Genomic DNA, 70,911 nt, shown 5'->3' with positions numbered 1-70,911 from the left:
AAAATGCGAGATGTTAATCTGTTTTGCATTATTATTAGTAATTATTGCACAATTACACCTGCAGCCAGAGATCTCTTACCACCATGACTCAATGCTTAAAGCTCTGGGTCCGAAGCCCCAGCTGTGTTGGGCCCTTGAGCAAGGCCCTTAACCCTCTCTGCTCCAGGAGCTCATGATCACAGCTGACCCTGCACTCTGACATGTGATATTTCACTGTGCTGTCATGTGTAATCCATGTGACACCTTCATCTTCTTCACTTTGAATTCTCACTGCATGTGCTGTTTTTTATTTATAATCATTAAAAAAAAATGTAGCGAACAGCGAAGGTGCACTGCACTGTATCTGTACGTCTTTTGCATTTAATCTGACTAGACATACGGATTTATAGCCAGTCAACATTTCATATACAGGCAGAACGCTTTGAAGGAAAATTCCCTCGATAACTCTATATGTAGAGATATTTGGCGGACGCCCTTATGCAGAGCGGCTTACGTTTATCTCATTCATACCACCGAGCGGTTGAGGGTTAAGGGCCTTGCTCAAGGGCCCAACAGTAGCAGCTCGGCGGTGCTGGGATTTAAAATCATGACCTTCCAGTCAGAAGTCTTAAACAATGTCTTAAACACTGAGCTACCACCACCGTGCTTCGCTCTGTATCGAGGTATCGAGGTTTCTGCTTACAAGTTTGCATTTGTATAGCTGGTGACATTAAAAGGCACAGCAAGAGAAATGCTAGTCCGTTTGGATCGTCCTCTTGGAAGATTTATCGTAAACAATATACAGACATGTATATGTTTTTCCATTCTCCATGTTTTTTTGTTATTTTTTAAAAAACTTGATATGTATCCCAAGAACATTATATATATATATCACATTTAGGAATCATGTTTTTATGCGGCATCATTATTACTGCATCACGTAATGATAACTATATGGAAATATTTCAGTTTTTCGTATCGCATCACTTCATCACGTCACCTCTCGTAAGCGCACGGTCGTCTCCTGTCACTGACCTCAGACCTTCACACCAGGGTTTATAATCCAGTCGGTACGTACAGAAGTACAAACCCAACAAAATGAAGTCATTCACTTCCTAGAATTTATCGTATCGCACGTCGTCGCAGTCTGGGGAAAGGCAGCTCGTGTGTCCAGGCAACAAAAGAATGTGACAATCTGTGCCTTTGAGTCCTGCTCTAAAAATAAGAGACGTGGAAAAGTCCTGAAGGTCATTTTGCTGCTGTGTGTGTGTGTGTGTGTGTGTGTGTGTGTGTGGCACAGCATAGCATGAAGACTGTATCCACACCGATTGTCTGGAGGGTTTAAATATACCCGAACCCACACCTCTGATCTAACCACGCCGACCGATCTCATTACGCATGTCTCATTTTCCAGCCTTGCAATCTCAGCATGTCTGAGATTCAACCAAATAGGCAGTGCACGGCTCAGGACGTAATCAGCATTAGCAATTTTCATTCGCTTTCAAGCTTAGTGCGTACCGGTCCATGAGATTCAATCCACATCTTGCTAGTCGCTCCAGTCTGCGGCTTGCCTTGTCGTCTAATATCCTGTATCCTGTATAATGTCATTAACATCACATTTGCAGTTCATTTTATTTTAACCTTGCCTGTCATTACTTAATGCTTAGTTAACTAACCCTAACCCTAACCCTTACAAGCTCTCAGGAAAGATGCTCGTGGTGAGACGGCCACTTAAAAACATTAGACAGTTATCTAAGCCAAGGCCTGTTTCCAAGCTATGATTTCCTTATGATCAGAATACGGGTGAGGAGACATGCGTGCGTTTTTTAAAATCGGTACGTATTTTCCTTTCCCTTGCTCATTTATGTCATTTAGTGTAATGTTGCCTGTGGTATTTAGAAAGATTAAGAGATGCACTTAAGAGATGCAAGCAGCTGTGTGCCCGACGGTGACCACCATGCAAGAGACAGCTTAATGTCACCGGCAGCTAGTTGAAGGACCTGTCAGAGAAACACTGGACTGCGCACGCCATCAGATAAACAGTGAACCCTAGAGGAAGAAAAAATCTGATAGATTTTGCATTTTGCTGTAGACTTTTTAAAAAATTTTTTTTTTTAGAATTGTTGTGTTTTACACTCGGGTAATACTGACAGTATGTGAAATTTTTGAAGCGGAATGGGTGTGCGTGTATGGAGTGGAGGGGGGTGATGTTTCTCGCAAAGCTTTAATGATGCGTGACTGTGTCAAAACAATCAAGAGCGGTTATCAGATTCCTGACGACACCAATGACATCCATGGCCGGGAGTCTGCGAGCACATAATAAGCACTGCTCTCTGGGTAAATAGGATGGTACGGGTGTGGTCCCTTGTGGATTAGAGAGAGAGAGAGAGAGAGAGAGAGAGAGAGAGAGACTAGACATCATGACCAGCTGTGAGATTGTGTATGCAGACGCCGGCAGTTAATACTCTCCTCTAAGCGAGTTCAGCTGTCCTCTGATGTATGTTGGCTGACAGGGGAGACTCAGCTACATGGGAATTGGCTAGACATAATGTACGATTTGTGACGAACTATTCTGAGCAAAGGTCGCTGCTGTGGGTTCTGGCACACTGTAAGTAGAGATCAAAAGTGACCTAGACTGCCTCTGATATGTTTTACAAAAGGATTTATTTGAGTAGCTCATAGTGCAGGCTGTCAGGATGACAATTGCTTATATGTTGTTAAGCTTGAAGGACCCCTATGATGAGATGTTTGGTGGATTGGGTGTGGTGATGGAATTTATTGTTTTGTATTGAACCGTCCCGGTGTTCTGAGTGCACGATGCAGCCCTCGTGGTTCATCAGGGATTGCTAATGTATCAACATTTTGCGGTTGGCCACAAACTCGCTAAAAATGGCATAATGAGAAGGCAGCTGTAATTTGACTAGTAAGAATGATTAGCATGAGGTCGTCGATATCACAAGCGGTTTTTGTCGGTGAGATCCTTAGGAACTCTGCTGCGTTGGTGGTCTGTTTGTTTTGGGTTCAGTATCAGACCCGTTGTAGCAGTCGACTGTTAAGGGCCATGCTCAAGGACAGTTTCTGATCCCCTGGGAACAATAAATGGCTGAAGGCTGAGTATACGGAGGAAAAAGTGTCAGTCCACGGCAGTGGATGAACAGCGGAGGGCATTTTGTGCATGCTTATTCCCTGATCGGTACAGAGATCATTTACTTTGTCTGCAACTGCTGTCACTAAGAAACCCTGGTTAATTCTTTCCACTTCACCTTAAGTTCATTGATGATAACTGGAGGTTAGACTCTGATCCCAGGCTTTAAAAAAATGGGCTGGTTCTATCTAATCCCATTTCATTATATGACAAAATGCGTTGTATGAGCGAATGATAAGGTGCAACGGTAGCAAGGGAAAGCTCTCTTAAATGACACGAGGAAGAATCCAAGATCCAAGACTCCCTCCCCTCTGGTTTCAACCTCATGGCCTCCAGGATTCTCTCTTGGGTGGCGAAAAAACCTGCTGCATCCATTTTACGGTCTTGCGTTCTGTCAGGGTTCGGAGGCGGACACGGATGCAAATGCAGATTGGATTAAATGAAACAAACAAAACACCAAACAGTAACTATGGACCTGGTGGCAAAACTCTAAGGCAAAGAATAACCATAAAACAAAGACCATAATCACAAATGTACTCTTCGGAGAAGCTTGGTCAACGTATCTACTCTCTGGAAAGTTCATACGGAAGGCAGTTTTAGAAAATCGTGTTTGTTCAGCTGCATTAAACACATCCTACTGAAAAACTGTCCTCAGGGGCCGACGGTGACGTGTGTAGCATTTATTAACAGCTATTTGCTTCCAATAACTTAATAACAAAACTGGGCTAACAGAGGACAAAAAGAGGAAAGACACCGTACAAGGCTACCCTACCCTACCCATAATGCAGTTTCAACAAATCTTAACCCTTTCCCCTCTAACATCCGCTACATGTTACACTCGTACCTCTGCTGCCACTCCTAACATGTTCGTAACTATATTATACACGATGGCTATCAAATGCTAGAAGAACTCGACTTTGTTTGGCCATAACTAAATAAAAATAACATCTCCGATATCTCTGTTTCAGCTCAGAACAACAACATGATAAATACTGACATCATTTCTCAAGCTGTATACGAACAGATTTATTCTTAAATAGCTCGCACGAGCCTTTACGCAAGAAATTTGGTAGGCTTGAAAATCCACGTCAGAAGACTAACTAATGTAAACCTCGACTCGATCGACTTCTGATCACATCATCTGTACGGTTTACTGCACTTATATGGAAAACACTGTCGAGTTGAAATGACTCATTTTTTTTTTACGCTTACCTTATCCAGAGTCTCTACCAAAAACACATCCTATGAAAATGCTAGTTCACCAGGTCAGGGATTAAGAGAACATTTTATAAAAACCAGCGGCTTTCTATTATTCTCTTTAATTAAAGAATATAAATAAACCCAAACAAAGTAAGCCAACACAAACCCATAACTAACATAACAAATAAAAGCTCAATTATAACAAAAGAAATGGCACTGTATATTTAGCGCTCTCTTATTATTATTATTATTATTATTATTATTATTATAATTAATACTATATTAATATATTATTCAATATAGTTTTTTTATTGGCATGGAAGTGAGTCAAAATAACTCCCACTTTTGTCCTGCAGCCTTTACCCTGATGGTTCATTTCGTGCTCACAGCTGTCTGTGCACTTATGGAGTTTTGTAGGCGTCACTAAATGCAAATGAGCTGTTTCAGCTTTGCATTTCATAGATGATCAACATACACATGTGAGTATGAAAAAAAATAAGTAAAAGTTTCCGAAACTTGTCAACCCAGCGGAAAATTTGAGTTCGGTTTGGCTTAGGCAAACATTTGCACACAACTTTACTAAAAACGAAAAGATTGATTGATTTAATGAAAGACTGAGGCCCGACGTTCCAAGAGATTTTATGAAAAAGTCGTTTTGAAAAATATCTTTCTAAGAAAAAGAACAATCGGGGGATTTGAACTTTTTTGTTTCCTTTTGTTTTTGCTATAAATGCACACTAGGATGTCCAAAGAGTCTTTATGCAGGGATTTTGTAAGAAATTTTTAACCACTGGCTCGTGTGTTTTTGAAATCATCGATGAAATACTGTGAAATCAAAGATATTTTTCTATCAGTAGGAAAATTTCAGACTCAGACTTCGGTTTGCTGCTAGGTTGGGGAACGTGATATCGAGCTGAGTAAAGTGACTCTCTGGTGTCTCGGTGTCGGAGGTGTTAGAACTTGTTCCATAGTGGCCACTTCTGTTTAATATGTTCCCTTGAACAGCCAACGCTGACAGATGTGTTACATTAATGGTTGGCTTGCCATCTTCAGTGTGGATTTACAGTGTGAGTGTAAAGGTTACAGAGTATTTATTAGCACAGTCAGGCATAAAGACAAGGTCAGTCGGGCGTTGGCCTAAACGCAGCAAGTAATAGCCCTGGTAAGCAGAATCTAGGTTCAAGCATAGCCTAGTTTACCAACAAACAGTAATCAGAGAAGGCTCAGACTGGTATGGTAAGACTTCGAGTATAAATAAGCCCACATTTGCTGATGTTTGTGTGCTGGTGGTTAGCAGGGAGTCGGCTGAGTGCTGATTGTAAGGTGTGGGTGAAGGAATGGCTGGAGGTATGACATCTTATCTCACTAACTCTGAAGTTACAAACTGTTCAGCAAATGGTTTTCTCAGTGGTGCTTTTGTACTTTGGTGTCTGTTCTGTTTCTGTATGTGGAAGTTGGTGTACTGAATTAGTATTCATCCGCTTCATGGTTGTGTTGTGTCATAAAGCAGCTTTAAGCCATTAGCATCGAGCATGTGTAGCATCCATAAATAACCGCGAGCTTCATTTAGCCCTATGTGGGCTTGATGTGGAGTATTGTTGAGGGTCATTCACTTCCACCATTATCTGTGTGGACAGCAGCTCCTGGCCTGTCAGAATTGCGGCGTAATCGAATGCCACAGAGGAGATGGATGTTTTGGATTAAAAAAAAAAAATTTTTTTCATGGCAATCACTGTTATATGGTAAATGTTAGCTTGGGCTTGAGAGATTGTGAACAGTGGCATTGTATTCTAGCCTTTATTTGTGTTACTGAATGAGGAAAATGGAAATCTCTGTAATATCTCCGTTAGTCATTCGGTTTCCATTATTTTTTCATCTAATGTCCCATTAGATCGCACAGTTCTGAATAGTCCCTTGGTTGAGGTCAGTGAAGAGAAGAGAAATGTCCCAATAGTACTACTTAAGTGTAGAACCTTTTAAACTACATCTTTTAAATCTTTTTTATTAACTTTCCCTACATCCCCTCACACAGGATTAGTGAGATTCATGCTGTTTATGAGAAATTTTCCATTACAAAATTCTGTCTTTAGTCTGGCGTTATCGTAAGCAGTAATACTGATCGAATGCTTCTTCTTTTATGGAACAGAAACATATTGGAACGCATTGGAAAACACTGTGAAATAATATTTCCCTATAAGGGAGTTAACGATACACAAAATTTGAATTCGATATAATGTCATATGGTGGTGTCTCGATACGATCCATTTTCACCTCTATGGAAGTTCAGTGACTGAAACTCGATGAGGATGCTGGGTTCGAGTGATCCGTTCAGATTCATAGCAGTATATAACAAAACAAAAGCTGCACATTAGAATGTAACAAAGCGTCGGTTAAACGGGGCCAGCTTTCACTGGTGTGACTCACAATGGGGGGCGTGTCTGAAGCGCAGACTTGTTTCTTGTTTTTGTTGTTGTTCTTCCCCAATACTTGCATTGGGGAAATAAAAGACTAGACTAATATGCCACTAGCCATATTTAGTGTGTCTCGTAGTGCATGTATCAGTGATCCTTCCCCAAATATTAAACGATTCCCGGGGACGCAAAATGAAAAATGGATGCTTCTTGCATACCTTTTGATTGTTGTTCTATTGTATTTTCAAATTCGTCCGATTAGACGCCATGTTGTGAATGGAGCTTGATCATATTACCAATGTGACGCAAATATCAGAGTTTGTAGGAAACACAACCTGCTAGAAACTTAGTCCTCCTTTGGTCATTTTCTTGCCGTCTGGATGCGAGAGTTTCCTGACTAAAGAGGTGTGTATAAAAATGATTACAGATGTCCCTGTGATGAACTAATCCAATCCAAATACAGCTATAGTCACATAGCTCTCTGCAGCCGTAGAGGTGTTTTTGTGTGCTGTATTAGCTGTATGTTTGTAGTATTAGCACCAGTCTACGTATAGTATATATATATATATATATAAATATTATGTGACGGCCACTAACTGGCTGTCAGTGTTCTAATTTATCAGTAATCTGAAGTGCTCCCAGACAGCAGACCTTAAAGATTTGGCGGGAATCTTCCAGCTCCTGCAGAATGTCGGCCCTAGTACACAAGAAGTGTCTGCTTGCATGTTGCTTGGTGAAAAATTGTGTACTTAGGAGAAGTGTTTTTTTTTTGGTTGTTTTGTTTTTTAACCATCGGAGCCTCTCAAAGAGGAAGATCTCCATGTAGAGATATTCGATATCAAATGTTTGGCTATATGAAATGTGCTCAAAGCGCAGAATTTTATTTTATTAGTCTCAGTTTATTTTCACATGCAAAATGAATGCTAAATGTAATTAGTTCATGCAATTTATGAAGTATATTGTATGTGAAAATGCCCCAATGTTGATCTGTCACTTAATATGAAAAAATGTCACTTAATGTATTGATAAAATAAAAACAGAAACGTTTTTTTTCAAAGCCACACGATCTAATTTCCATGGAAACGTAACGTAATTTAGCAAAAGTTTACTGTTACAAGTGAGAAACCTAATCTAAGAGACTCAACAAAGCAACAAAGTAAACATCATATTTTCATATTTAATATTCTCTGAATGTCCTTACTCTAGAGTTTATGTCTAATGTGTCTTGAAGTAGACCTTTAAAAAATTTAAAATTCATGTTAAATTCAAATATTAGAAGTTCTGTGTTAAGGCTAATGTAGCAGACCAAGCCATTTGTTATTTATATAAAAAAAAAAAAACGGAATATTTTTTTACTGCACAATGTCCTTATTAACCGCTCAGAGTGTAGATTCCTAATGTTTCACTGGCCAATGAAAGACGATATCGAATAGTAAACACAAGCTAAAATCATAGGTCTTGATTTGTCAAGATTTCCTACTACTGATAATGATTATTCATTTTCTTTCCATAACCAGGGTTGAGAAATGTTTGACTTGCAGTACCTGAGACAAAGCAGAGAAATAGTCATTTCTAGACAAATCAGGTATGTTTTCTCGCGCTGCTGCCACATGACTGGATAATTGCACACAACGAAATTAGGCGTTCCTAATAAAGTGGTCAGTGAGTGTATATGCGTGTGTTTTTGCATCCCGTTTTGCCTAGCGCTTCACAACACAGGTGTGCAGCCTACATTTATCGTTAGCAGAGTGTTAAAATGGAGAACTTTGCCAGGTACGTTAAGACAAGATTAAAACAGAGCAGACAGTCAAGAGGCATTAACGGAGCATTCATGGACCCTAATAAACAGCACAGATGAGGCCTGCAGTTGTTCTTTCTCTAAGACTTCTTCAGCCACAGGGGATGTGATTAGATTTATGTAGTCAGTTAGTCTGATCCAGTAATTAGATTGGACAAGAGAGCTGATATTTAGTATAACGGCACTGGTGCATTTCACGTTTGAGTTTGTATCACTCCACCTGGCCGTGTTCACTAGAGTGAATTTCAATTCCAGCAATAGTTTGTTGAAAATGAAAATGTTACTACTCTACTATGGGCTTCAGTCATTCACGCTGTGCGTTGGCATGGCAACACGCTAAGCTCTATCCAGCTGTAGCTTCTTTGGGAACTATTTTTGTTGACGGAGCAAAACTAAACAAAATTTGGCCATATTAGTCATATTGCGTCTGAAATGCCAGTTTTTATTTTTTATTTTTATTACAGCCGTGCTGATGTTCAGTGCGGTACTCTTGCTTGGGCAATATTGCTTAAATAGATATTAGGCAAAAGTAGCTCCTCTGGAGGCACGATTCAGAGGATACAGATAGACCTTGTTGTGATGATCTTCTTCATTCACTCCTAGTCATGTTCAGACTTGTAGGGTTTCCTATCAAGATACTGAGCTAATCCTAAGCAGCGCATCTATGTATTACAGACAGTAATGGAGCAGCACAGCCAGAGGAATCCTGATGTCCAGTCATCTTCAGGAGAACTGAAAGCATCTACAAAGGACTCTACTCTTGTTCCAGTCTCAGAGAGCTGTTCCGCTTCACCAAGCACACCAGCTGTAGCTCTGACTAGGCCAAGGAGGCCCCAGAGAACCCCCCGGATAGAAGGATCCACTGACATATCAAATCCTGAGGTCCCAGACTGTCCTGAATCGAACCAGGACAAAGACGACCCTTCTGCTCCCAACAAGGCCAGCCAACGGTCAGGTCCAGCCCAGCAGCTCCATGATGACAAACCCTGTAGACCATCCACTCTGGCTGGACATACTGCGTCAGCGAGGAGCCACATCTCCATGAGAGCAGCCTCGCTTCCTCAGGCACCATCCTACAACCCGTCACTCACAGATCCCTCCGTTCACCCTCAGAGGGCGCTCTCTGTAGCCGGAACAGCGGATACAAAGCCTCAGTCTGACGAGGATTTCAGGTAAGCCACATTCAGCTGTAATCAACACATTAATGGTATCCCGTTCTCGCCATGTCCACATGGTGTTCCTCTCGCAAACATGCCACGAATGAGGGTGTGAATGTGTGTTAAAATGGTGCCCTGTCATGGACTGGCATCCCAAGCAGCACAGGGGGAATCGACGCACTATTAGGCAGGTGGTTTTAATGTTGTGGCTGATCAGTGCATATTGTCCTAATTAATCTGTATCAGTACCATTAATGACTCATTTTACTTTGATCTCCATTAATAGACTTTATATCAGATACACCGTGCCAACTATGCATTACAACCTGCTTCATTACTATCTTGCAATTTTGCACTATTTCTAGAACACTGTATCTGTTGTAGTTTCATGTTCATGAGCTCACACAGACTGCTCAGAATATAATATCAGTGTTTCTGGTTCGACCTTTATTTTTCAACGTCCATTAATTCACAGCATCCCACTATTAGCTGTAGAGTCAGCCTCCTGCAAACCAGAATGTGTCTCGGAGGAGCCCTGCAGATAATAGGAGATATTTATGGATCCTTCCATTTGTCTGTGCCTCTCCTCCGTCTGCACACGACTCACCTCCTCCCCTCCTTTCTTTCCTGCTCTCCGCTTGAGTGTTTGAGGACGAGAGGACTTCTCTAGCCGCTGATGAATGATTATGGTTAATGGACTGAGAGCATGCAGCGGGAAATAATGGAACAAAATGATAGACTATCAAAAGGGAAACTTGATCACCTCTGGAGCATTAACTGAAGGCAGGGATCTAGTGATGGAATTCGGAAATAGAGGAAACGTATAAAGTTCACACACTCAGACACACACACCTCCAATTATCTATCATGTAGATGCCCTTTATTGTTGAACAGCTTGCTGTGATGTACTCTGATCTCTCACTTTGCCCACAGAGTGCACATAATCACATGGAACGTGGGCTCAGCCATGCCCCCAGATGACATCACTTCCTTGTTGGGGCTGAACGTAGGCGATGGAAATACAGACATGTATATTGTAGGGTAAGAGCTGCTCTGCCGGCTATTTTGAACATGCATTGGCGTTGGCTTGGGCATTGGCGTGGTAAAGGTGAATAAGCAAAAAGCACGAGACACGATGCAAATAAAGAGGATGAACTGTTTTGTTTATGACATGATTCATTGTCTTGTATAAGGTTTCCTGTTGTGTGTCATAACTTGCAGTGTGGTTAATATATTTTATACACTCTTTATGCTTTACTTAACTCTCTCTCATCCCTCCCTCTGTTCCTTATACCAGATTACAGGAAGTGAACTCCATGATCAATAAACGACTGAAGGATGCCCTTTTCACCGACCAGTGGAGCGAAGTCTGCATGGACACACTCAGCCGCTTTGGCTACGTGTTGGTCAGCAACACACACACACACACACACACACGCACGCGCGCAGGCTACACTGTATAGCTATGGCTCTTACTGCTGTTTGCACGTCGATATAATTTGCTAAGTTTATACGTTAATGGACGACTTTTTGACCAAAACATAAAAGCAAAGCAAGGCAAGGGTTCGGGTTAGGGGTCGAGTCATCGCTGGGAAGGAAATTTGAGAGAATACAGTTGATCGGTGTAAATTGTTAGTATTTTGTCTCCTGGGAGACGTGTAACTATCTTATTTAGCGTCTGAAGGGCGGTACTAAATGAAAAAAATCATGTCTTTAAGCAAAATAATAACATTTTACACTGATCATCCTGTTCAAAAGTTTACACCCCCCTGGCTCTTAATGTATCGTGTTGCCTTCTTGAGCATCAGTGAATGTTTACACCTTTTGTAATAGTCGTGTACGAGTCCCTCAGTCGTCCTCAGTGTGAATAGATGGATCTGGACATCGTATAGCCGCTGTTGGAAAGGGGTCAAATATGCAGAAGATGCTGGAAAAGTAAAGAATGTGCAGGACCTGGAGGATTTTTCTGAAGAACAGTGGGCAGTTTAACTGCTCAGGACAAACAAGGGACTCGTGAGCAACTCTCACAAAACATGAGGTAATTACCTCATGTCCTGAATCGAACCAGGAGAAAGACGACCCTTCTGCTCCCAACAAGGCCAGCCAACGGTCAGGTCCAGCCCAGCAGCTCCATGATGACAAACCCTGTAGACCATCCACTCTGGCTGGACATTAGTTCAGTATTAATAATCAAGCGTATGTAAACTTTTGAACGGGGTAATTTTTATAAATTCAGCTATCATCTTGTCTTGTGGACTATATGTAAACATCGGTTATGTGAAATAGCTTATTCAGGGTGGTATTAAATAAACAACAACATGGGATTTTTATGATCCGTTAACAATCTTAAAATTTAGCAGATTCTGCAAGGGGTATGCAAACTTTTGGACACAACTGTATATGTTTCTAACATTAGGTTTTGGATTAATCCTACACTTAAAACAGGGTTCAGTAATGTTTTCTTAATGCTTTTTTTTTGGGACAAATTTCCGTATTAATCCGTCTTTAGTTCAGTGGCTTTGTGTGTGCTCACACATGCGCATATTCTTTGAGGATATGGTAATGTCGGAATGGACTTTGATCTTTGAATGGTCGCGCTTCAAAAGAAATTCAGTTTATTGCGCCACAGAGACGGTTACGCAACCTGATAATGCACAGTTATCGATTCATTTTTCTCTTTCATTTGCCTTCAGCGAAAGCATTTCTTCGTCTCAGTGTATGTGTGTACGTGTGTGCGTGCTTTTATTTCAAACGTTGTAGTTTCACACGCCGTAGTTTTCGTGTACCATCAAGCCTTTAGACAAGATGTCGATTCGAGATGGTTTGATGGGACTCTTATTCTAAAACAGGGTCTGTCTCTGGCATGTTTATGAATAGGCTAGAAATAGGCAACATTTGCATTTACAGGCTTTCGGCTGCATATTTACTTATGGAAATCAGCCTGGAAGGAAAGTAAGTCACGGCTGGGCGATGCGTGGAGCTTTTTAGGTTCTGTACAACAATAGTAGGAGGAAAGGAAAGGAGGAAATCTATTGTATGAGAACTTTATTAGGCACATTTCAAAACCATAATAGGTGCGCTTTAAAGGCAGGTGCGCTTGGAAAGTGAAGCAGTTAATCCTGTAATATATCTAAAAGCTCTTGAGGGAGTGCGAGTATAATTTGTATGAAACATTTGTTGTGTGGTAGAAGTGCCTAATAATTAGAAGTAATTAGTGTGATCGAGTGGCAGGAATCAGAGTGTGAGGATTTCTTTTCTTTCCAAGTGACAGCAAAGAGAGCATGGGAAATGCACCAAGGTGGAAGTAAACAAGGCCGATAGAATTAAAGCGAGGATCTAGTTCACATGAGACGAGGATTACCTGAACCGGATAAAATCTGGAAACAACAAGGCCGAACAGAAACAGAACATTAGCGCTAGATTCATTAGAATCGAGTACTAATGCTATCTGTTACACATTTAGAGCATTTTGGTTCTGATGCAAAACTACTTACAGAGGTGATTTGTAATCTCCATTGAAAAGAATATATAAATATATCTTTTCACACTAGTGCAAATAAGGGCAAGAACCAGGCAAGACTCATATGCTGCGTCCCAATTCGCCTACCATTCGGATGTCCTAAATAGTATCCGAGAAGAGAATTAGTGTGTCTCAAATCGTAGTACCCAGAGGTACCCGTATGATCTCACTATTTCCGGTAGGTTTTTGAAGCGTGGATGCTTTTTCAGCTAAAATTGCCCACAATGAAGGAGGAGGAGTTTTGTGACGGTTTGCTTCACCGAATTCAACCTGCAAACACGGGCTGCGTCCGAAATCGCGCACTACCCTACTACACGGGGTGGTAATATCCGAGTCCCCGGCTGTATACCTATAATTTCCTTCGTAGAATTGACTTCAGTACAACGAATCAGCATGTAAACCAGTGTTCCAGTCAAGCAAGGTGCTCATTTCGAGCAGAGTTATTGCATCTTAAGAGAAATACGGCAGATCTCATGATGCACAGCAAACCTGAATATTTATTCTTTCCGATCAGTGAATGAAAATTGGCTTCCTGTCTAAACACGGTACATTTTCCGTCATTTTCTCTGTTCCCAGGTGACATCACAGAGAATGCAGGGTGTATTGCTGCTGGTGTTTGCGAAGTACTACCACCTGCCTTTTATCAGAGGCATACAGACTGAAAACACACGCACTGGGCTGGGGGGAATCTGGGTAAGTCATGAATAAGTTCTAATATTATTAATAATATTGCCGTGATAAATGGAAATGTTCCTTGCCCTATGGATTGCACTTGGATTGCTCATGATCAGATACAGCACGAGGCATGCCACGTCTGCTGTAGCTAATAACTGTATGCTATTCCTTAATGGCTTAAAACGTTCTGTTCTTATGTAGACTCCATCTATCATGTGATTGGATGTTAGATAGCAGTAATGAATGTCGTTTTAGATTAAGGTCATATGTTTTTTTTTTCCTGTCTTTGCCACAGCTTTTATGTTCTTTACTCTGTCCTGTTCGAAACATTTCATGCTCTCCCTTCCAGGGAAACAAGGGCGGAGTGAGCGCTCGGATGTGTGTGTTCGGCCACGCGATATGCTTCCTGAACTGCCACCTGCCGGCACACATGGAGAACACGGAGAAGCGCATGGAGGATTTTGAGAGCATTCTGCAGCAGCAACAGTTTGAAGGTCAAGCCGCTATGGGAGTCCTGGATCATGAGTGAGACACACACACACACACACACACACACACACACAAACCCACTCACATACACACACACACATAGTCCAAAAGGTTAAACGATTCAATCTTAATTGTGCTCTACATTGTACATTTGAGAAAAGTAAATCCAACAGCGTCAGTATGAACGTGTAAACATTATTTGGATTTATCTTTAAGGTTATTTAAACTTTTTTTAAGGAGTGAATTTTTCTGAGGATGAAAATTTATATAATTAAAAAAAAAAAATTCCCTTATTTTCAGTGTTGTTTTCTGGTTTGGGGATCTGAACTTCCGTATTGAAGACTTGGAGATGCATGCGGTTAAGGCAGCTATTGATAATAACAAACTTTCCATGCTGTGGGAAAAAGACCAGGTAAGAGACATTCAAGTAAAATTGCTTGCTTTTCTCCTTTCTTCATAGTCTTGTGTCCCACAGCATGATGGAGCTGACCCAACTGTTTTAAAGTGAAATTACGGTTGTAACACAATTCGTTCATTCGTTCATCTGCAGTAAGCACTTTATCCCGGTCAAGGTCTTTTTATCCTAGGAGCACCAGGTATGTGAGCACTGTGTATCAGAAAACAGGCCTACAGAAGGCTTCACAACGACCTGAGCTCATGTATTAGTGTAAGAGCTGCCAACATCACCTCGTCACAAGATATAGCCTAAATATGACTCGAGCATTTTTTAAAATTGATATGTACCACTCAACAACTAGTAGCCTAATCCAAGCAAAACTTTCTGCTGGAACACTTTATTTGAAGGGTACTGACATATGAACTTCATAACACATTCATAACCATTACATTAAGCTTTTAGAGGCTTTATGAAAGGCTTATGTCAAAACTCATCAGGTGACATTACAGGTTTTATGCAATATGTCACATAGGAGTGGAGAGAAAAGGGCTCCAGTTCATAAAAACCTTCACAAACATTACACAAATCTATTACTAAGCAGCAGCATTAGACAATTTATTTTTAAAAAAATAATATCTTTGTCAAATCTTGTCAGGTGACATTGAAGTTTTATGCAATATCTCAGACTAGGAGTGGAGACAAAAGGCCGCTCATGACTGGATGTGTTCAAATAAGTATACGTCAGCTGACCTGTTTGGAACGGTTTACTTAATTTCTGTATAATTTTCCGTTATGAACTTAAGAAGCATAAATGCCAGTGTTACGAATGATTTTGATGCCGTTAAACTACAACCTCAATTCCGAAAAAAGTTGGGACAGTATGGGAAATGCTAATAAAAACAAAGAGGAGTGAGTTGTAAATGTGCTTTGACTTGTAATTAAACGTTTAAAGACAAGGTATGTTTTTATCTAATCCACTGCAAAGTTTTTTTTGGGGGTAAATGTTTATTTTGAAATTGATGCACGCAACACGTTCCTAAAAAGTTGGGCAGTTTAGGACTAAGAGCGATGTGACAAGTTGAAATAAGAAGGTGATGTGAAACAAGATTAGAAATTTCTCCCTCTGAAAGTTTGTTAAACACATAGAGCTAGACAGGCTAGTCTGCTTTCCGGAGATCTTCGTCCTTTGTCCTAAAGCCATTGAAGCCACTTTACCAATCAGTCATTTTGTTTATCAAAGCTTCAACATCTGTCCTGGAAAACGTTCACTGCTGATACATACAATTAATACATTTGAAAATTGTTTATGAATGTTTTTTATGGATGTTTTTATGAACTGGGGCCCTTTTCTCTCCACTCCAATGTGACATATTGCATAAAACCTGTAATGTCACCTGACGGGTTTTGACTTAAGCAGTTCATAAAGCATCTGACACTGTTTTAAAATTTTGTATATATATATATATATATATATATATATATATATATATATATATATATATATATATAAAAGCTTAATGTAACGGTTATGAGTGTGTTATGAAGTTCATATGTAAGAGCCCTTCAAATAAAGTGTTATAAAAAAAAACTTCAACACACCATTGCTCACTTTTTTTTTAATGTGGAAAGTTGTTACTATAGAAACTGCTGTGGTATAAAGATGCTTTTGAAATTTGCCTAATAGTATAATCTTTAGCAGCGCACAGCTTGAAAGGCAGTGCATTACTTAATACGAAATAGTCTGTAATGACAGAGAACATAAAAGAAAAGTCACTTCTTGATTTAGGTAAATGTTTTGTGGCAATTTATGCCCATTACTGCTACTATATAATGGATATAAAAAGTCTGCACACCCCTGTAAAATGACAGGTTTATATGATGTAAAAAAAAAAAAGAAGAAGAAGAAAGAAATCAAGATAAATCATGTCAGGTCTTTTTTCCGTCCTCAAAGTGAAATCACATCATAAAAAAATAAAGTGAAAAATAAATCAAACATTTTAGGCAAAAAAGAAAAAATAAAAAAGTTTGAATAACCTAGTTGCGTAAGTGTGCACACCCCTAAACTAATACATTGCTAAAGCACCTTTTGGTTTTATTATACCACTCAGTCTTTCTGGGTAAGAGTGTATCAGCGTGGCACATCTTGACTTGGCAATATTTTTCTTACAAAAACATTCTATACTCATCAGACTGTGAGGGTATGTCCTGTGCACAGCCCACTTCAGGTCACCCCATAGATTTTTAGTTGGATTCAGGTCTGGCCTCTAGCTACGTCATTTAAAAACACCGGTCGTCTTTTGGTTAAGTCATTCCTTTGTTGATTTGGATTTATGCTTTGGGTCATTGTCGTGCTGAAAAGTGAAATTCCTTTTCTTCTTCAGCTTAATAGCAGACAGCTGAAGGTTTTGCACTAAAATCGACTGGTATTTGTAGCTATTCATGATTCCCTCCACCTTCATAAAAGCCCCAGTTCTGACTGAAAAGAAGCAGCCCCTAAAGCACGGTGCTGCCACCACCATGCTTCACCGTGAGTGTGCTGTTCTTTTGTTGATATGCACCCAACATACATTTTGAAATTATGAAATTATAATACCTTTTGGAATTGGTCTTATCAGACCATAACACATGTTGCCACATGGTTTAGGGTGATTTAGTTGGGCTTGGATGTTTTTTGTGAGAAAGGGCTTCAGTCTTGTCACCCTACCCCATAGCCCAGACATGTGAAGAATACGAGAGACTGCAGTCACATGCAGAGAGTAATCAGTACTTGTCAGATATTCCGGCAGCTCCTTTAATGTTGCTGTAGGTCTCCTGGTAATCTCCCTGGTAAGTGTTTGTCTTGTCCTTTTGTAAATTTTGGAGGGACGTCCTGTTCTTGGTGATGTCACTGTGGTGCCAAATTTTCAGCGCTTGTTGATGACCTTCACTGTGTTCCATGGTACATTTAAAGTTTTGGACATTCTTTTCTAACTCTCTCCTGATCAATAAATTTTGACAAGTGAGATACCGTACATGCTTTGTCAGCTTTTTGCAGACCACGGCTTCAGCAGTCAGATGAAACCAAGAAGATGTCGAGATAAGAAAATCCTACAGAAACAGCTGGTCTTTATTTGGAGTTAATCAGAATAATCTAATTGATGACAACTACGATAATTACTTTTGAACTTGAGATGAAATGTGATTGGTTTATTCTGAACACAGCCACATCACCAGTTATAAAAGGGTGTGCTTAAATGATTCTCATTGTTTTTCATACACAGTGTAAATGCTTAATATCACCGTAGCAACATGTGCATATCGATGTTTCCATTTTTATCTTGTTTATCTTGTTTACGTCTTATAGTTGAACATGGCCAAAGACACTGAGACTGTACTGGAAGGCTTCCAGGAAGGACCTCTCAAATTCCCTCCTACATACAAGTTTGATGTGGGAACTAACACCTATGATACCAGGTACAGATGAACAAATCTGAGCAGGTGTAACTCGGTTGTCTAAATTAGGACAAATTATGAGCGAGCTAAACGAATTAAAACCTATACAGCTGAAGCAACACTGAACTTTTCAGGGAATTATGTGTTGAACTGACTAACCTCAGTGTTGTACAGTATTCCCATCTGCACGGAAATGTACCTCAGGCTTAGTTTTTTAAAAGTTAGTTTTACTTTAAAAAAGTACAGCGTCTTTGTACATCTTATGCGTCAGTAGCCCTGGTTAGTTTATCCTGGTTTGGAAATGAAACAATGGAACAATCAGAAAATTTGTCCTTCCCAAAATCAGTTTAAGCCCAGATCGCACCTGCAAGCTCTTGACTCATCCCAGGACTTTTATTTACAATATGTTCATGTTGATAGGCTGAACAGCCTATCAAACCCAATAAATATAGTATAGTATTGAGCTGTAGAAGAGAAATGATTTATCTGGTGTCACCCAGAATAGGATGCCGGCTTTCCTTTTGAATCTGGTCCCCCTCAAGGTTTCTTCCTCACGTGGTCTCGGGGAATTTGTCACTGTCACTTCTGACTTGCTCATAAGAGATCTGAATCCACCTCCAGTCTATTCTTAACCGTCTCATTCACCGTCTATTCTTAAAAGCGCTACACAAACAAAATTGATTTGAACAGAACAGAGATGTGCGCTACTGTTTTAGATTATTTCGTTTTGCAGTTCTACAGTAGGCGTTTTTTTTTGTTTGTTTTTTAATAAGGTACTCTCCTAAACAAACAAAAAAAACCTGTCCAAACCTGCTTGTTATCTACACATCCTTTGTTTGATGGACAGGCTTCAAATATCTGAGAACCTTCCATCTGACTGCCATCACCGCACAGACCAACGGTGACAGACACGTTTGTCGGGTTTCGTCGGATGAGTGCGTTAACCCTGTCGCTGTCTGTTTTCACCGACTGGACATGTTCATTCAGCGTCTGTCAGGTCGTTTAAAGTCTGAACAGTGCGTATGATTTTCCAACAAACTCTGACGTGATCTGACCTGGTCACGAACTGTTGCCATGACGATGAGGCAAGTGTCCCTGCAAACTCCATAGAAACGAAAGCCTGTGCACTAGGTGCTAGGCTCACATACTTCTAAATAGACTGTTTCCATGCATTTTTCTCTTGCGTGTGAGGGATAATTACTTATTAGAGAAAAAAGTTGGATTTATCATAAAACTCGCCTCGGGTGTTATCACTGTGTGCAAGACCAATAAAATATCAAACTTTTTGGCTATCTAACATGAGACTAGGCTAGTTTTTATGTTGCTATCCAAGGGGAGGCACAACTAAGCTATCACTGTATGGGTTTAGCTGCTACAGTGCCATGCAAAGTACATTATCTGTCCTTATGCTCTGCTCCATGTTCACATAAACTGGAACTCATGTAGACATTTACACACCTTGGTTTCCTACGAGAGGATGTTAGTGTTTCGGTTTCAACCCAGTATGTTCATTTTTCTCTCACACCGACAGTGTGAGCTAGTGTTTGACACAATTGAGACCTGTCAGCCAGTAAGACGAGTATTTCCACGTATTTTCTTGTAAACGCTGTCTGATTGGTCGTGCCTCGGGGCTACAGCCCTGAGTGCCCAGGCCAGGTTACGCCCCTGGACAAACCGAGCAAAATTTTGCAAAAGCACATCCTCAGTCTGCAGTTCTGTGTATAAATGTAAGTAAGCACCCTGTCTCTCACGTCACAACAACCAAAGGCTTCACCCACAACCGCTTAGGTGTCACTCTTTGTCACTTACGTGTCACTAGCAATATTAACATTTTGATGTCGGGTAGTGGTTGCTAGATGGTTAAGGCTCCGAGTTACTGATCGGAAGGTCGGGAGTTCAAGCCCCAGAACTGCCAAGCTGCCACTGTTGGGCCCTTGAGCAAGGCCTTTAATGCTCTCTGCTCCAGGAGCGCTCTATCATGGCTGACCCTGCGCTCTCACCCCAACTTCCTGGTATGCTGGGGTATGTGAAGAAAAGAGCTTCACTATGCTGTAATGTATAGACCAATAAAGACTCATCATTATTAAAAGGATCATCCATTTTTAAACCAGCCCGACTGTCCGTAAACGAAGTTTGTTGTTGTGCAGTGTGAACCGGGCTTAAGGAAACGTTTTTAGAAGTTTGCTTTGGGCTTGACTCTGAAGAAGCACATCAGACACATGTGCGGAATATCAAATGAACCATCTTTTTTTTTTTTTTTACGCATTTGCTTACATATCTTAGTCATTTTTCCTGAAATCATCTTCTCATGAGTCCATCGTTCATATTCACTTCCCAGTGGGAAAAAGCGTAAGCCAGCATGGACCGATCGCATTCTGTGGCGGATGAGGCCAATGGCTCTAGCTAGCAATGTGTCCAGGCGTAGCTCGGTGTCAGGCCTCACCACCGGCACTCGAGTTACACAGCACTTCTACCGCAGTCACATGGAGTACACTGTCAGCGACCACAAGCCCGTCTCCTCCATCTTCACCCTGCAGGTAAAGCCATGGCTGAGGTCGATAGGGAAAGCTGGGGTTGTTTCTATCAGAACTGTGTATCACTGTAATATACACTGGTCTCCACAGTTCCCATATAAGGTGGACATCCCTTTGGTAACACTCATTGTAGAGGATGAATGGAGGGACGTGACTGATGCCATGGCCAAATTTAAGGTGGTGCACGGTTACTCCAGAAGTTCCTGGGACTGGATTGGACTTTACAAGGTACTTTGTCTCAGTAGGAAATTATTTCACTATGTTTATATTAGCTTACGAATAAAAATGAGTTTTTCCATGTTTTTACACCTTTTTTGAAGCTGCCTGAAGACAAATGTATCTGGGAAATGTGCTATATAAATTGAGCTGAATTGGAAGGTTGAGTATGTGACTAGGCTGGCACACATGGATCCACTATGTGATACTATTATCTTGAGAATGTTTTCTTAGCTTCAAACAAGATCTTTTCTATTTAGATGTCAGAGACAACACATGGGAAGGCAAAACGAAGAACATGGACAGTTAACATTAACAGTTGAATTATGGTAAACTGGGAATGTGGCAAACTGGCCAAATGCCTTTGTATTGTAATGTGCACTTCTCATACGATGAACAAACAATGAAAAGTGCAATGTAAGCAGAGCAAAATGAATTCATCAGCATTTTATAAATGCGTTGCTTTTCACACAATCCATTTCTTCCAGGTTGGATTTAAACATCATAAAGACTATGTGAGTTACACTTGGGCTAAACAGGAGGAATCAGATTACCTGAGACAGGAGCACCATGTAAGACAAGCAACAATAAACACATACCAGTGTGGAGTAGATCTTCCTTTCAGTGGAAAGATTATTTCGGAATAAAGATGCGGCAATAACCGATCGGGCGTTTTTAAATTCTCGCCTGTGCAGGTCACCTTTGCAGAGGAGGAGTTACCAAAGGAGTCTGGTGACTACATTTTGGGTTACTTTAGCAACAATATGAACTCTATTGTGGGCGTTACTGAGCCATTCCAGGTACGTTATAGCATTTTATAGCATTTTAAATCTGGTTACCCTTAAAAATTAAAAAGGAAAAGAAATTTGCATGTAAAGGTTGTATTCTGACTCCAGTGCAGGAGCATTGTGGGCATTCTGACAGCCAGTACAGGTCGTTGCTGACCTAATTGATTAGGCTTATGTCTGTTGTGCTATGGCATGCAGGCAGCTATCTCAAAAAAACTATTTTAGTCGAAACCAACTTTTTTTTCCTTTTTTGGCTGTTTGCTAGATTGAGGCAGGTTTTTCCAGACTGCTCACACACATAAACAAAAAAATAAACGTTTACGGACACCTGACGATCACACGCACGCGCACACACGTGCTTGTTGAACATGCCATTCCAGTGGCTGTTCTAATAAGCTCCACACTTCTGAGAAGGTTTTCCACTAGATTTTGGAGCGTAGCTGTGGGGATTTGTGATCATTCATGATGTTGGGTGAGGAGTTCTCGGGTGCAGTCGGTGTTCCAGTTCATCCCAAAGGTGTTCAGTGGGATTGAGGTGCAGGACACTCAACCTTGAGGTTCTTCCAGTCCAACCTTGGCACACCATGTCTTCATGGAGCTCACTTTGTCATGCTGGAGAACAGGTCTGGGCTTCTGAGTTCCATTGAAGAGAAATTGTAATGTTACAGCAGACAAAGACGTTCTATACAGTTGTGTGCTTCAGACTTTGTGGGGAAGAACCACATATATGGGTGTGATGATCAGGTGTCTACACACTTTCGGTCAAATTTGATAATTAAATGTCGACTCGTTTAGTTTCTATTCAATTACTGACTTTGTTTCATAATCTCACATGACAATAGTATACATTTAATTTATACTATTCATACCACTATTCATTTAAGTGATGGAGTCATGCTGGTAAATGTAAAATCACCTTGAGTTGTTTGACTAGACATTTAAAGTAACCTGGATGACTGAAAACCCTCACAGACAAACCTTACAGTGGCGTTTATAATTTGCCCTTTTAATGCTTCTGCAGATCCAGTTGCCCTCGTCCAGCGCGGCTGGTCTCAGTCCCTCCGACAGCTCAGATTTTACCTCTGAGGATGAGGTCAAGAAGGGCAGCAGCAGCAGTAGCCGCAGCGCCACGCCCACCGAGCAAGAGGGAACCACCCACAAACCCCTTTCAGGACACGACTCATCCCATTCCACTTCCAGCTCAAAGGCTGGCAGCCCCGTTAAAACGACTGACTCCACAGATGATCGAGACTCAAACTCAGGGAAAAACCGCGGAAAGCCACAGGTGCCCTAAACGAGCACAATGAGACGCTGGAGCGGGCATGAGGATGTAGCGCAGGAGCTTAAGGATTCTCACTTGTGCTTTTGCTGTCTCGTGACGTTGTTTGTTACTTGGAGTCTTACATGTGGAAGGACAGAGTTACAGCGGTGGACTGAATTAAAGTCTTTGTCTTTTTTTCCGCAGTTCATGTCAGACGTCATTCTCCAACTTTCCTTTCCCCCTATTTTAATCAGCTACAAACAGAATGGTTCAATTCTGGGATTTTAAGAAAGAGCAAAGCACAATAGTTCGATTAAAATATTTTTTAAATAATACATAATGAGGATTTAGCCTTTGGTGTTTTCCAATGTATATAATGCCTTTTAAACTCAATCAGGACACTCTGCAGTGGTGTTTGTTGAGGGCATCGCAGGTCTTTCCTAAATCTCTGTGAAACTGCCAGGTTTTCAGGTTTCTTTTGCTGATTAAAATGCCTTTGCTGACCGCCGCACTAACGATAAGAGTGATTTGGTGGTAGCACACGTCAGCCGGTTCTATTTTCTCTCATTAATCTGCCAGGACTCATCCGGGGCATTCGTTTCTTGTATTGACGAGAAGTTAGACGTTTACTATCAGTGTAGGGACCTGCGCTTTCATCCGCTAAGCTCCATACGCTGTATGTCAGGAGAGGCCGATCCATTGTAGCAGCCGTGTATTGCTAGCAGAACATGATTAAATGTTAAGTGTTACACAGGTCCGTCTGCGCACCCGTCGACTCTCCCACGTGAATTTCACATCGCTGGAGTCATATCGTCCGTTCCTTGCTTTGCTGTGGTAGTGTTCTTCTTACAGTTGAGGTCTTGAAAGGCAAACCTTGACAGAAATCTCCGAGGTCATGTTCTTCCACGTCTTTTAAGAATCCAATGCTAAACGAAATGTGCACGCGCTGCGTAAGCCTAGTATAGACTGTGCAAAAGGGAACCATGTTGAGAAAGAAAAGAAAAAACTTTTTTCTTTAACCGTGACCGTGACTGGGGAAAAAAACAAACGCGTTAGCAAGAACTTATTCATACTTTGTGAATAAATCATACAACAATATTCAAGTTAATCTAGTTAGATGTGTGGAAGAACGTCACATAAACGTTTTTGTGCCTGGTTAGATTTGATCTTAAGTGTCACGCAGTACTACATCACTGCTGTAACTGTAACTGTGGAGATTCTGTGATTGTGTCATCTGGTATTTTCTAGGATTTGTCCTGTGTGGTGAAGATCTCTCTCTAAATCTCTCTCAATCTCTCTCTCTCTTTCTCTCTCTCTCTCGCTAGTTCCACTGATTAGCAGTTCCGGTAGCTGTAGTCCAGTATCTGGTGAATCTCAGTGCACCGTTTAGGACCAGGAGTACTATTTTACACAGCGTGCTATGTAAGTGTAAGACCGTGTATATGTACTTACGCGTTTGTATGTGTGTGACTGTACTGTATGTCATGCAAACATATTGTGCTGTGAAAAAGCAGAATTCAAAGCTGCGTGAAATTCTAAACGACCCTTAAACTTTAAGGTTAGATAAAAGGACGAGGTTGGACGTGTTTTATGTAGTTTCGCGCTTTTTATATTTTTCCATGTAGAACTACTATAAAAAAAAAGAATATATTTGAAAAAGCATATTAATCAGAGCCATCCTCACAGAACAGTGACATGTTGTAGTTAGATGTATCAGACCTATTTGAGGTAATGATCCATATTACACCTAAGTGTAATATCACCCAATATCAAGTGGGCTGGACCAACAAAAAACAAAACACTTTAATAGATCAATAACAAACGAGCAGAATGAATTCTTTTGGAAGGAGACATGGTGACGGCGTCAAATTTTTTAGCTTGCTGAGAATTATATCGTTTAGCAAATTTTGCCGGTCGCTGATTTTATGGCCCTGATCTTATTCCTGTGTGGTAACGGTGCTCGTCAGATTTACTCAGATTAACATCATATTTGTAGTTTTATAAAACTCTTACAATCATCCTCCTGGGAGCAGCGAAACATTACGGGCTGGAAATATTTTTTTACTGACGGGCGTAAAAGAAACAGTGCTGTCTCCTAAACAACGCGGGTGTGATGTTTCTGCTATTGAACGCTTGACCACAGCTTATGAAAACAGGATATACTTTTTACAGCCTGTATTTATTGAATTATTACTGAGCTGAGAGTTATTTATATGCACTTATGCTTCTCAGTTCTTTCTTTCATTCATTCTTTCTTTCTTACATGACAGAATCAATCTCTTAGGGTCTATTTCACCTACAGTCCTCAGTATTGTGGTTAGAGAGCTTTGGGTCAGGATTATGAATTAAGGGTCAGGTTTAGATCTTGTTTGTGTCTGTAGAATAGCTGGGACTCATCCCTGAGAGGGAAATTGTTTATGTATATGGGTAGAACTGACAATCATTGCCAAAAAAAAAGAAAAAGAAACTATTGTGTTTATATAACGTGATATTGTATGTATATGTGTATTAATTGATATTTTTACGGCATTATATATACTATATGCAGAATGCCATTCTGCTGGCCAGGGTCTTGAAGGCATTATAAATAGGCAGGTTTTCATTTAAATTACAAAATCACAAATGCTTTATTTGAATGAGGGTGAGTCAAAGGAAAGCGAATGAATAAATAAATTAATATATAAATAAGCAGGTTCAATTCTAATTTCTGTTGTACTTTTAAGAGTTTCATATGACTCACCCTTGCATTTCGTTTTTTTTTTTTGCATATCTAATTGTATATCTGACCTGATGTATTTTGTTAAATCAGATCCGATTTATTCTGTAATGTATTATATAATTGATTATTTTATTTCAGATTTTATTGAAGTGTAGTACTTTATAGATTAGTGTATTTCATTGATGAAGGTTCATCTGTGATGGAAGCCACGTGGCCGATGTTGTCGAACACTAGTGTCCATAAGAAAATAAATCCTTGTCAATGTGAAACCATTGTTGTCCTTGTATTTTCAAATGTTCACAAAATGTAGTGTAATGGAAGCGATAGCTGATCTCCAATGCTTTCATCTTGATACAGAGCAATTTCACATTGCAAACGTGCGCCGGTGAATTTGCTGATGGATGCAGGGGTTGCGTCTTGGGGACAGAAAGTCTCCGAAACTACAATGCGAAGTCACCTATATCACCACAAGTTGTTTGCAAGGGTTTCAAGAAAAAAGCTTCTACTTTCATTCAAAAACAAACTCAAACATCTTCAGTTTGTCAGACACTACTGGAACTTCAAATGGGATCGGGTTCTATGGTCAGATGAAACCAAAATAGAGAAAGCTTAAAATGGGCCGTGGTCGGATCTTCCAGCAGGACAATGATCCAAAACATTCATCAAAATGAACACAGAAATGGTTTACTGACCACAAAATCAAGGTCCTGCCATGGCCATCCCAGTCCCCTGACCTGAACCCCATAGAAAACCTGTGTGGTGAACTGAAGAGGAGAGTCCACCAGCGTGGACCTCGAAATGTGAAGGATCTGGAGAGATTCTGTTTGGAGGAACGCTCTCAGATCCCTCGCCATGTATTCTCCAACCTCATCAGGCGTTATAGGAGAAGACTCAGAGCTGTTATCCTGACAAAGGGAGGTAGCACAAATTATTGACTAAAAGGGTGCCAATAATTGTTGCACACCTATATTTAACAAAGATATTTCTTTTTAGATAATCCTGTGTTGTGTTTGCAATTGTTTGATATCCATGAGCAGAGTATTTTTGTGATTTTTTTCACAAAAGATCAAAAGGTTAAACAATAAAGACACTTGTTCACAACCTTCTTTGCTCATATTTACCAAAGGTGCTGATATTAGTGGAGGGCAGTGTATGTCACTGAGCATTTAACACATTGTAACAAAAACAAACAAAAAAAACAAGTGATCTTGGAAAATATATGTACAATGTAAAGAAGAAGGCTAATCAGCATCAGTACTTTTTGCCAACTTTCTCCAGTTAATTCACTTCAAGTTTGTCTGCATACCTGGAGCCATGTTTATTGTGTGCTGAGTGTATGTGCGAGCTAAACAAACAAATGCAGAGCAACACAGGCATTGATCGAGCTGGAAATTTGTTTTTAATATTTATTGAGAACATACGGTCATAATCCAGTGTATGGTGTTGGGTCTCCTGGCAGCTGTCGGCCCTCTGCAGGTTTATGTCACTTATTAGGTAAAGCCAGCTGTACAATAGGTGGGCATCATCGTGTCACAGCATCACAGCTTTAGAGACCCTGGTTCAATTCTGAGCTGTCTGTGCAGAGTTTCTGTGCATGTTCTGATTGACCCTGGATAAGACACTTGTCCATCATCACCACTAGTGGGACACATCACACCACCACTAGTGGGACAATCACACCACCACTAGAGGGACACATCACCACTAGAGGGACACACCACACCACGCCTAGAGGGACACATCACATCACCACTAGAGAGACACATCACCACTAGAGGGACACACCACACCACGCCTAGAGGGACACATCACATCACCACTAGAGAGACACATCACCACTAGAGGGACACATCACCACTAGAGGGACACATCACACCACCACTAGCGGGACACATCCCCACTAGTGGGAAACATCACACCACCACTAGAGGGACACATCACACCACTACTAGAGAGACACATCACCACTAGAGGGACACATCACACCACAACTAGAGAGACACATCACCACTAGAGGGACACATTACACCACCACTAGTGGGACAATCACACCACCACTAGAGGGACACATCACATCACCACTAGAGGGACAGATCACACCACCACTAGTGGGACACATCACACCACCACTAGAGAGACACATCACCACTAGAGGGACACATCACACCACTACTAGAGAGACACATCACCACTAGAGGGACACATCACACCACTACTAGAGAGACACATCACCAGTAGAGGGACACATCACACCACCACTAGTGGGACACATCACATCACCACTAGAGAGACACATCACCACTAGAGGGACACATCACCACTAGAGGGACACATCACACCACCACTAGAGGGACACACCACCACTAGCGGGACACATCACATCACCACTAGAGAGACACATCACCACTAGAGGGACACATCACCACTAGAGGGACACATCACATCACCACTAGAGAGACACATCACCACTAGAGGGACACATCACACCACCACTAGTGGGACACATCACATCACCACTAGAGAGACACATCACCACTAGAGGGACACATCACACCACCACTAGAGGAACACATCAGACTACAGAAAGCATAAAAAACCTCTGATTGTTCAAATCTTTGGTTCCGCCTGCTCTAAATCAACAGACTTACCATATATGATATCAAGAGTGGTTTGATAGTTATCTACAGAACAGAGTTTGTTAATTTTCTGCAACACCAAAGATCTCAAAGCAGAACTCCCAATAAGAGAAAGATTATGTACTTGAATTGACAAGATGGTGTACTAAAAAACTACATAATGGACATCTCATGTAACCTTTCCTAATCCTGCTTAATTTGTCCCAATCAGACTTGAGTACTAACCACTGCAATAGCAAACTCTCACTAAAGCTTCGAAAGTTCCTTTGTTTTTCTTTTCCTAACATATGAGAAATATTACAGGGTTTTTTTGGGTAAAATTCTACAAATTTTAAAGGACATTTTACACTAATTTACCTACCTGAAAAAAGTCTGCGTTAGTGCAGTGACCCTCAGAGTGGGCTGTGTGAAGCACAGCCAGTGATTGTTCTTATGTTGTTACAACTCACAAAACACTATTATCAAAGATGTATTTAGGTTTGGGCCTGAGTGGCGAACGTAACGTAAACTTGTGGAGCGTAAAAGAAAACTTTGAAAGTGTGAACGAAACTCTGGCAGTGCGTCCATAAACCATGATTAGTGAATTACAAAACTGTTAACAAAGAACGCTGTTTATTTGAAGACCACAGCACATTTTTACCACCGTTAGTTCACTGTTTTTCTTCTTTCTTACTGTATATTTATTGTAAATGGTCTGCATTTATATAGAGCTTTTATCCAAAGTGCTTGACAATGGTTCTCATTCAACCATTCACACACACACACACACACCAACGGTAGCAGAGCTGCCATGCAAGGTGATAGCTTACCATTGGGAGCAACTGGGGGTTCAGTGAATTGCCCAAGGTCACTTCGGCATGTGGAGTCACGTGGGCCAGGAATCGAACCGCCAATCCTACGATTAGTGGACAACCCGCTCTACCACCTGAGCCACAGCCAGCAATACTATTATTATTATTATTATTATTATTATTATTACTACTACTACTACTACTACTACTACTACTACTACTACTACTACTACTACTACTACTACTATATTATTGTAGTTTCTTGAAAATTTTCATTCAGTTAACAGTATGCAGTAAAAACAGTAACAGGACTTTGTTTATTTGATATGTTAGCCATTTAGCACAGTCAATGTTACACAGAGATATACTGTATATATATATATATATATATATATATATATATATATATATATATATATATATATATATATATATATATATATATATATATATATATATAACGCTTTAGCTTGTCTGCTATGCGTTTAGCACGGTAGCATATGATTAATTATTACTAAACTGTGTACACAGTGTAAATTTGCAGTCCTAAATGTGTGTTAAAAGTGTTGTTTTTATAGCGCCACAAGATGGCGGATCTCCCTGAGCCGATGAGGCGTTAAACAGGGAATGGAACGCGGTACAGTATCTGGACGTTACACGCTACACAGGATTATTATTATTATTCTTTTGACCACTAGGGGCCACTAATGAGCAACCTGGAAACACGAAACACGTGGAAGGAATATGGACGGCATGACGTCAGGAGAGAACGGGGCAGAAGCTTTGTGGTGTGAGCACGCGGGGCTGCACGAGGCGGTGATCATCTGAAAGCACGAGCCGTTCGCACAGCAGAAATTCTGAAGCCCAGACATGAACGGAGAAATGAACGGTTTCCACAACGGCTTCATTGATGAAGACTGCTTTTTATTCACCTCCGAGTCGGTGGGAGAGGGACATCCGGGTAATCTCCTGATCACACCACAGAGCTGAGCTGAACCACGCTGCTTCATTGTCCAGCCGGCGCGTGAGAGCTGGAAAGCTAGCATGCAGCTGTGCTGCTCCTTTTCCGGGTTTAGCTTTAATCACAGAGGTCATAAAGGCGATGTGTAGGGGTTTTCACACTTATGCATGTCTTGATACTGTAAGTGCATGTTTATGTGTTGAGGTCAAACTCGAGGAAATCACTATCATCAAGTCGTATTTGCACTCTATCTATCTGTATGTGTGTATAACAGCTGTGTGGACGCTTCAGATGCTCTTAACATTCATTAGTCACTGTTGGGCCCCTGAGCAAGGCCCTTAACCCTCTCTGCTCCAGGGGTTCTGTATCATTGCTGACCCTGCACTCTGACCCCAGATTCTCACATGCTGGGGTATCCACAGAAAAGAATTTCACTGTGTATATGTATATGTGATTAATAAAGACTCCGTTATCATTACTCAACATTGATTTGGAAACAGTCACAGAAAAGTGCCAATGTTAGGACTGATTGAACATATAGTTTCTTTCTATATGGTGTATAATGAGCACTAGGTGTGAAAACACTTCCAACTAGATGATGGCCAGGTTTAAATAACTATTAACTCTTAATAACAACTCATCCTTGGACTTGTTTGCACTATCGTGTTATTTTATGTTTTGTTCAATTGTATGTTTTAACAGACAAGATCTGTGACCAGATTAGTGACGCTGTTCTTGATGCCCATCTTAAGCAAGACCCATGTGCCAAAGTGGCTTGTGGTAAATAAATGATTTGACACTCTTGATACACGTTTCTTAAACGTCTACGTGCACCCTTTTTAATTTATTATATATATATATATATATATATATATATATATATATATATATATATATATATATATATATATAAAATTATAATTTATATATATATAAAATTATAATTTATATATATATAAAATTATAATTTATATATATGTATATATAAAATTATAATTTATATATATGTATATATATATATATATATATATATATATATATATATATATATAATTTTTTTTTTCCTCTTTCAGAAACGGTAGCCAAGACTGGAATGGTCCTGCTGGCTGGAGAGGTGACGTCTCGTGCCACCGTGGACTACCAGAAGATTGTCCGCGACACTATCAAACACATCGGCTATGACGACTCCTCAAAAGGTTCGTGTGTATCAGCACTGGGAATGGACCGGTATGGAAAAAAAAAAATCGGCATGTAGTGCTATTCAGTTAATACCTGTATCCTCTTTACACTTAGGCTTTGATTATAAGACCTGCAACGTGTTAGTGGCTTTGGAGCAGCAGTCTCCGGACATTGCCCAGGGAGTTCACTTGGACCGTAACGAGGAGGACGTTGGCGCAGGGGATCAGGTCAGTTATTGAATATGGGCGGATCCCAAGCACTACATCATTTTCAGAAGACACGTGACGCTCTCTTATATTTTCATGAGTTCAGCATGGTAGAAGATCCTGTAAGTTAAACATTCAAGGGCTTAAATGGTGAGACATGTCTCGCTTTATTATTACAGATTTGCGCGTATTTGTAAGTTTAAAGGTTTCCGTGCTTGTGTGAGAGCTTAAGATAAGTTTTTATATCTTGATGGGGACAAAACGTGCGTTCGTGTGTGTGTGTAGACGTGCATTGTGATCTTTCATGCGCTCGTGTACTGTGCTGTTTTTCAGGGTCTGATGTTTGGCTATGCCACGGATGAAACGGAAGAGTGCATGCCCCTCACCATCATCCTGGCCCATAAGCTCAACGCCAAAATGGCTGAACTGCGTCGCAGCGGAGTCCTGCCCTGGCTTCGACCGGACTCCAAGACCCAGGTGAGCTCAGCTCGAACCTTTGGTGCCACACATCTTATCGTTTATTTGCTGCTGCTGAACTGGCGGCCTTAGTAGCTGTGATTTCTATCATTTAGTAACACTCCTAGCATTTAATTATCATTAATTATTCTTTACAATCTTTACAAAAACTAGAAAGCGTGTTAGTAATGTGTTGGGCCATGATGAGCTGCCAGAACAGCTTCAGTGTAAAACCGGATCAGATCGTAAACGTCACCGGAACCGTACTGGAGCGATGAACACTGTTCTTCCAAAAGATTTCCCCTCAGCTGATGTTTTTATGGTTTCACACGTCACTCCAAAATCTCCCCTTAGGTGTTCAGTTGGAGTTGAGACCTGGTGAGTGTGAAGAACATAGCATAGGATTTACCTCATCATCATAGATGATCCTCGTCAAACTATACAATGAGGCGTCGTGACCTGTGCATGGGGGTGGGGTCATCCTGGAAGAGACCACGCCCATCAGGATATGATAGTGTAAGGGTGATCAATCCGAACTTTATATTGATTTGCGGTGATGCTTCCATCTAATGGGACAAGTGGAGTCGAACCCTGTCAGGTAAATGCCTCAGCATAACGGATCCACCATATTTACTCTTTAATTGGTAAAATTCTTTTTTTTAATTGTTTTTGAGCATCACCGACCGCCATCAGTCAAAAAAAAAAAATGTTCAAGCACTTGCAAAATCAACCACACGGCCACAGCAGCATCCGCAGACACTACGTTTCGCTGAGGATGTTGTGCTAGAGGAAGAAGAGCGTCAAGATCTCAAGCTAGAAGAAAACTGGATGCGACTTAACATCAGAAAGACCAACTATATGAATGTGGACCGCAGGAGGACAGAGCAATCCGAGTTGACCTCTAGGACCAGAACAAGGTCACTCAGTTCATGAATCTGGGCTCGCTCGTCTTCTCCGATGGTGACCTGCTTCCAAACACCCAGGCAGGAGTCACCGGTACGTGGCTAAAATGGCACCAAGTTACGTTAGTGCTTTGTGATCGCACGATGCCCATCTATCTCGAGGCGAACGTGTACAAGACCAGAGCAGAGTGCTGGCCAGCCACCATGAAGCACGAACAAACGCTCCATGCCATGGAAATGCGCCCGGTCTCGAACGCGTCAGCAACGGAGATGTCCGCAGTCAAAGGTCACGCATTATGAACGATGTCTGAAATGGTCACATTGGGTTCTTGTTCTCAGGTGACTGTGCAGTATAGGCAGGACCACGGGGCCATGCTGCCAGTGCGTGTGCACACGATCGTCATCTCTGTGCAGCACGACGATGACATCTGCCTGGACGAAATGCGTGACGCCCTGAAGGAGAAGGTGGTGAAAGCGGTAGTGCCATGCAGTTACCTGGACGACGACACCATTTACCACCTGCAGCCGAGCGGACGCTTCGTCATCGGGGGACCTCAGGTGATGTTTGCGTACCGTTTTTAAGCCTTTACATTTCGGTCAGGACTTTACCGTATCGCGTTCTACTATTACTAGCTTTCTTTATAGCTGGTATACAGTGAGGGGAAAAAAGTATTTGATCCCCTGCTGATTTTGTACGTTTGCCCACTGACAAAGAAATGATCAGTCTATAATTTTAATGGTAGATTTATTTGAACAGTGAGAGACAGAATAACAACAAAAAAATCCAGAAAAACACATGTCAAAAATGTTATAAATTGATTTGCATTTTAATGAGCGAAATAAGTATTTGACCCCTCTGCAAAACATGACTTAGTACTTGGTGGCAAAACCCTTGTTGGCAATCACAGAGGTCAGACGTTTCTTGTAGGCCACCAGGTTTGCACACATCTCAGGAGGGATTTTGTCCCACTCCTCTTTGCAGATCTTCTCCAAGTCATTAAGGTTTCGAGGCTGACGTTTGGCAACTCGAACCTTCAGGTCCCTCCACAGATTTTCTATGGGATTTAGGTCTGGAGACTGGCTAGGCCACTCCAGGACCTTAATGTGCTTCTTCTCGAGCCACTCCTTTGTTGCCTTGGCCGTGTGTTTTGGGTCATTGTCATGCTGGAATACCCATCCACGACCCATTTTCAATGCCCTGTCTGAGGGAAGAAGGTTTTCACCCAAGATTTGACGGTACATGGCCCCGTCCATCGTCCCTTTGATGCGGTGAAGTTGTCCTGTCCCCTTAGCAGAAAAACACCCCCAGAGCATAATGTTTCCACCTCCATGTTTGACGGTGGGGATGGTGTTCTTGGGGTCATAGGCAGCATTCCTCCTCCTCCAAACACGGCGAGTTGAGTTGATGGCAAAGAGCTCCATTTTGGCCTCATCTGACCTCAACACTTTCACCCAGTTGTCCTCTGAATCATTCAGATGTTCATTGGCAAACTTCAGATGGGCATGTATATGTGCTTTCTTGAGCAGGGGGGCCTTGTGCGCGCTGCAGGATTTCAGTCCTTCACGGCGTAGTGTGTTACCAATTGTTTTCTTGGTGACTATGGTCCCAGCTGCCTTGAGATCATTGACAAGATCCTCCCGTGTAGTTCTGGGCTGATTCCTCACTGTTCTCATGATCAATGCAACTCCACGAGGTGAGATCTTGCATGGAGCCCCAGGCCGAGGGAGATTGACAGTTCTTTTGTGTTTCTTCCATTTGCGAATAATCGCACCAACTGTTGTCCCCTTCTCACCAAGCTGCTTGGCAATGGTCTTGTAGCCCATTCCAGACTTGTGTAGGTCTACAGTCTTGTCCCTGACATCCTTGGAGAGCTCTTTGGTCTTGGCCATGGTGGAGAGTTTGGAATCTGATTGATTGATTGCTTCTGTGGACAGGTGTCTTTTATACAGGTAACAAGCTGAGATTAGGAGCACTCCCTTTAAGAGTGTGCTCCTAATCTCAGCTCGTTACCTGTATAAAAGACACCTGGGAGCCAGAAATCTTTCTGATTGAGAGGGGGTCAAATACTTATTTCCCTCATTAAAATGCAAATTAATTTATAACATTTTTGACATGCGTTTTTCTGGATTTTCTTGTTGTTATTCTGTCTCTCACTGTTCAAATACAACTACCATTAAAATTATAGACTGATCATTTCTTTGTCAGTGGGCAAACGTACAAAATCAGCAGGGGATCAAATACTTCTTTCCCTCACTGTATATGCTCACCCTTCATGTCCGGTCTGACTGTGTTGACAGGGCGATGCTGGATTAACCGGTCGTAAGATTATTGTAGACACGTACGGAGGTTGGGGTGCCCACGGTGGCGGTGCTTTCTCTGGGAAAGATTACACTAAAGTCGACCGCTCCGCTGCCTACGCGGCCCGCTGGGTGGCCAAGTCTCTGGTCAAAGCTGAACTCTGCAGACGTGTACTTGTACAGGTGAGGAAAATCATCCGTGCTTACGTAGACAGCGACAAGCAAGAGGATACAGTGTGGGACGTACTCAGAACCCAGTAGTTTCATGTGCAACACATGATGTAAACGCAAGACGAATGCGATAAGCAGGAATGTCAGTCGAATGACTGTTTCAGCACAATGCAAAAATACGTGTGACGATATTCATAATAAATGAGCGCTACGGATTGATTCAGTGTTTTATCATTATTTTATTTGATCGTGATTTTAAAAAGCCTGCACTACATTTCAGTGTTTGTTGTAAACGTTGCTGGCGATGTCTTCCAGGTTTCCTATGCAATCGGAGTGGCTCATCCTCTGTCCATCTCTATTTTCCACTATGGCACGTCGAAGAAGAGCGAGCGGGAACTGCTAGAGATTGTCAAGAAGAACTTTGACCTTCGTCCAGGGGTCATTGTGAGGTAAAAAAAAACAACAAACAAAAACAAAAAAACACCCCACTGTGCATTGCATTGCAGTCCGTTCTCCGCTCACTCGGAAGGTAGAGCAGTGGTTTAATGGCTTTCACTTCCCGTCTACTATATATTTATTTACAAACTATGTTTCCATCCACGTATTTTCATACCATTTTTTGAATGTCGCATGTAAAATAAATAAATAAATAAACCAAAAAGAAATGGGTTTTCCAAAATGCGCATCTAATAAACATGTGCTCTCAATTGAGGCGGATCATTTTTTACATTTGATAACAAGACTCGCGTGTAAAACTTTCCACCATCGTCGTGATTGTTGTCATGAGTGCCATCTAAACGTTGAAAACTCGAACCTTTTATATAAAAAATACATTTAAAAAAACAAACAAGTAATCTAAAAGGCCGGTGTGCACAACAGGCCGTTCGGTAGGTTTAAAGGTGTGTAACAGGTTAGTATTAGTGCCCGAGAATGGTTTAGAACAGCACTCGAGTATGCAATTTGAGACACGGGGTTAGTTTGTATAGAGGACGTAGGTGGACGGGGAAAATTGTCCGTTTTTACTGCTGAGCTACGCCAGTGCTGCGTGTCAGGATCGTGATGAATATTAAATGAACGTGCGCCTTGTTCAGTTCAATTCAGTTTATAATGAACTCCTGATTTTTCACACATCACGCAAAATCCATCTTCGATATTTACTGGGTTCTTCTGCTGTGAGTTCTGCATCACGATTGGTTATGAATGACTGAAGTAACACGAACTAGTGCTAGTTAGTAGTAGTAATATTTCCTCTGCTCTGTAGCTGAAGCGAATGACTTGTGCGGGAAATCTGCTTCTTAGCTGGCCGTGAGCCTGTAATACTTCAGGTTTAGTCTGTCATGCGTGTTGATCTGGTCTCTGACGGCTGCTAAACCCGCAGGTGTCTGTGTTCCAGGGAACTGCAGCTCAAGAGGCCCATTTATCAGAAGACGGCTGCGTACGGCCACTTCGGCCGCGACTCGTTCCCGTGGGAGATTCCTAAAAAGCTGCAGTACTAATCTGCTATCAAACTCGCCTCCCTCCTCAAGGTCTGCTGACGTAAGCTACAGAGAAGTCTGCATGGCCATAAAGGAGGAGGTGGGGAGGGGGGGGGGGCATGCTCCATACTACAGATTTTATTCACACATCCATTTAGATTGTATTTAATAACCAATGAAGAGTTCAACGGTTTCAACTACGTGCAAAGCAACAGAAACGATAAAGAGTTCTCTTTATAAACATAACGTTTGTTTTGAGTCATGAACTATTCAAGATCATATATTTGATCAGATTGTGCTCTGATTTTATGCATTATTTGGTTACTCCTCTCCATTACATGCAAGCTATTTCTGGTTGTTTAAACGTGTACTACACAAAAAACAACACTACAAACCATGGTGCTATAAGATGTAAGATAAAAACTCCAGTACCAGCTTTTTTTTTAAAGGCCTTTTCTCGATCGTGTTTACCGTCACCTTACTTCGCCTGGTTGAGATTAGTGTTTTTAAATGGCGCTAGTGTTTTACAGAGAAACTAGCTTTGCTTACATGCAGTCTCTCTCAATCTCTCCTGTCCCCGAGACTTTTTACTCCATACTGTTATTTTAACATTTCCGTTTATTTATAGCAATTAACAATAAAATATTTTGCATCCTCCCAGGTGTTGTAATATGATTAACAACATCGTTGCTATGGCTGTGTGAATTAGCTGTGGTTTAGTAGTAATAAACCAGGTTCAACTAAAACAGTAAGTTTATCTGGTGTGCAAGTCTAAGAAGAAAAAAAGTGACCTTTTAGAAAAAGTGCAGTTGCTGTGGACGATCTCATTTGGATACCCTACAGGTTTGCACTTTTGATCACAACCGTTTATGCCCAAATCATCCCTTGCTTCAGTGGATGTATATACTTTTAGATTTGTAACCTGTAAGAACCGCTGCTGTGATCATAAAGACGGTAATGTGCTCACGCCAGGACGTGTATGCACAATCTTACTCATCCTGAACATCCTTTCTACTGGGTACTGGGGTTAGTTTACAATATACAGGTGTAGAAGAGTAATGATTTAAATTCCCACGGTCAGGTGTCACCCAGGAGAGGACTGGTCCCAGTTTATGTTTTCTGGAAACCTGAACTGAAGTAACTGATGTATGCAGAGAGCAGAATTGAGACGCAAGGTGAAATCTAAAATAATTTTATACAAGACTATCGGTGTCTTTTACATTCATTCAAATTGGTATAAAAAGGTTAGAATCAGTGGGGTGTGTGTGTGTGTGTGTGTGTGTGTGTGTGTGTACAGTAGGTACCTTTCAAAGAGCCATCAAGAGCTATTTCTGGTTTCTTGTGACTTTTCCTTCAAGCCTTACAGTTCAAATTTCTGGCTTGGACATATAACCACCAGTGTTTCGTACATCCTTTTAAACCAGTCTGTTAATCATGATAATGGTGCTCTGTTCATAATTCTGTACAGTGCTTCTTGGTTAGGATCAGAGTGTGTGCTGTGATTAATTGCAGACCGGATGGTAGGCAACATGCATGAAATAAGAGGGAGTCATACTGAGACGCTGTCCAAACCTGTTGCTGTATATCTTCCGAGGGCTCAAGTAACTCTGAGAATAGCGTCATGGCTATCAGTCTCTGAACTGAAAACTGACCCTCTGCATGGCCATCAGCTGGTTATACAGCGCCCTCCACTAATATCGGCACCCTCGGTAAATATGAGCAAAGAAGGCTGTGAAAAATTGTTTATTGTTTGATCTTTTGTTCAAAAAATTCACAAACATACTCTGCTCTCATGGATATCGAACAATTGCAAACACAACGCAGGCTTATCAAAAAATATCTTTGTTAAAATATAGGTGTGCAACAATTATTTGCACCCCTATGAATTCATATGAGAAAAATATATATGATGTATATTCCCATTAATATTTGGCATTTATTTAGCACACCTGGGTGACTAGGAACACGAAATTGTTCAACCATGACTTCCTGTTTCACAGGGGTATAAATATGAGGTAACACATAGGCCAAACTTGCTTAGTCATTCATAACAATGGGTAAGACCAAGGAATATAGCTGTGATGTGCAGCAAAAGGTTGTTGAGCTTCACAAAATGGGGCGTCTATATGAAAATAGCACAAGCATTGAAAATGCCCATTTCCACCATCAGGGCAATAATTAAGAAGTTCCAGTCAACTGGAAATGTTATGAATCGACCTGGAATTGGACGTGTGTCTATATCGTCTCAACACACTGTGAAGAGGACAGTTCGAGAGGCCGAAAAATCTCCAAGGATCACAGCTGGAGAACTGTAGAAGTTAGTTGTGTCTTGGGGTCAGAAAGTCTCTAAAACTACAATCTGAAGTCACCGACATCACCACAAGCTGTTTGAAAGGGTTTCAAGAAAAAAGCCTCTACTCTCATCCAGAAACAAACTCGAGCGTCTTCAGTGTGCCGACACTACTGGAACTTCAAATGGGATCGGGTTCTATGGTCAGATGAAACCAAAACTTTTTGGTAATAAACACAGAGGTGGTTCTGGAGCACACAGAGAGGTAGCCGTATGGAAAAGTACCTCATGCCCACGGTTAAATATGGAGGAGGCTCTTTAATATTTTGAGGCTGTTTTTCTGCCAGAGGACCTGGACATTGTGTTAAGATACATGGCATCATGGACTCGGATCAAATATCAACAGATATTAAATGAAACCTGACTGCCTCTGCCAGAAAGATTCAAATGGGCCGTGGTTGGATCTTCCAGCAGGACAATGATGCAAAACATCAAAATCAACACAAAAATGGTTTACTGACCACAAAATCAAGGTCCTGCCATGACCATCCCAGTCCCCTGACCTGAACCCCATAGAAAACCTGTGGGGTGAGATCCCTTGCCATGTATTCTCCAACCTCATCAGGCATTCTAGAAGAAGAATCAGAACTGTTATCTTCAAATCAAAGGGAGGTAGTACAAAGTATTGCCTAAAAGGGTGCCAATAATTGTTGCACACCTATATTAAACAAATTGTTTTTATTATAAACCTGTGTTTTGTTTGCAACTGTTTGATATCCACGAGAGCAGGGTATTTTTTGTGAATTTTTTGAAGAAAAGATTAAACAATAAAGACCATTTTTCACAGCCTTCTTTGCTCATCTTTACCAAGGGTGCCAATATTAATGGATAGCAGTGTATTTTAATCTATTTCTTTATTATTAGTTTTAGATTACATGGAGTTAGCACGTTCACCTCACTCCTCCAGGGTCGGGGGTTCGATTCCCACCGTGGCCCTGTGTGTGTGGAGTTTGCATGTTCTCCCCGTGCTGCGGGGGTTTCCTCCGGGTACTCCGGTTTCCTCCCTCAGTCCAAACACATGCATGGTAGGCTGATTGGCATGTCTAAAGTGTCCGCAGTGTATGAATGGGTGTGTGAGTGTGTATGTGATTGTGCCCTGTGATGGACTGGCACCCTGTCCAGGGTGTACCCCGCCCTGTGCCCGATGCTTCCTGGGATAGTCTCCAGGTTCCCCGTGACCCTGAAGGAAGGATAAGCGGTGTAGAAGATGGATGGATAACATGGAGCAACAGCACTATAATTTGATAACACCAAATGCTGTGTGACATCAGATAATGTGATAAGATTAGGGTTTTTTTTTTTATATATATAAAAATGTAATAATTACCCCCAAAACCTAAGGTCATAGCATTTGTTGATTGCAACAGAAGGACAGTGATAATATTTTAAAAGGTCCAGGATATTGCGTGTGATGAATATCCGCACTTGCGTAATACAGAGTGGGAATCTCTCGTCTGGCCCTGACACCACTACCATCATCATCATCACCCTACAACCTGGATTACACAGTATATTTAATAGGTACAGGCCCTTTTTTCCTGTTAATACAGAGTGATTTGCAAATCCAGCTCACTGCATGACGTTGCAGGCTGATTTCATGGCTTCTTACCATACTTTAAACTCAAGTGAGTAGAGGAACCACTGGGAGGGAAAAATCTTCAGCTTCATCCTACACACAGGATCAAAACCACAACTTGATTCTTCAGCATGCTTTAATATATATATATTTTTTTAGCACAGAGAACACAGTTACAAAAATAAAAATCTCTCCCTACAACCAAAAGAAGTCAATGTCATTAAAAAAAAGTCGTACAGTTCATGAATCGCTTCTGGTAAAAAAGAAATCAATAAGAGAGAAGCTCTCCTCGACCCCAACGTGACCATTATAAATAAACATTAATAAGATGTCTATGTGTGAAATGTGCGGGGAACGACCTCGAACGTCTCGCGTTCGGGTGCCGGAACCGTCATGTGATTTCTCTGATGATGTGTGTGGGTTTTTTTTTAAAATGTCAAAAAAAGAGTCAGGGTCACGTGGCTGGTTTGTGTTGTTTTCTCCGCATCACTACGTACAGTTGGAAAAACTATTACCGTTTGGTTTCAGAAATCTTTTGCGTCTGATCCCGAGCTGAACATTACAACACTGCGCACTACTCTATACAATAAATCCTCAAACAGCGCGGAAAGATGCGCGGTTAGCACGCAAATGGAGGAGCGTCAAAGGTGAGCGTTAAAGATGTCCTTCTCGATTTTGAGTTGCGCTTACATCCATCTCCCGCACCGTCCTAACGACAGGATATAAATATCACCACGTGTGACGCGAGATTATTTCCACGTTGTAGAAACGTCCCCGTTTTTCTTCCTGTCTGTGTACAGAGACGAAGAACATCTGCGTGAACATCTGTACTGTTGCGTTCCCGGTGCTCCTGTAAGTTCCTATCAGTTTACGTCAGACTCAGGGGTCGGTGTGTGTGTGTGTGTGTGTGTGTGTGTGTGTGGGTCTCACACATTACAACAGTCTGTATTGTTGTAGAAAGCCATCCATCGTTGCTTTCCTTTCGAACCTCAGCGTTTGTCTCGCCGCTTATCCATTTCTCTGCAGATTCGTCCCAACAGCGCCGCCCTCATCGCCGTGTCCAGAGTGTTCTTCTGCTCCACCCGTTCTACGACACGTTCTGGCTCGTCCTCCTGTAAAAAAAATAAGCAAACAAAACCAAAAACAAACGTGAAATTATTACATGGAAAACGATTTCCCTTCACTGGAACTAAGCGGCCTAAAGCTGCTCCAGCATGACGACGGCCCTGTGCACAAAGCCAGCTCCGTGAAGACACGGTTCGACAAGGTTGGAGTGGAAGAACTAGCGGGTCCTGCACAAAACCGCGACCCCGCTGCACTCCTTTGGGATGAACTGGAACGCCGACCGCACCTCACTAGCGCTCTTGCGCCTGAACGAACGCAAAGTCTTCTCAGAAGCGTGGAGGGTTACACAGGTTAACGCAGCAAATCTCTCATCGTGCACTCTACAGGACTACGAGTACCTGCCTTATAGACGAGGAAGGACGTTACGTGTCCGCTGTCAGCCTGGTAGTCGAGCCAGAAGAGTTCAGTGCCTGTGTTCTCCTGCTCTGTGCTCGAGCCGCCGCTCTCGTTCCACTCCTCCACCTCGCCGCCAGCGCCGGCCTCTGAGCCGCCTGCAGTCCAGGGTTCACACAGACAGCCATGAAAATATAGCAGTGATAAATCTCCCTACAACACCTTTATATTAATAAATGTAAGGTTTATCATACGGTTCTTGTGTTACTGTTGGAGCAGGACGCTGGGGCTGGACGTGAAGCAGTTAATACACAAATCTGCCACAGTAACAGTGTCTTAATGTCATAGATACAGATAACGTGGTACTAAATTACAATTACCCTGGACTTAATACTTGAACACAGTCCAAACCAACCACTAATTATGTATATATACAGTTGTGCCCAAAAGTTTGCATACCCCTTGCAGAATCTGCTAAATCTTAATACTGTTAACAAAATAAGACGGATCATACAAATCCCATGTTGTTGTTGATTTAGTTCTGTCCTGAATAAACTATTTCACATAGCAGATGTTTACATATAGTCCACAAGATAATAACTGAATTTATAAAAATGTCCCCGTTCAAAAAAGTTTACACACGCTTGATTATAAATCCTGCGTGTCGTTAAATGGATGATCCACGTCTGCGTTTATGTTTTGTGAGAGTTGCTCATGAGTCCCTTGTTTGTCCTGAGCATTTAAACTACCCACTGTTCTTCAGAAAAATCCTCCAGGTCCTGCACATTCTTTGCTTTTCCAGCATATTTGACCCCTTTCCAACAATGACTACATGATGTTGAGATCCATCTATTCACACTGAGGACGACCGAGGGACTCGTACACGACTATTACAAAAGGTGTAAACATTCACTGATGCCCAAGAAGGCAACACGATACATTAAGAGCCAGGGGGGTGTAAACTTTTGAACACGATGACCGGGGTAAATTGTTAGTAGTTTGTCTTCTGGGAGACGTAAATATCTTATTTAGCATCTGAAGGGCGGTACTAAATAAAAAAAAAAATCTTTAAACAAAATAACTGTGTATACACACACACACACACACATACATATATATATACATATATATATATATACATATATATATACATATATACATATATATATATATATATATATATATATATATATATATATATATATATATATATATATATATATATATATATATATATACACACACACACATATACATATATACACACACATATACATATATATATATATATATAAAGAGATGAGATTTCTTTTATCCAGTTTGTTTGCACTGGTCAACTGTTCCATCTTGATTGTGTTTAGATGATCTAGATGGACTTTTGTAGGTGGATCATTCTCAGCACAGCAGCGACAGCGAGTCTATTAAGCACCAGCACGACGGGGATTTCTCAAAACTATTCACCGACCCAAAATCTCCAGCCCGTAGCGACGCAGCAGTCAGACACTGACGCCGCTGAAGGTCTACAGCAGGGTCGTGACGGCCAGCTGAGATAAAACGCCTCGCTGAATTCCGCCGGAAAGGTGGCATCGGTTACCTTTCAGTGCTTAACTATAAATTGCGATCAGATGAGAGAAAGGAAAGTGCTTCGGCGGGTGTGGTACGAATAGTAAGTCAAGTGTCTCGCTGCGATAGCTACGCAGATTGAAAGGTAATCACAGGTTGAAAGTGTGCGGGGGAAAAAACAACAACCTACAAGTCGAACAGTGTAATGCAGTGTATTTCATTTCGTCTAGGCTTGTGTTTGTTGGACCGCTTAGTGTCCTTAGAACTGTCCTCACGTCAATCGGACCAGACCGAGTAAACGAAGCCTACGGACGTCCGTAAAAACCCTTTTCGACGAGCCGCCTTCAGCTAAAACTGCTCGCGCTGTGTGTGATCAACAAGAAAGCTGTGAAGGTTAACGTTCGGAAAAACTGAAGTCGCTTAAGTACTCAGTTTTGAACAGTCCGGCCAAAAGTTTGTGGACACCGGACCATCACACCAATAGGTGGCCCTTCTTCAAGCTGTGGCCACAAACAATCGTGTATGCTTTACATTTATTCATTTAATGATAATTAAATTATCCCGTGATATATCACGCAAAGAACAATACAAGTAGTGCTACCATACAAGATCTATTAACTGAGTTCTAGAAGAAGAAAAGTGCGCAGAGTAGAGGTGTAAGAGCCAGAGTAAAGTGTTTTTTTATTATTATTATTTTTTTAGGGGTTAGTTACATGTTCACGGAAGAGGTGGGTCTTTAGCCATTTTTTGAAGATAATGACAGATTCGCGGTCCAGATTGAGGTTGGAAGTTCATTCCACCACTGAGGGACAGATAATGTGAAGGTTTTGGAAAGGGAATGCTTATGCTGTTGCTTTAAGATGTATCCTTAAACCTGTAATAATCGGGTAATAAAGTGACAGCACTGCTGTGCCTGATGGATGTGTACGGGATACACGTACAGATGTCTCTCTCTGTCTCTCTCACTCACTCACTCACTCTCACACACACACACACACGCACACGCGCACACACACACACACAGTATCAGTGCTGAGGCCCACAGATCATCACACATATAAAAGCAGGTCAGTGGTTACACACTGGTCCAGTTCCCCTGATGGATGGGGTAAGGGAGTGCTGCACATACACACTGTAACTGGACATCTACAAAGTGACCAACATTTCAGTGTGGTCTAATAACGTGGCAGCTGAATGTGTGTTTAAAATTATGGACTGGAAGTAAGTGAGGATGTTACTGCGATGGCGGGGATGATAAACCTCCCGGTCTGGTCTGCGGGGTCGCCGCGGGGCCGCCGTGTGTCTGCGCTTCTGCTGCTCTTTGGCCTGTTTAACCTCCCGGTCATAATCATCCCTTCAAAACAACACACTGATTAGAGGCTGGTGAAAAACAACAACCCCAACACTTCTCATTAAAGTCATTAATGATGAATTAGAATGAATGACTTGTGTCCACACTTATTAATAATAATAATAATAATAATAATAATAATAAACCCACACACTGCAGTAAGAAGGTTCTAGATCAGAGAGAAGGACTGATGATGAACGAGGCGATTAAGCAGGCTAATGTAACCCGGCTAGCTAACTAACTACATTTGTTTACGTTACTAGCTCCGAAGTTACCTGGCAATCTGATTTCTTCGAATGTGGTGCAGGAAACCGTGGCTCATATCCAGTCGCCCCCCCGGCTTATATTTATTTGTTTCTCCCTCGGCATTTTGCAAAACTTCCATATCCCAGAGCGTAAAACGAACAGAAACTAACTGGCTTAAACACTCCGGTGCATCTTCAGTGACTGGGGCTAATGTGTTGGCCAGGAAAAACATACTCGGAGTTTTAGAAAGAAATAATAATAACAATTACAATAACAACAACAACAAAGCAAAATAATATATATCCCACTATTTAAAGATGAAATTTCCCCCCTCACTATATCTATCTGAAGTGATTCGGAAGTTTAAGCAAGAATATAGAAGCCTAACCGTCAAATAAACAAAGTCATATATTAGTAAATAGATTAACATCCCGGGTAGGTGAACTATCGTCCATCTTCTTCTTCGTCTAACTGGTGTAGCCGGGAAATCCTAGCGCGTTCGAAATGAACGCAGTACTGACGTCTTATTCCTCACCCGTATTTAAACAAATCCCTCCCCATGCGCTAGGATTGGCCAGACCATCCCGACAGCGAGTGCATCAATTGGACAGTGAACTTGGTATAAATCTCGGAGCCAATCTTAGAAAGGAACATCGGATACTACTAGCCAATGCCAGCGTGGGAGGCAGATTGAGCGGAATATGGGTGGGAAATATCTGGCGGTGCTAATACAGTGCCCGCAGAGTGTGTAGTGTTTATTTGGACGTGAAAAGGGGAAAACAATGGCAAACTTGAAACGGGAAAGGGATATCGATAATGAAGAAGAGGAAGGTAATATTTATATATATATGTATAAATATATATATATGTGTGTGTTTTTATATATAGCCCAATTTCAGGTTTCCAATCAAGTAAATGTAGCTAATATGCTAACAAACAGGCATGCAAGCTGTTTGAGGTTGTAGCAATGGTTAGTTTCAATACAACAGTTTTATAGAATAATTTTATAAAACATAGTGCTGCGTAATATTTATTTATATATATATATATATATATATATATATATATATATATATATATATATATAATATTACGCAGCACTATGTTTTATAAAATTATTCTATAAAACTGTTGTGTGTGTGTGTGTGTGTGTGTGTATGTATGTATGTATGTATGTATGTATGTTTATATATAATACACACACACAGATTTGATCAATTTGAGTATTTACTATATATAAATTATGACAGTGTAATACCAGTCAGATGTGCAGAAACAATAACATATTGAAATTCTGTGACTACACAAATCGTCCATATTATGTACACATTATATTAGCTAGTCATTGCTATTAAATAAATAAATGAAATCAGCTTGCAGATGTATGTACATGAACTCTCGTTAGACCTGTACTCCTGCGTTTCCTGTCAATTCAGAAATTGTTGTCTTTCAGTGGAAGACAAGATCTTCACTTTTACTCATCCTCACTGGAGCCCAACTTTTATTCTCTCTCCCACGACTATGCTGGATTCCTCTATAGTATAACGTGGAATAATATCGTTAGGATCGTTATCCTGTCTATTAAACGTCGTTTATAACTGCATTAGAAGTGAGCTCAGGGCAGCACGCAGTCAGTAACTTCACTCTGAAGGAATGAGAGCACGATCTCAGTGAACGCACTGACACCAGCTTCACTAAGCACATCACAGATATCTATAGTGCGCCGGACTGTGCTTCTCCTTTACACTGTTTGTGTTTGTGTTTGTGTTTGTGATGGTCAGAGGTGCGAGTGAAAGTGTCCCGTTCTCACGACGCTGAAGACAAAAGAAGCCGGCACTGTCCCTACCTCGACACGATCAACAGGTTCGAATGTAAAACCTTCGATCGCTACTTTCCAGTATGAACGTAATAGTCTCAACTGACACACAAAGACTTCTCTCTCTCTCTCTCTCTCTCTCTCTCTGTGTTCATAGGAGTGTTTTGGACTTTGACTTTGAGAAGCTGTGCTCAATCTCTCTCTCGCACATTAACGTCTACGCCTGTCTCATCTGTGGAAAATATTTCCAAGGTAAGGGCTTATGCACAATTAGAGGGGAAAAAACGCAGTGTTAAGGATTATACCATGCAGTCATTCTGTCGTTATGACAATAGATGGCGATGATAAAACTCCAGTCGAGAGTCCAGAAGTCCAAAAGCGTCAAGTGCCCATGCATAAAGTAATCAGCTGTAACGGGTCTGGAGCACACATCCAGAGCGAGAACCCAAGTTGGGGAGCTTGTGAGCTTCAGGAGGGGGAAATGACTAATGTTAATACAAACTCTGCTGCTTTTATAAAAATTTCACTCCATTTTGGTTTTATTTATATAGCTAAATGTTGTCACAAAGCAGCTTTACAGAAATCTGGATGGAGATCCTTTATGAGCAACTCATCGGTAAAGGAAATACTCCTGTGTTTGTTTACATAACAATGGACGTCCCTTCTGCTGCTTCTGTCCTCTCGTCTACTACAGGGCTGTCGAGTTAAAATTCCAACTTCGAATATACGTCGAACTGAAGGTGAAAACGCACAATTGAGTGCAAAACCTGTGCGCGTTCAGAGTTTTAAGATGCATAGTGAGCGCTAGCAGCGTGTTTAATTAAAACATACCGTAGGGGAAAAATGACACGCAAGATACTATCAATGCACTAAGCGTGTTTTTTGAAGAAGGACAAATCTAGAAAGAACCGTTGTAATGTTTTCAAATAATCCCGTCGTAGCCCGTAATGTCGAGGATTGACTTACTGAAGCTAAACAGTGACTGAACATCACAACTGACTACAATGCATAAATATAACGACGAAATTTTGCCTGAAGGATATTTTCATCGGAAGACACCACTTTGAGTAAGATGATCTTAAAATCACAATATTGTTTATCCGGGATAATATATAGCCCAACAAACAAACCATGAAAGGGAACCGGTCCTCTTCTGGGTGACAGCCAGAGTTAATCAATAACAGTGAACAGGTGTAGAAGCGTAAAGACAGACAGGACTGAGTGTGTTTGAAAGGATGTTTAGTGTGAGTATGACAGTTTTTCGAAGTCGGAAGTTTGAAGGTACTACCTTTTAGTGTCCAGCTGAGCATATCTACTGAAGAAAGGATTGTCTGTGCTAATTGTGTTTCAGGGAGAGGTTTGAAGTCCCATGCCTACACCCACAGTGTTCAGTTCACACATCATGTCTTCTTAAATCTTCACACCCTCAAATTCTACTGCCTACCGGATAACTATGAGATCATCGATTCATCTCTTGAGGACATCACCGTGAGTAATAAGCTGCATTAAGCAGCGGTCATGTGAATGTGAATATGAAGACTAAGTTTCAGTGCATATTTGTGTTAAACCCCTTTTCTCATGCCAGTACGTGCTGAAGCCAACGTTCACCAAACAGCACATCGCTAATTTGGATAAGCAGGGGAAGCTGTACAGGGCCTATGATGGAACGACGTACCTGCCTGGTATTGTGGGCCTCAATAACATCAAGGCCAACGACTACGCCAATGTAGTTCTACAGGTATGGATGATCCGTCTTCATCAGCCCTATCTGGAGAGGATTAGTGTTGCTGATGTCATGCAGGGTGGATGGGTTTCTGCAGCCTGTTTGGAGTACAGACTATTTCCAAAAGAACGGGTTGTGTCACACATGGTCCTATGTTTATACAGTGCCCTCCACTAACATTGGCACTTTTGGTAAATAAGAGCAAAGAAGACCGTGAAAAATTATCGTTATTGTTTAACCTTTTGATCTTTAAAAAAAATTTCACAAACATACTCTGCTGCCATGGATATCAAACGATCACAAACACAACACGGGATTCTAAAAAAAAAAAAAGTTTTGTTAAATATAGGTGTGCAACAATTATTGGCACCCCTATGAATTCATATGAGAAAATTATATTTGAAGTATATTCGCACCTGCGTGACTAGGAATAGGAGATTGTTCAACCATGACTTCCTGTTTCACAGGGGTATAAATATGAGGTACACATTTCCATGAGGCCAAATTTTCTTAGTCGTTCGTAACAATGGGTAAGCCCAAGGAATATAGCTGTGATGCGCAGCAAAAGGTTGTTGAGCTTCACAAAATCGGGCGTGTCTATATGAAAATAGCACAAGCATTGAAGATGCCCATTTCCACCATCAGGGCAATAATTAATAAGTTCCAGTCGACTGGAAATGTTATGAATCAACCTGGAATTGGACGTGTGTCTATATCGTCTCAACGCACTGTGAAGAGGACAGTTTGAGAGGCCAAAAATCTCCAAGGATCACAGCTGGAGAATTGCAGAAGTTAGTTGCGTCTTGGGGTCAGAAAGTCTCCAAAACTACAATCCGAATTCACCTACATCACCACAAGTGGTTTGGAAGGGTTTCAAGAAATAAGCCTCAAGCGTCTTCAGTTTGTCAGACACTACTGGAACGTCAAATGGGATCGGGTTCTATGGTCAGATGAAACCAACATAGAGCTTTTTGGTAATAAACACAGAGGTGGATTTGGAGCACACAGAGAGGTAGCCATATGGAAAAGTACCTCATGCCCACGGTTAAATATGGAGGAGGCTCTTTAATATTTTGAGGCTGTTTTTCTGCCAGAGGACCTGGACATTTTGTTAGGATACATGGCATCATGGACTCTATCAGATATCAACAGATATTAAATGAAACCTGACTGCCTCTGCCAGAAAGATTCAAATGGGCCGTGGTTGGATCTTCCAGCAGGACAATGATCCAAAACATACATCAATATCAACACAAAAATGGTTTACTGAACACAAAATCAATTTCCTGCCATGACCATCCCAGTCCCCTGACCTGAACCCCATAGAACACCTGTGGGGTGAACTGAAGAGGAGAGTCCACCAGCCTTTGAAGGATCTGGAGAGATTCTGTATGGAGGAATGATCTCAGATCCCTCACCATGTATTCTCCAACCTCATCAGGCATTATAGGAGAAGACTCAGAGCTGTTACCGTGGCAAAGTATTGACTAAACGGGTGCCAATAATTGGTGCACACCTATATTTAACAAAGTTATTTCTTTTTAGATAAATCTGTGTTGTTTGTTTTGTTTGATATAGATGAGAGCAGAGTATTTTTGTGAATTTTTTTGAACAAAAGATCAAAAGGTTAAACAATAAAGAACATTTTTCACAGACTTCTTTGCTCATCTTTACCAAAATATGCCAATGTTAGTGGAGGGCACTGCATTTTTGGCAGCATCAAAAAATAGATGATTATAGAATTTACAGCTTTAATATATTGACTTTATCTGACTTTACAACAGCCACTTTAATCAGCAAGAGACTTCTCCTCCTAATGGGATCTCAGTGTGGAAACAAAGTTTTTAGACACCTATCTTGTAAGGTTTTGAAAGAGTCCTCCAAAGCCTTCACACACCCCCCGAATTCGGAAGGGGATACACACCTGCTTGCAAAATCACAGACGTGTCTGTCCAGACAAAACATTGGTTAACGTAGGTCATTTGGTCTGTAATTTTCTCACCAACATCCAGACAAAACAAAAATATACACAGGTACCACCTTCAAATAAATGAATTGGAAATATGGAGGTTACCATGTAACTTTAATCCTATTCAGATAGGGCTATAGTTTATGATTTGTTGCTGAAAATGATTCCACTATTTTCTAAACCAAAGAAGCATGAGAACATGGTTCCCAAGGTGAAAATGAAAATCTGGTAGTATTGAATGGACCCAAATGCAGTACCATACATTTACAGGTGATAGTCGATATAGTATGCGAGGTCTTAATTCTCGTACACATAGAGGTTTATTTAACGTACTGGCCTTACCTGGTCATGGCAGGAGTCATGTAGTGTTTGTCTTGTTCATGGAGTGAAAAAATCTTCCTTTGCCTCTTCATTTTAAAGGCTCTGTGCAACGTGCCTCCTCTCCGCAATTACTTCCTAGAGGAGGAGAACTACCGTGGGATCCGGCGGCCTCCCGGCGACATCATGTTCCTGCTGGTGCACCGCTTCGGCGAGCTCATGCGCAAGCTCTGGAACCCGCGCAACTTTAAGGCCCACGTGTCACCACACGAAATGCTGCAGGCTGTGGTGCTTTGCAGTAAGAAGACCTTCCAGATCACCAAGCAAGGTACTACACTGCAGACTGATGTGCCACTCTGGGAGTGTAATACAGCCTTGCACCAGTACTGCCTGTTCACATGGAAATGGAGATTCAGAAGGGAAGATGATAAACTAGCTGTTATGCTCTGTCTGTCCTGTAGGGGATGCTGTGGACTTTCTTTCTTGGTTCCTAAATGCCCTGCATGGAGCTCTGGGTGGAACCAAGAAGAAACCATGTGAGTTTCAGCATGGCTGTTTTATTCAAAGGAATTATTAGTTATATGTTTATTTTAATAATGGGGAAAAATGTGTCTTATTTTTGCTTAATTCTGCTCAATATAACGCATTCCTACTTTTCCATACTTTCCAGCTATTCTCACAAAAGTCTTCCAGGGGTCCATGCGTATCTTCTCGAAGAAACTTCCTCACCCTGATTTGGTGAGTAACCTTGTAAACATAATGATACCAACAACGGTGTTTCATTTAAAAAAAAAACAAACAAAACCCCAGCATGGCAGTTGTAGCGTGTAGAAATCTGGAATCAAGGAAAAGACACAAGTTTTAGGCTGTGAGGTCGGTATATCGAGTGTTTGTGTTCGTCTCGTCCCTCCCTACACTGAGAGTCTGAACGTATACGTGTTCACTACACATACTTGCATACTACAAGATTAGACTCCATTCGAGATCTAATGAAATGCTGAAAAGGTTTTATTCTAAGCCAGGTTGAGTTTGTATTGACACCCTTCCAGATGTTCAGTATCTAAATGGGTGTGTTTCATTTCAAATGTATTTACGGAAATTTGGTGATTCACAATAACACCTGTTTTTATTGTAATGTTCTAAAGAGGAAGCAACACTATAATGAAAACTGTTATTGGCTCTATGCAAAGCCATACAGCAATATATAAATAGCTCAATTTAATCTGAATACTGCCATGTCGAAACACTGCTTGCGCACTATTGAGGGTTGCATTCTTGGCTTTTTTGACAAGAATAAAATGTGTAGTTGTTATTTTGATGTCAGCCAAACACTTTTTCTTTTTTTTTTGGTATTATTCAGGTTTCACTGCTGACTTTACTATAATATTGAAGTTCAGATCTATCCAGGAACCTAGCGTCCTGGCATACAAGGTTAAATTGAGAGTTTTTTAAAAAAAAAATAGAGTTTAATAAAACACTACTGCACACCGTTTGTCTCCACTACAGCCTGCAGAGGAGAAAGAGGCGCTGCTGCAGAAGGACGAGTATCAGGAGGAGATGCTAGAGTCCACGTTTCTGTACCTCACCCTTGACCTACCTACTGCACCGCTCTACAAAGATGAGAAAGAGCAGCTGATCATCCCTCAGGTTCCCCTCTTCAACATTCTGGCAAAATTCAACGGCAACACTGAAAAGGTACCGGCTTTAAGAGCGTAATGAGAGCGTGCTTTCATATAAGTAGTTGTACGTTCCAATTATTGTATATACTATAATACATTAAAAATGAAATGGAAAACCGCTACTGATATTGTAATGTGGTTTTGTTATTAAAAATATGACCATGACGACGATCCTTTTATTATGTGTTAATTTTTAAAAGGAATAATGGAGATTTCGGTGTTTTGGGTCATTGTCTTGCTGCGTGATGAAGTTCCTCCCAATTAGATTGGATGCATTTCCCTGTAAATTAGAAGACACAAACTTCTGAATTCATTCTGCTGCCACTAGTGTTACATCATCAATGTAGATGAATTTATCCTGTTCCAGAAGCAGCCATGCAAGCCCAAGCCATGACACTACCTCCACCATGCTACACTGATGAGCTCGTATGTTTCGGATCATGAGCAGATCCTTCGGTCTTTCCGTCACTTTGGTAGCGGTTCATTTTGGTTCCAGAAGTTTTTGTGGCTCATCTCCTTATTTCTTTGTGAATTCCAGTCTGGCTTTCTGATTCTTACTGCTGATGAGTGGTTTGCATCTTGTTGTATGGCCTCAATATATTTCTGCTCTCGAAGTCTTCTTCGAACGGTGGGTTGTGATACCTTCACTCCTGCCCTGTGGAGGAGGTTGGTGATGTCACTGACTGTTGTTTTTGGGGTTTTCTTCACAGCTCTCAGTGTTTGGCCGACGTGTTCAATGTCTGGTTGTTAATACACCAGTGGTTTTTCTTTTTTCAGGACATTCCAAATTGTTCTGTTGGCTTAACATTTGAACATTTTTATTTTTATTTATTTATTTTTATTATTATTATTTTTTTTTTTTATGAAGACAGTCCGTCCTTGATATTTAACAAAATCGTCTAAATCATTTGGTTGAATTCTCAAATCTGATTGGTCAGAAGGTGTTGATTTAATTGAACTGTAACAGCAGCTCTTCTAGCTGTAAGGCAGATCGAAGATTGTGCGCTTTAATATGAACCTGTGGTGTTATTTCCATATGTATAGTGGTATGGAAGGTGCTCCACAAAAAGGATTAAAATACCATGAGTAATAAGCGGTTACAAGGCTGACAACACACTAACAATACTACTTACTGTTTATTTAATGCACTCCGTCTGCTTGTGTTCTTCCTGTTTATCACAGGAGTACAAAACCTACAAAGAGAACTTCCTCAAAAAGTTCCAGTTAACCCGACTTCCTCCGTACCTTATCTTCTACATCAAGCGATTCACCAAGAATAACTTTTTCATCGAAAAGAATCCCACCATCGTCAATTTCCCCATCACGTAAGTTCTCCCTTTTTGATATTTGTACATACAAACAAAACTTGAACATGACCCCATTTCCTAGGATTAATCCATACGTTTTTAAGTGTTTAAACACTTAATTTGTGAGGTTGGGGTTGGAAATGGTTTTGCCTATTATTTGCTTTCTTACTGTGTTTTCTTGTAAATGTTTGTCAGTAATGTTGACCTGCGTGAGTACCTAACAGAAGAGGCCCAGGTTACTGAGAAGAACACAACCTATGACTTGGTAGCCAATGTAGTGCATGATGGGAAGCCAACAGAGGGATCATACAGAATTCATGTCCTACATCATGTGAGTGCTTTTAAACCATCCGATCAAGTTTGGCTCATGTTGAAGTACTGTATGTCGTTTTTTAAATGTAGAGGTGGGGGTTTGTCTGAAATCTGTACACTGATCACAGGGCACAGGGAAGTGGTACGAGCTCCAAGACCTGCAGGTAACAGATATCCTGCCTCAGATGATCACACTGTCAGAAGCGTACATACAGGTCAGTGTCATCAGAAGTACATTGGAAACATAGCTAGTTCAAGTATTGACAGTGAAACGTAGTTTACCGTAAATGTTGTTGCATTTCAGATCTGGAAGAGGCGTGAAATGGACGATGATGGAAACAGCCACACAGGAGCATGACCCTCAAAGACTTCGCTCTTCAAATAATATAGATATGAATGCTTGTCCCAATTAATTTGTATTTCTGTGTGAGTGCTGCGCAGGTTTGTTACATCTGTTGATTAAACACTTTAATAATACATGTGAAGCGTATCGTGGTGTTTCCATTCCAGTGATGGTTGTAAACACTTTGGAGAAAACACTTTGTGTAGGAGAAAACACTTTGTGTAGGGTGCAGTGTAAATGTGTGCAGGTAATCCCATCCAACAGCACACCAGTATACACACATAAATACCAACACAAATTGTTTCTGTCAAACAAACTGCAGAAAAGGAATTTCACCACCTCCTGCACTCTTGTTAAGTAGTTTAATATTTAATAGGGTTTCAGTTCCTCAAAATAGACTTTATTTAAACATTACACAACTACTGATGGTGATTCACATTCTGAAGGAGAACAAAATGTTCCCACCCTCCCCTACCGCTATTGGAGCGAATCAAAGGTGTGTAAGGTTATGTAAGGTTTATAGTATAGAAGATTTGAGGACATATGGAAATGGAAAAGACTATGTACATTCGATACCTAGCTTAACTAATGTAACAGCATAATTATATAGTTCCAGTCATTGTTTATGCTTTTTGTTCCTTTTTGAAGAAATCCCACATCTTTTGGAGCTTTTATATCTACAATGTTTGCCTTTTCTGATCTGCTGCAGTTTACACTGTTTAAAAACTGCACCCCAATCTAGCAACCCTGAACTCTACATGATTCTGCATCCGTGCTTCCACCTTGCTTTACACACATTGTAAAAACTTTACTTATTTTTTTAAAACACAAAGAAATTTTGATTCCTCAATAGCAGCATGGTGTGCAAGTCCATCCATCCATCCATCCATCCATCCATCTTCTACCGCTTACTCCTTTTCAGGGTCACAGGGAACCTGGAGCCTATCCCAGGGAGCATCGGGCACAAGGCGGGGTACACCCTGGACAGGGTGCCAGTCCATCACAGGGCACAATCACACACACATTCATACACTGCGGACACTTTAGACACGCCAATCAGCCTACCATGCATGTCTTTGGACTGGGGGAGGAAACCGGAGTACCCAGAGGAAACCCCCGCAGCACGGGGAGAACATGCAGACTCCGCACACACAGACCCCCGGGAATCGGACCCTGACCCTGGTGGTGTGAGGCAAACGTGCTAACCACTAACGGTGTGCAAGTCTCAATCTCAAAATCTTGAGTTTGAATATTGCAAATGGCTATATCGCATAATGATGATGATCCACAGGCTAGTGAGTGCTGCTACAAGAAAGGTTAGGCAGTAAGGTAACAACTCTGTACCCGTGCTGTATGTGTAAACACATATATATATATATATATATATATATATATATATATATATATATATATATATATATATATATATATATATATATATATATATTATACATTATACAACACTGCAGGTCTCAAAGCAGTAGTAGTTTTCTGAATAGAGCAAAATATCGCCATGGTGATTGTAAAATCAAGACTTTATTTAAAAAAAAAAAAAAAAAAAATTGGTCTTCTGTATACATTACCATGACAGAAAAAGATCATTTTTTACAATCGGATGTTTTGTTACATGATTGTTCTCATTATTGTATAAGAAAGGGAAGTCTTCTCGATTGACTTGAGCCTAATCGAGTTTAATATTGTAAAACACGAGAGCAAATCGAGGAGCAAATAAAAATTCACTGCTTCCTTGCTTGATGGTCCATCATGTTATTCTTGTCCCACACAGAAGAACGTCTAATAAAGCAGAGAAGAAAATACGATTAAGAATAAATGAAGCCTCAACAAAAACGTTCTCAATTACAACCTGTCTACAGTTCTGGTGTATAGCTGGAGTGTAAAAGCATACAATTTATATTATTAAAAAGTTACTTCTTAGCTACGATCGTGAAAAAAAAAGGTTTATTCAATGGCTCTTCAGCATGTTCCTCTCTGGGAGCCACTAAAAACGTTTCAGTGTTTGTGTATCAGAGAGTTCCCAGTGAACCCCATGAGGAAGCGGAGAACCTTTTGAAGACTAGTGTACAGTTTACGTACATTGCCACTGCTGTGATCAGAGACTAAACTAAAGGAATGTATCTGAGAACAGAGATTAACGGAGTAAATTACCTGGCATGCATTTACAGCTTCTTCCTGTTTGCTCAGGATGTTCACTAGTGCCGTGACATGACTCTGGATGAACACCTCGCACTAAGAGGACACAGAGAGAGAGAGAGAGAACATCAGTCTGAAACAAATCAGCAGCTGCAAAGATCATGTTGCACAGATGAAATGCCGCTATTAGGACCGTTACCCCTGGAAGAGCATTGGGGTGAAGGTGGCATGTCTTCCAGAGCGAAGAGGTCATCTGAGTCTCGCTAGTATTCTGGCCCAGGTGAATCTGAGTCAGGATCATCAGGATTTTACAGGTATAACAGTCTGATGGCAGAGACGGCACTGTGGGGGGAAAAAACTAATGTGAGAGTGTGAGCTTACAAGCGATCAATGAGATTTCACAGTTGTTATTAGTGGGGTAGTACAGTTAAGTGCTCACTCTTACGAGGAACACAAAGATATGTATTTAACTAATAAATAAATCAATTAACAAAATTAACTATTGTATTTTGTTGTATTTCAAATGCAGATTATAAGGAAAAATTATCCAAATTTAGTGCATCCCTTTCTGTGTAAGGAATTGCCTAAGGAGTTGATTATATACTATTAGAGGTCGACCGATTGATCGGTTTCGCCGTTCGGTTATCGGAAAATCCACACCGTTAGTGTTTTGAGAAGGGTCCGCACGAGAGCGACCTCTAGAGGTGAAATAAAAACTATCACTGACAAATTTTGTTGTGTTATTTTAAGTTTTTTTTTTTTTTTTTTTTAAAAACAACAACTTTTTAATCATTTTGGACGTCTCTATTTTTATTTGGAGCGCTACTCTTTGGTTCATTTTGGATGCATATCTTCTATTTACTTTAATATTCATTAATAGTTAATATATATATATTAATATTTAGATATTTATTTCTTTTTTTTAAAGCACAGTACATAATTTAAGGGTACAGTCAGTGGTGTTTATTTTTGTAATCAAGTTCAGGAATGTTTTACTTTGAGTGTTTTCTTTTCATTCAGTATCGATTTTAAGAACTATCGGTTGATTACTCGGTTATCGGCAGGTTCTGCCCAACTTATTTATCGGTAACTGTTGACCCCTATTTTCTAAAGTGTTTTATTCCTTTTCTACCACAGCGATTTGCTAAAGAATATCTTCTTTTTTTTTTTTTATTAAAGAATGCCAAAACATATTTTTATTTATTTATAGTTACATTTAGTGTTGTGGAACGTCTACGAAACAAGTTTCTGTTATCACAGATGTTAAAGTTAATAAGACATGAAGCAAATATGTGAATGTGCCTCGTAGCTGTTGGTGAAAGTATTTGGTTTGTGATGTCCCAAATACTTGGCAATGTTATATCTAGAGTTCTGGCAGGCTGTAAACAAGTCCTGAGGCACCACTGATATATTTTATTCAGGATCTGTACTGGTCTCGAGAACGTAAGGCTACTTCAGTATTTTCGGTGATTACCCAGAGCAGGTGCGTCCTGGACGAGACACAAGTGCAGCAGCATGCATATCGTGTGCGGCGTGGCAGACGTGAGCAGGAAGTCGATGAGCTGCTTGCCGTAGTTGTCCAGGAAATTGTTGCACTCCTCTTTGTAGTGAGCAGGTAAGTGGTCGCAGATTTTCTCCAGTAGCTTCACCACACTCTCCTAAAACAGGCGTTACTATTACTGCATTCTTTCAGCAGCCTACTGTACACGAGTACTAATTGAATTGCTTTTTTCAAAAAGTCTTACTTCGGTTCTCTCTTTTGGAAGCATGTCTTCCAGTTTTTTGATGAGGAAGAGGCAGAAGGTGCACTGCGGGCTGAATTGTAACTGTCGGGGCAGAAAGTTACACGGACAGATGTCAGAACACGACGATCAAAGCACGGGTATAAAATAAAAAAAGATTTTATAAGCGTTCGTGCGTTCAATCATCTACAGTTAGCACTTCATTCTGGATATGGAGCGTATCCCAGGAACGCTGCGTGTGAGGGAATACTCCCTGAATGGGATGCCAGTGTATTGCACAGCACTCCCTCACACTTGGAGGTAATTTAACGTAATCAATCTGCATGCTTTTGGACTGGACTGACCGTTTCACTCTTAAATCCAGCTGCGTACCTCGTGACTGGTTCCTGTCGAAGGCTGTGCTTGGATGATTCCAGCTTCCTGCAAAGCAGCGTTGAGCAACTCTGGAGCTTTGTGTTGAACTGGCTGAACAGCACACAGTCCGAGCACCATGCATATCTCTCCCTCCTTATGTGCCTGCGCAACAAATAATACACGTCTTATCTTCTTGCTTAATATTAACAATGGACGTCTGTTTGGGCCAAATGTTTTGATTTTCTAACAAAACTATTGTAACATTTATTTATTTAAACCCAATATACAGTACGTACTGGCTTGTGGACTTACAGTATATGCGATGAATTGCTGTATGACGATTGGCAGGTACTTTTCCACGAAATCCAGGCAGCTATGAGTAAACTGAGCACCTTGGAAATGACGGCAGATATCATTGAGAGACTCTTCGATCAGGGCCTGTACATGAGGGTGTGAGGCGGGGTTTAATATTATTGCTGTAAGTTACATGGCCTTAAAAAATAGGCACACCACGACTTGCACTTCCTTAAAGCCTAGAAGAAACGGCAATGAGATTTTCACTTCTGCAAAAACACGACACTGGTTGTTCTGAATGGTTAATCATGCACAATTATCATAAACACACACATACACAAACGTACATATGTCCTCACCTGTGTATCTGGATGAGAGATCATATCTGAAAAAAGCTCTATGATCCTGGTACAGTCAGAGCACATGTTTTTGGTCTAGAATGAGACATCAGACATCCACATCAGATTATTTGCTGTTAAGAAATGTCTGGTATGAAGAAGTGAGGCTGATTTCTTTCTAGCCCAGACTTCTAGATTCACGCAGCCTATCAGACGACTACAAGCTTTGAGCTCCATCGAGGCTTTCTGTAACACTTCAGTGGCCTTGGTTTAATACGGTCAAGTGTATAACAAACGTCAGTGATTTATTTGATCATTATCATTGTAATAGACAGCATCTGCAAACTGTATACTATTGTAGTCATCAACACGCACCGTACAGTGATATTTATAATAAGATGGCACAAGTTTCACAACCTTTTTTCAGATCCAGAAATAATGTAGAAGTATCACAGCAGTATCGTGCAAACAAGGTTTCAGGTCTTCATTACACCATTTTATTAATCTGAGAAAATCAACACCAGTGTTTTGTTTTGTTTGGTTTTCTCCCCCCCATTCTTACACACCATTAAAGACGCCATTAAGTGGGTCTACTTATGCAAAAGAAGTGAAACTCTTCATATCTCGCCTTATACCTTACACATATTATATTTATTTGTCTGAAATACCAAATCCTCATTATTTCTGAGATAATGAGCACCACAATGGCGCGTGTAATAAAATATCTTCCCTCCTTGCATACCATATTAAAACATACTCTGCAATAGGCGATTTATTTATTACATATTTAAAGTCATATTCATGTTCCGTCGTCTCGAGAGAGTCGAAACCACAGAGAAAAAAAAAAATCACTTACCACTGAAAGGTTGGAGGTTTTCAGGGGTGGAGAGTAAGGCCCGATGATGCTTGCATGTCCTGTAATGAAGCAAAAGTTCCTCAGTGGTTCGTCAAAGCATTCTTCAATGGATTTTAACACGTTATTCAGTCAGGAAATAACTATACTGCATGATTTAACCAAAAGAAGGATTAATAGGTAGAAAGATGTGGAATGCAAAAAACGCAAGTTCAAATTAGTCTATAAAACATTTATGCATCAACGTATTTAAAGTAAGGCCAGAATTTCTACCAAGTCAAATATTTAAATAGGTAAATAACGACGGGTTTATGTTAAACTCGTGAACTAGATACTTTTACGAACTTAAATTGTTATAGTAACGTGGACATTGGGTATCAATACGTAAACATAAAGCCAGAATCCCTTTAACATGTAGCCACACTGGTCTCGATAGACAGTATTAGTTCACATGGTTTTGCCTTTCATTCCATGCAACTGCTTTATTTTAGCTGATTATTGCTGTTTGTTGTTGTTTACTTTTTATTGTCCCCCTTAGGGGAAACTAGTTTTGCAGCAAAAGGTAACAGACACACAGACAATACATAATACACACACACACACACACACACACACACACACACACACACACACACACACACACAAAATATTATATATATATATATATATATATATATATATATATATATATATATATATATATATATATATATATATATATATACTGTACATCACACAAATCATAGTTCATAGAAATCGACCTATACAAAGTTCATTAAACCAAGAGCCACCGAAGCAAAACAAAACCTTAGATTGTTTTATTCTTCCACCCAGCACTCTAAAACAACGCCCGAAAGGCAACAATTGAAATTCTCATTATACAGGATGACCTAAATTTCTTAAAATCGAGTGTGCCTTATTCCAAACCTCTCTATGATAAACATCAATAGGCTGGTTTTGACATAAAAAAAAACACTGATTATGCATGACTAACGTGAAATGTTTACTCAGATCATATTCAGGAGGAAAACCTGCCTTTAACATTGTAAACCTTTTTAAAGACTGTATATGAGAACAATCATTTTAAATATATATTTAAAATGGCGGAGTCCAGTGAGGAATCAAATAACAAGAGTAAAGAGAAAAGCAAAAACAGAAGGTTATCAGTTTAAGATTTTTCTTTGTGTGTGTGTGTGTGTGTGTGTGTGTGTGTGTGTGTGTGTGTGTGTGTGTGTGTGTAATAATTGCTATGATTTGATTTTAATGAACACTAATAGCTGCCAGTGCGTTTCCTTAACTAGTTGTTTGTGATTATTATTATTATTATTATTATTATTATTATTATTATTATTATTATTATTATTGCCCGTTGTTCTGTTTTCACGCGTTAGTGGTCATCCTATCAATAACAGTCCGTGTAGAAATGCTCTCACCGGTGGTCAGGACGCAGGCGAGGGTGAAGAGGCAGAGCGCAGGTGCCGCAGCCATCATGGAGCTCGCGGCTGTGGGGATGAGGCGTGTCTGAGCGCTGATGTGGAGCACTGCGGGGTTTTAATAAGAGCCGCACCTCATCAGTTGACAGGGAACAGGCCGGAAGAGGAAACAACTGCTCACGTCTCATGGTTTCATTCTAGCCAATCAGATGCAGTCTAGCAAGCCCTCTGGATTAAATAAATATCAATACACGGGAACTGTAGACTATGTAGGAACTGTCCTCAAAAACCCAAGACCAGGATATACATGCAGTGAAATGACTGCAAACGCAGTTTTAACCAATCTATTTTAGTCTGCTATTCTTTACCCTGCTATTATTAACACCCCCCCCCAACCCCCCCCCCCCCCCCCCCCCCCCCAACACGACCACGACCGCCTAAAATCAAACCATTCAATTCTGGTGACAGGGGACTTTTATTTATTTATCTATTTACTTATTTATTTCTTTAATTTTCTTTAATCATATTATGTAACAAACATTAACATTCCATTAGCTCATTTTTAAATTTTAATGTACTGCTAACATTGCCTGCGTAAACTTTTTACAAATTGTATTTATTTTTATTTATTTTGTTTATTTTAGGTAGCCTATCAAATCTGCTCACTGTTTGCGTGTAGACAAACTCCATATTGTTTATACCCTGGAGCTCTGTTTTACCATGGCCATGTTTTAAGCAATTATTGACAACATTAACTTCATCAGTGTAAGTCTATTTGATTTGATTTGATAGTTTATTACTTTATAACATACGTAATTTCTGTTAAAATTCCTGAAATAAATACACACAGGTATACACTCTGTTCAAAAATATGAGAGAATAAATTATTATTATTATTATTATTATTATTATTATTATTATTATTATTATTATTATTATATACAAAGCTGGCAACTGAAATCCCATCACAATAATACAGAAGTAGACCAACATCAATATATTCTATTAAGATAAGTTAATACTTTATTAATCCCCAGATGGAGATATATGGCAAGGATTATTGTCTGAACACAGTAGACTGAGTAAAATCGACTATATTATTAGATTTTTTCACCTAAGGATCATTTCTTTACAGCAGTAATAACAAATACCATCATAACCATCCATCCAAACTCCACACACACAGGGCCACGGCGGGAACCGAACCCCCAAAACCACCTCTAAAAGGTGAGTAACCTTTTCTAATTTGCAGTAGCAGCAAAGCACAAAAAACCACTATACATCAATCTGTACAATTATATGAACACAGTGCACTAACTATAAATCTGTACATGCTAAGGTAGTAGGTCTAAGCAAAGTCCTATTTCAATGCACATAACATCCACCACTTCATCATTTATCCTGTGTGGTGTTTCACGCATCCATTCATGTGTTCATTAGATCTCCACATGCAGTTTTTCATATAAACAGACTTCATATAAAAACCATAATAAACTTTCTTTTACTTTCACACTATCCGGTGTTACCCAGATGAGGACGGGTTCCCTTCTGAGTCTGGTTCCTCTCAAGGTTTCTTCCTCTTAAAACATCTTAGGGAGGTTTTCCTCACCACCATCGCCACCGGTTTGCACGACAGGGATAAATTCACACACTTAAAATCTGTATCCTGTGTTTCTATGTTTCTGTGAAGCTGCTTTGAGACAATGTCCATTGTTAAAAGCGCTATACAAATACAGTTGAATTGAAATGAATCTCTTCTGCCCCAAGTGACCCGAACCACACTGTCCCAAATGACCAAAACATCTATCAGTTGTTAAATTATAAGCATATGTACACGACTGTAGAATATATTCATCATGACAGTTTTATAACCTTATAAAGAAGAAGAAGAAAAACATAACCGAAGCACATGTCATTTTTCGTACCTCAAGAGCTTTGGAGTCAACTTCCTGTTTGATGCTGATCACATCCCTTATAGAAAATATCACATGAATTAATATCACATTGCTTCCATCAGACAGTTTCAAGGGTTTAGGAACAAGTTTTGACTTTCATGCATCAGGTTGTTAAACTGTCCCAGTTGACCTGAATTCACACCTGTTTTCTTTCTTTCATATGTAGATTGTTAGAAATGTATCATGGATGATTTAATAATAATAATAATAATAATAATAATAATAATAATAATAATAATAATAATAATTTAGGGGGGGGGGGTATCTAAATATCTAAATATCTAAACCCTGGCTTTGAACTTTTTTTTTTTTTTTTTTTTTTTTTAGTAATAACACTTGGGGATAATTTGATGCAATATTGCTCTGCTTTGTCTCTGGGTGGCCGCGTATCAAAGGAAGTCCACAGCATATACCCAGCAGCATCCGTGGAGCTTCGCGCCTCGCGCATATTAAAGCCGGCACGGTTTCGAGAGACAGTGAACTTGACAGCTCGTCTCTTGTTCCTCCTCAGATCTGCTTCGAGGATCAGAGGGATTCTTCGGAGGCTGCAGGATGACAGGGGTCATCAAAGGCCACCTGGACCCTTTAAAAGCTCCGCGTAAGGCCTGGACTCCGCACAAACCAGCGCGCGCAGTGCTGGAGACAGAGCTCGTCGCGCGCCTGCTCAGACCACAGCAAAACGATCGCGCTGCAAAAATATCGACCTCTAGAAACGCATTTCAACGATGGGACTTGCACGTGCACTCGCTTTGATGCTTGCTCTAGCGAGCCTGGACTGCCTGGGGATCAAACAGCAAAGCGCGAGGCATCGCGCGGAGCATCCCAGTGCACACGGGTACAGTGCTGGAGAGGACCGTCCTCACAGATACCCAGTGTACATGATGCAGCTGTATCGAGACTACAGGAACACCGCTGCCGGTGTGAGCGGCCATGCCTTGCACCAGACTGACTCCGTACTGAGTTTGGTGGCCAAAGGTAGGAACGTCTTTATTGATTGATTGATTTTCAGTAAGATATTTAATTGCAAATGATGTGACGTCACTCTGGATGCAGAGTCGGAATTCAGTGCTGGATAAACTCTCCCCAAGCTGTATAAACACCTGGAACATCGGTATTTTTTTTTGGTTGTTTTTTTCTTCTTTTCACTGTTTATATTAGCAAGATTTTGCTTGATTAAATGAACAGAACTGAGAGAATGTCACACTGATGTGCACCTTTCAGGCTGTTTTAAACCCGCGGCCTAAAGCCCATAGCAGAAACTTCTGGCTATATCATTAGGCTCCTCACTCACATGTTATCGGCTGCTGTCTGATCCTCCCCTTTTAACGACTCACTAGTGTCAGTGCTTATTCGACTTTAAAGAGTTGCTCCGTTTTATGTGCACGGGGTGTGTGTATTAGCCCATCAGACGTTCAATACACATCCCTCCAGGTCTCGCCCTCCACCTTCCTTTGGTCACATATGGCTGGCTCGCTTTGCTCCTGTTCAAGCTGTAGGCCATCAGCTGCATGCATTTATGTTTATTGCACTTGCATCTTGGTTTCTCTGAGCTAATGGTTTGATTGCTTTTCTGCATGATCCCCCCCCTCCAGATTGTCATCAGGACGGTGAGAGGTGGAAGGTCACTTTCGACATGTCTTCGCTTTCCGGCAGCCAAGAAATCCGGCTTTCTGAGCTCCGCTTCCGCGTGCCTGCCTTTTCCGCGTCCGTGGTGGAGCTCTATCACATGCATAACAGCGCACCGGAAGAGCGCATCTTCCTCGGCAGCATCAAGGTTACTCCTGGACGCACCTCCTCCTCGTCGTCCTCCTCGTCCTGGAAAGCCTTCAACGTAACTGATCTCCTCACATACTGGCTGCGTCAAGAAGGCGAGGGACAGTGGCCTGCAAACCAGTTCGTGCCCGAAAATGACATGCCGAGTGATGTGGAAGAGGGCAGCGGTAAGGATGACACTGAACCATCTTCACGCCGCACAATCCAACACCTCACCACAGACCGAGTGATGATTGTGGTGTTCTTGAAGAGCGCGTTGACGCAGGGTCACCAGAGCAGCCCTACTTTAATGCAGACGGTACAGCACTCCAAATACGTGGCCCTGGACCGTCCTGGTAATGCAAGGCGACACAAGAGGAACCGAATGGAGCCGGGACATGTTCGGGAGGTGGCGAGTGAAAACGTTACAGGGCCAGTCACAGAGTCCAGGCAAAGACCTCTGTGCAGGAGAGTGGACATGTGGGTGGATTTTGACCAGATTGGATGGAATGAGTGGATTGTGCATCCAAAGCGCTATAATGCGTATAGATGTGAAGGAGACTGTCCAGTGCCACTGGACGAATCTTTCAAGTCTACAAATCACGCCTACATGCAGGTAAGACAGAGAGTCAGCATGTGTTAAGTGCACCACAAAGGGAGACATGGCGACTTCATTAGTATAAAATTGTTCTCAGGTTTATACATATTTTTTGGAATGGGTCCCTGAATGTTCAAATGTGACTTTTGTTTTCTTTTTTTGCATAATAGAGTCTGTTGAAGCTTTACCATCCAGAGCGCGTCACCTGTACGTTGTGCGCGCCCACGCGCCTCAGCTCACTCTCCATGCTGTATTACGAGGGCGATGACGTAGTTCTGCGTCACCACGAGGACATGATCGTAGAAGAGTGCGGCTGCCAGTGAAACCTCCTGAGTCTGATGTTCTGAAGACACTTTTTCACTTACTCTTGCACACCTGTGACGAGCAACCCGGTGATTCAGTGGATCCGATGACAAAAGCCACTAGTCTACTGAGAGAATTTAAATATTTAATATTTAAATAGAAGGTTTTTAATATGTTCGTATGTAGTTTAGGAAAAGTGGAATCATTTCTGTGTACAAAATGTATATACGAGTCATTCTTACGCTTAAAAATGTCTATATATATTTTTAATTAACATATTTGCTTTGTAAATAGTTCTAATCTTTTTATATTTTTGTTAGCAAAATCTATTATATATACTGTCTGTACAATGCAAGATTACATATTTGTGTTGTGAATAAATGAAAAATTATTTCAATGAAAAAAGAGAGAGCTGTCAATCCAAAAATCAATACACACATGCAGATAATGATAATGAGTCTTTATTTATCACATATACATTACAGCACAGTGAAATTCTTTTCTTCACATACCCCAGCATACCTGGAAGTTGGGGTGAGAGCGCAGGTCAGCCATGATGCAGCGCCCCCTGGAGCAGAGAGGGTTAAGGGCCTTGCTCAAGGGCCCAACAGTGGCAGCTTGGCAGTTCTGGGGCTTGAACCCCCGACATTCCGATCAGTTCTCAAGATACACAAAACACTGAGATACTGAAATGTAATATGAACCAAAACATTTATAAATTTGTATCAACTAAACCAGAGTCACATGACTTTATCTTCAGCTGTGTAGCTCTAACTAACTGGTTATTTGCATTTGACATTATTTTCTTTTCATGCTCTGGCACATTCTAGTACGTGTGTGTGTGTCACTCTGCAGCGGGTCATGACCGTACATTTGGCATGACAGCCTCATACGAAATTAAACCGAGAGGCTATCACAATCGACCCATGCTATCTCGTCAATGTTTAGCGTAACCCAGTAAAAACATACAGGTTATCCAGCATTCAGTCCAGCAGCTTGTTCTGAGTGGTGTAATTGTACCTTTGTGAACTGTGTTCAAGATAATATCATTAGCACTGGGGTTGCTAGGTTTCAGCAAAGTTTCCAGCGCCACTACATTTCACAACCCACACAAAAGACCTGAAACTCGCCCAAACGATTGGTAATCAGAAAGGGATCAATCCCCCTTTCCCTCTCCCAATGTCGCAAGATATCTTACACTGTCTGACACGTTGTCATTTTGGGAAATTTAATGAATATTATTTGTATAATTAATGTAACCCTATGTATATGAAGATCTTGGCAGGGTGTTGTTAAACTAGCCCAATCTGGCAACCCTGCAATTAACTGTCCTGTCTGCAGCTTCTCCACAGAGCATTGGGCAAGAATTCTACGAGTGTTCCCATTTTTGGCCACAGGTGCATTAATAACTCTAAAAAAGCTATGCATGCTGCCCTACAATTGCACAACAAACAACACATCTAGAAAGGTGAGCAAATCAGCAGAACTTCTGCCTCATATCTGTCAAATAGCGAAATGAAAAACACAATTCTTTGAATAATTGTCACTCTAAAGAGTTAATTAGTATTTCAACCTGGATTTAAAATATATGGAACTATGAATAAGGACTTTTTATTTGTTGAATGACTGATACAAATAGCGGGACTTTTCCCCACTTAACCCTATGGATGAGCTGCTACTTATATTACTGATATAAATGAAGGAAATGGCTTTATTGGCGCTGACCTGTGAGTGGCCTTTAGAAAACACATTGCAGAGAGGAGAGCTTCCTACACTGACAAGGTGGAAAAACCTGCCCACAGCAAGTCCCAAACTGGAGCAGATACACAAAGCACCGGAGTCCACAGCCCCTCCCTCACAGCAGTTACAGCCGCTTTATCAGACATCCATCAGACAAGTCTGGCCCAAAAACCTCTGTCTCAGACAGCATTCGGTTATGAGAGCATGCAGATCAATCAACATCCCAAATACACAAATGATTTAACTTACGTCTCAGGTATCTCTCTTTAATATACATCTAACAGGTTTGAAGAATTTTAGAATCTCTATTAAACACTTCATTCACAGCAACATTGTCCTTTCATTCATCTTCAGTAAGTGCTTTAGGTTGTGAAGTAAGTGAATTATGGGTTTCCTATTGACCATGGTTCCTCTCAAACTTTCTTCCTCATGTCATCTCAGGGAGTTTTTCTTTGCCGCCGTCACTGTATCTGGAAATACGAAACCCTGTTTTGGTCAGGGTCAAGGTGGATCCGGTCTTTCTTGTTAACATTGGGTGCAAGGCGGCAGAAATCGTCTACACAGGCAGTAACCTGAGCGCAAACAGTCTCCTTATGTACAAATACTTATTTATGTAAATTTTCATACATTTTACTCAAATATAATGAGAATCACTGCAAATTAGCCTGTGTCGCCATCATCTCAGGTTAACATCTCAATGTTGAATGTTGAATTACTGGAACCTGCTCATACTAGATAACTGCTATAAAACTCTAAGAATGCCTGATCAACACATGTCGTTTGGCCCTTCTGACTCAGTCAGTTGTAGCCCTCCAGTTAAACTCCAGTCGACCTTGTACTCTGAAAGAAATTAGGAACCTGGAACCTGGAACTGAGCTCCAGTTCAGTAGAGAAACAGGAATTGAAAGCCTTGTGAACAACTCCCACAAACTGATGTGGCAATTAAACGTGACAAAGAAATAAGAAACTCTTGTAAATTATACGGAGTTCATGGCGGCTTCTTACATCACACAAAAACTCTCAACTCAGTACTTTCAATTTCTACGGCACAACATTTGTTTGTATTTGTCTTGTTGTTGGCAGTGTCAAGTCAGAAAGCTTTGTGAAAGTTATACGCCTTTAAAAAAGAAAAAAAAAAAAGTAGTCCCATTTGCACAGCTTAGGATTTTAGGATTGCCGAGCCAAGTGCAAATCCTGACGAAATGACTCAGAGACTCGAGACAATAGAGGTGGGGACGTTTGTTAATTTGGGGGTGGGATTGGGGGATGGGTGTTAGCAGCATTTGAAGAATGGGTGGTATCTGGAGGTGTGTGAATCATCACATCGTAGAAAGTGGTTATTATTTCAGCTGGGTGGTCTGAGGGAAGGTTGTTACAGAAAGTGACAAACAGGAGCTACTTTGTGCAGTAACTGACCATGTGTGAGACTGGTGGGCAGTCTCACAAGAGACCAGTTTAACTTGTTGAAGTTGTGAAAACTGGTACCTGACGTCATTCCTTTTGGACTTCAGAAATGACCCTGATGCTCGTATCGAAGTTCCTTTCAACACACTTAGCCGTGATTGATTCTACAGTGTACAGTTGTGGAAGAGTAATGAATCATAACCGTACTACCTGGTGCCACCCAGAAGAGGATGGGTTTCCTATTGAGCCTGGTTCCTCTCAAAGTTTCTTCCTCATGTCATCTCAGGACGTTTTTCACTGCCGCATCACCGTATCTGGAAATATTGGCATCTCTAAATGAAAATGAAACCCTGTTTTTTGGACTTGAATGGAATTCATTGTAAGTAAACAATAAAGAACTCCACATGCTTTTGGTTTTATTTGTATCCTTCATATTCAAAAGTACTTATTCCTTTACAGCACTACAGAGCATCTGTATATTGTGACACTGTGATTATTTTTTAATAATATGCGCCTGCAAAATAACATCTTGAGGCCACAAACTAATCATCTTGTTACCCAGAATTATGTTGTGAGAATGAAATTGTGTTTACTTAATACCTTGCCTCCAAATATTTACTAAGTGATCGCCTCCAGGGTCCTACGTGTGCAAGTTCTTGCCGTGTCTGTGTGGGTTTCCTTCTCGTTTGTGGTTTTCTTCACACCACAAAAACATGCCAGTATGTTTCTTTTGGAACAGAGAGATGGTATGGTATAAGATACTATATATATATATATATATATATATATATATATATATATATATATATATATATATATATATATATATATATATATATATATATATATATATAGGCATATATATATATATATATATAGGCACCCTCGGTAAATATGAAGGCTGTGAAAAATGTATCTTTTGTTTAAAAAAATCTGAAAAATACTCTGCTCATATGGATATCAAACAATGGCAAACAAAACACAGGTTTATAATAAATATTTGTTAAATATAGGTGTGCAACAATTATTCATACATTCATATTATATACATTCAGCTGCTTTAATTTCCAGCGAATTTCTTAATGTGTAAATATTAGCATTAATATAAAAACATTCAACAAATGAGGCATGAACTGAACAAGTTTCACAGACATTTGATGAACAGAAATGGAATAATGAGTCCCTGA

At 40.8% G+C, this 70,911-nt stretch overlaps 6 protein-coding genes across 9 annotated transcripts in view; 4 read left to right on the top strand and 2 right to left on the bottom strand.

Moving 5' to 3' along the window:
• inpp5jb (inositol polyphosphate-5-phosphatase Jb) overlaps positions 1-25,990 on the top strand; it is a 26,601-nt gene extending 611 nt beyond the window's left edge. The window contains exons 2-14 of one of the 4 annotated variants that reach the window (XM_017452222.3): positions 8,253-8,320; positions 9,209-9,705; positions 10,624-10,731; positions 10,988-11,096; positions 13,787-13,903; positions 14,235-14,410; positions 14,675-14,786; positions 18,115-18,224; positions 20,542-20,740; positions 20,828-20,965; positions 21,442-21,525; positions 21,649-21,753; positions 22,763-25,990. In XM_017452222.3, coding sequence (XP_017307711.1) covers positions 9,215-9,705; positions 10,624-10,731; positions 10,988-11,096; positions 13,787-13,903; positions 14,235-14,410; positions 14,675-14,786; positions 18,115-18,224; positions 20,542-20,740; positions 20,828-20,965; positions 21,442-21,525; positions 21,649-21,753; positions 22,763-23,035 — 2,022 coding nt within the window. In that variant the 5' untranslated portion in view covers positions 8,253-8,320; positions 9,209-9,214 and the 3' untranslated portion in view covers positions 23,036-25,990. Of the gene's footprint in view, positions 1-2,351; positions 2,588-5,563; positions 5,672-8,252; positions 8,321-9,208; positions 9,706-10,623; positions 10,732-10,987; positions 11,097-13,786; positions 13,904-14,234; positions 14,411-14,674; positions 14,787-18,114; positions 18,225-20,541; positions 20,741-20,827; positions 20,966-21,441; positions 21,526-21,648; positions 21,754-22,762 lie in introns of those variants that run through there. The other 3 variants (XM_017452221.3, XM_017452218.3, XM_017452219.3) reach the window with 3 other exon arrangements.
• Positions 25,991-29,894: 3,904 nt separating this feature from the next.
• Positions 29,895-37,456, top strand: mat2ab (methionine adenosyltransferase II, alpha b). The gene is made up of 9 exons (XM_017451202.3): positions 29,895-30,109; positions 30,812-30,889; positions 31,183-31,305; positions 31,403-31,515; positions 31,828-31,971; positions 33,192-33,410; positions 35,151-35,333; positions 35,637-35,770; positions 36,715-37,456. Exons 1-9 carry the CDS (start codon positions 30,019-30,021, stop codon positions 36,815-36,817), a joined length of 1,188 nt encoding a protein of 395 aa, XP_017306691.1. The 5' UTR covers positions 29,895-30,018; the 3' UTR covers positions 36,818-37,456.
• Positions 37,457-40,840: 3,384 nt separating this feature from the next.
• On the bottom strand, positions 40,841-45,807 carry c22h2orf68 (chromosome 22 C2orf68 homolog). The gene is made up of 4 exons (XM_017451531.3): positions 45,370-45,807; positions 44,982-45,097; positions 42,190-42,338; positions 40,841-41,834 (listed from the first exon to the last, which is right to left on the bottom strand). The coding sequence occupies exons 1-4, from the start codon at positions 45,570-45,572 to the stop codon at positions 41,712-41,714; spliced, it is 591 nt and encodes a 196-aa protein (XP_017307020.1). The 5' UTR covers positions 45,573-45,807; the 3' UTR covers positions 40,841-41,711.
• Positions 45,808-46,005: 198 nt separating this feature from the next.
• usp39 (ubiquitin specific peptidase 39) lies at positions 46,006-54,943 on the top strand. The gene is made up of 13 exons (XM_017451530.3): positions 46,006-46,171; positions 47,122-47,203; positions 47,314-47,408; positions 48,508-48,644; positions 48,742-48,894; positions 51,269-51,494; positions 51,628-51,702; positions 51,837-51,904; positions 52,673-52,861; positions 54,028-54,170; positions 54,348-54,483; positions 54,593-54,679; positions 54,769-54,943. The coding sequence occupies exons 1-13, from the start codon at positions 46,123-46,125 to the stop codon at positions 54,820-54,822; spliced, it is 1,494 nt and encodes a 497-aa protein (XP_017307019.1). The 5' UTR covers positions 46,006-46,122; the 3' UTR covers positions 54,823-54,943.
• Positions 54,944-56,323: 1,380 nt separating this feature from the next.
• On the bottom strand, positions 56,324-62,124 carry sftpbb (surfactant protein Bb). The gene is made up of 10 exons (XM_017451532.3): positions 61,973-62,124; positions 60,543-60,601; positions 59,708-59,782; positions 59,367-59,492; positions 59,073-59,216; positions 58,704-58,784; positions 58,433-58,616; positions 57,158-57,300; positions 56,974-57,054; positions 56,324-56,601 (listed from the first exon to the last, which is right to left on the bottom strand). Exons 1-10 carry the CDS (start codon positions 62,028-62,030, stop codon positions 56,575-56,577), a joined length of 978 nt encoding a protein of 325 aa, XP_017307021.1. The 5' UTR covers positions 62,031-62,124; the 3' UTR covers positions 56,324-56,574.
• A 2,154-nt stretch (positions 62,125-64,278) lies between these two features.
• Positions 64,279-66,923, top strand: spaw (southpaw). The gene is made up of 3 exons (XM_017451534.3): positions 64,279-64,902; positions 65,520-66,295; positions 66,448-66,923. Exons 1-3 carry the CDS (start codon positions 64,653-64,655, stop codon positions 66,598-66,600), a joined length of 1,179 nt encoding a protein of 392 aa, XP_017307023.1. The 5' UTR covers positions 64,279-64,652; the 3' UTR covers positions 66,601-66,923.
• Positions 66,924-70,911: the final 3,988 nt, after the last annotated feature.

Source organism: Ictalurus punctatus, chromosome 22 (genome assembly GCF_001660625.3).
Source record: "Ictalurus punctatus breed USDA103 chromosome 22, Coco_2.0, whole genome shotgun sequence".
NCBI lineage: Eukaryota > Metazoa > Chordata > Actinopteri > Siluriformes > Ictaluridae > Ictalurus > Ictalurus punctatus.
The sequence above is the reverse complement of the archived record's forward strand: the minus strand, read 5'-3'. Positions and strand labels throughout refer to the sequence as shown.

Excerpts from the sequence above, each read along its gene's own strand:
- sftpbb (XM_017451532.3), bottom strand. The coding sequence starts at position 62,030 with ATGATGGCTGCGGCACCTGCGCTCTGCCTCTTCACCCTCGCCTGCGTC. Across the intron at positions 59,217-59,366 it reads AGCAATTCATCGCATATACT|GCACATAAGGAGGGAGAGAT; the intron begins GTAAGTCCACAA and ends TTTGTTGCGCAG. Across the intron at positions 56,602-56,973 it reads AAGCTGTAAATGCATGCCAG|ACGTTCTTCTGTGTGGGACA; the intron begins GTAATTTACTCC and ends CTGCTTTATTAG.
- spaw (XM_017451534.3), top strand. The coding sequence starts at position 64,653 with ATGGGACTTGCACGTGCACTCGCTTTGATGCTTGCTCTAGCGAGCCTG. Across the intron at positions 64,903-65,519 it reads ACTGAGTTTGGTGGCCAAAG|ATTGTCATCAGGACGGTGAG; the intron begins GTAGGAACGTCT and ends CCCCCCCTCCAG. Across the intron at positions 66,296-66,447 it reads CAAATCACGCCTACATGCAG|AGTCTGTTGAAGCTTTACCA; the intron begins GTAAGACAGAGA and ends TTTGCATAATAG.
- c22h2orf68 (XM_017451531.3), bottom strand. The coding sequence starts at position 45,572 with ATGTTTTTCCTGGCCAACACATTAGCCCCAGTCACTGAAGATGCACCG. Across the intron at positions 45,098-45,369 it reads CGAAGAAATCAGATTGCCAG|GGATGATTATGACCGGGAGG; the intron begins GTAACTTCGGAG and ends GTTGTTTTGAAG. Across the intron at positions 41,835-42,189 it reads CGTCCTTCCTCGTCTATAAG|GAGGACGAGCCAGAACGTGT; the intron begins GCAGGTACTCGT and ends TTTTTTTTACAG.
- mat2ab (XM_017451202.3), top strand. The coding sequence starts at position 30,019 with ATGAACGGAGAAATGAACGGTTTCCACAACGGCTTCATTGATGAAGAC. Across the intron at positions 31,306-31,402 it reads CTATGACGACTCCTCAAAAG|GCTTTGATTATAAGACCTGC; the intron begins GTTCGTGTGTAT and ends CTTTACACTTAG. Across the intron at positions 35,334-35,636 it reads GCAGACGTGTACTTGTACAG|GTTTCCTATGCAATCGGAGT; the intron begins GTGAGGAAAATC and ends GATGTCTTCCAG.
- usp39 (XM_017451530.3), top strand. The coding sequence starts at position 46,123 with ATGGCAAACTTGAAACGGGAAAGGGATATCGATAATGAAGAAGAGGAA. Across the intron at positions 48,645-48,741 it reads CATCTCTTGAGGACATCACC|TACGTGCTGAAGCCAACGTT; the intron begins GTGAGTAATAAG and ends TTCTCATGCCAG. Across the intron at positions 51,495-51,627 it reads CTTCCAGATCACCAAGCAAG|GGGATGCTGTGGACTTTCTT; the intron begins GTACTACACTGC and ends TCTGTCCTGTAG.